This window comes from Anopheles coluzzii, chromosome 3 (assembly GCF_943734685.1).
Source record: "Anopheles coluzzii chromosome 3, AcolN3, whole genome shotgun sequence".
NCBI classification, from domain to species: Eukaryota; Metazoa; Arthropoda; class Insecta; order Diptera; family Culicidae; genus Anopheles; species Anopheles coluzzii.
Genome location: NC_064671.1, coordinates 50,248,443 through 50,318,779, shown reverse-complemented (window position 1 = coordinate 50,318,779; position 70,337 = coordinate 50,248,443). Strand labels below are relative to the sequence as shown.

Here is a 70,337-nt window from a genome sequence, read left to right as displayed (position 1 = left end):
ACTTAAATAATATCCATTTTTTATAGACTAATTCCCTTGGCAACATTTCTGGATTTTCCTATTTATTTTAAAAACTGTGCTCATATCCACTCACAAAAACATTTTAATATTAAGTTGAAATTATTTTTTATCCGTTTTGGTGTGCAAACATGTTCAAAAATATTAATGCAAAAAAAACATGAAACAAATCGATTTGTTTCTCTTGCTACAAAATTGTTCGTCCATACGAATTGGAAACAAATGTTCCCGCAATTTTCATAAACCCGGGCCTTACCATACACCTGCTCCTACAAAAGAAGAAGATGGTGCACCTACACATACACCTGTTCTCACTTTCCTCTGAATCGTTATCCGGTTGCTATGGATCGCAATCCATGAGAATGGATCGCAATCAACTACGTCTGAATCGTTTTCAGCTACGTTTGGATCGTTTTCAGCTACGTTTGGATCGCTCTCAGCTACCTTTGGATTTTACGGTAGCTCGCGCAAATTTTGTTGCGACGCATAGTTTATTTAGTGACCGCTTGGCGTACCTCACGATTCACATCATAACAGACAGATATGAAAAGCAACAATTTCATATTGTTCTATGTTTGAACCCAATTGAGAGCTTCTCATTGAATTCTGAAACCCCATTTTTAAGCAATGAATAACATTTGACAGATTTATCGGCTTCTATGCATCAGAATAGATTCCCAACCAGACCGTCCCTCCATAGCAAAGAAGGAATATTCGGCTAAATCTCGAAAGCCTAAACAGGACTGAATGACTACGTATGTCGTCACGCCAAAAAGAAGAAGATTGTGCATATTTGTTTGGAAAAGTGTGGTCAAATAATCAATAAAGTATGAATGGTGATGAAAGCTTCACATAAAAAAGTGATTAGATTTTACAATTGAATGCATTAATTATTTAATTCTTTCCTTGGAATGCAAATGTGTCCCGCGGTCACTGAATAAACGGTTGCGCTGCAATGAAATTTGCGCGAGCTACCGCAAAAACCAAAGGTAGCTGAGAGCGATCCAAACGTAGCTGAAAACGATCCAAACGTAGCTGAAAACGATTCAGACGTAGTTGATTGCGATCCATTCTCATGGATTGCGATCCATAGCAACCGGATAACGATTCAGAGGAAAGTGAGAACAGGTGTAATTCTAAACGTTTGTTCGAGTCTTATCTTGTTCGATAGGTGACAGAGCGCGGCCTTAGCTTAATCATGATGAAATGCAATATGATGTTGTGTGCAATATGAAGCAGACCACAGTTAGACCACACCCTAATATGTCAAACAAAATTGTGGTTTATGACCAGAGTGACCAGAAATACCGATTTATCTGTATTCCTACCGATTTTTTATACGCCTACCGATTCACAGATGACCGCCCTAAAACTACCGATTTTCCATTTATCCTACCAAAAATCACAGATATTTGATTTTTCAGTCGTTTAAGCTTAATCTGTGGCGCTTGGGATGCTATTTCAAGGATTGTTAACCACATTTGTTACTTAACGCGCTGATGCACGTTTGTTTGCCTGGCACTTTTTATCCGTTAAAATTTAATGTTCATAATAAGTAGAAAATGTCAGTTGCGTGGATTCCGAAAATTTCTCGTCAAAGAAAGTCATTTAAATTTGAAGTTGAATCTCGCTGTCGGCGGTTAAAGCTTACCCGACAGACAAAGAGAATGAAATTTTCAGGCGAGGGGAAGGTAGAAACACACGGTGGGGGTCCAGCCCAAGATCGGATCCGAAGTCCGTTGTTTTGGGATGATAATTAATGAATGGCGGATGGAGCGCTACCACAGGGAGAATGCGCTCTCTTGCTCATTCTTCTTCTTCATTTGGCACAACAGTCGCTGCCGGTCAAGGCCTGCCTGTACCCACTAGTGAAGTGGGCTTGGCTTTCAGTGACTTATTGGTACCATAGCAGGATATTCAGTCCTACCTATGGGGGGTCGGTCCATTCGGGGCTTGAACCCACGACGGGCATGTTATTAAGTCGTTCGAGTTGACGACTGTACCACCAGACCGACGCTCTCTTGCATGCCTTTAAAATACACGAGGCGCTCTCACTGAAAAGAACGCTCGCTCGCGTTTCATTGTATTTTCCTCATACCCCTTCCTTTCCGTTTCTTCCCAAACAAGCTGCACTAGTGCGAGCGAGACACCGATACCACCATGCCGCTGCGAGAAAACCAAACTGAGCGCGCAGGCTGAAAGTGAACGCACACATTCACACATGTGTAATTGTGTGAGTGCAAAAACTGTGTGGAAACCAAAACACGCTCGCGGCTCTGCGTAATTCCGTGTATTTCCAACCGTCTCCCCTTGCTTCTACATGCCCCTCGTCTGAAAGTCGCACACTTTTTCATTCTCTTTGCTAGCAGGATAATCATTAAAATAATTGATTAAACTTAAATTGTTGCGTTCTGAACAACCCAAGCGAAATTTTTCGGGGATAATGAACATAAACTCATGCCATCTCTTTCTATTCATCAGCTCTACTCTCTCACACGCATCGATGAACTTTTACACATCTCTTTGTTCATTGTGCTATATTTGAAGGGTTTAAAACTGATAGATAACGATTCATGTTCATGAACTAGTAGTGGTCAAATGGTAATGGTGTAATGTTTGCACCATGGTCGACATGAGTTCAATTCCATTTTTATTGTTTTCATTGATGATTTAAAGTTTTGATTTTTTTTAAAACATGCAGCTCCAGTAACTTCAGACCCCTTTACTCATTGTTAGAAATGCGTGTTTAATAGTCAATCTATTATTTTTATTGTTTTATTTATTTCTTTTAATTCATTTCGTATCAGTACACCTTCATACAACAAAACAAGCAAATAGCACGATCATGAATAATAATATGGTGGCAACTGGCAAAGTGATTCGAAGTAGAATTAGCGATGCGGTTGGTAGCATCAAGGATGAAGCATGAGCATGAATTGAAATATGAGGGAAGGGAATGAATCCGAATGTTCATTTCTATTTTTAGCTCTTTTTTGCATGGGTTCATCCTTCACGTGTGTTCACTATCCCCGAAAATGATCTGTATTTCGCTGGTCTTTTCGGGGATAATTCGTTAACGAATTATCCCCGAAAAGACCAGCGAAAACCAGCGTGGTCGGGAGCTTGGGAGTGCTCCTGCCGAAATCTGCCAATATAATCTGGCCACACTGGTCCGCAGGTCAGGCGAGCTTTTTGGCGGCCACCGTCGCAAAACCGTCGCAAAACGTCAAAACCGGCGTCGCATGTACTGCAAACCGACGTCGCCAGCGAGCGAAACTCGCAATGATTTCGAGGCGCTGGCGACGGTCGTTTTTGACGTTTTGCGACGGTTTTTGACCTTTCGAGCGAGCTTTCGCCCTGCGGGCCAGTGTGACCAGATTATATTGGCACATTTCGGCAGGAGCACTGTTGAGAACGCAACCATTTAACCGTCTTGTGTACGACCAAAAAACATTACGTAATCGTACAACCGCCTACCCGGGTAGGCCATACAATTTGTATGGAAGTATGATGTTTTTTGTGATTAAAAGAGTATATCTTTTGAATTTGTTGTAAGATTTGAATGAAAACTGTCTTATAGGTTCATAATTTGAGCCGGTCACGTAGTACAGTCGTCAACTCGTACGACTTAACAACATGCCCGTCATGGGTTCGATCCCCAAATAGACCGTGCCGCCATACGTAGGATTGACTATCCTGCTATGGGGGGAAATCAATTAGTCACTGAAAGCCGAAGCCCACTAGTGGTACAGGCAGGCCTTGACCGACAACGGTTGTTGAGCCTAAGAAGAAGAAGAAGATAGATTCATAATAATGTTTTATAACATATCGTTGTAAAATTAGAATTTTAAAAATCCTATCAATATTTTTTTTAATCAAAAATGTGCAGTAAGGCACGTGTCTGTGCTCCATCGCATGCGATTTTATCGCACGTGCTGTCAAACGCTTTTTTGTATAATTTTGCGATTATTGGGATGATTTTAATAATAAAATGATTATGAAAAATTAAGTTGAGATTGTTCCTACAAAACACCACACATTTAGTTTGACAGATAAAATCGGATGCCGCGTCCGACGAAATCAAAAATTTTTGATTCCGTCGTACGACGAAATCGCACGTCCGACGTTATCTGTCAAATCTCATATAAAATTTTGACAGGCCTTCCGATAAAATCGCATCCGATGGAGCACAGACACGAGCCTAACTCCAACACCCCAACCGGCCTTGCCGCATGTTTTAAGTGGATGAATAGTCTTTTTCTAAGTTTTACTTACGTTTCTTTCAAAAGTTACATACATTTTTCAATTATTTTGCTTGTTGTATAAACATATATGTTGACGATTTATAAAATATACTCATCTGTGTTGTGTACAGAAACAGTGCAGTGTAACCGCGACTCGATGCTGTCGTGGAACTGACAGCATCCGACGTCCGAATGGCCGTTAAGGGCTTCGGGAGCGATCGATAGCGATACCGAGGGTTCGCACTCGATCATAGGCTGCGACCCGACACACACAACAGTCTTGTAGCATATACAGTGGAACGTCGATTATCCGGGCAGCTCGGGACCGGGCGTTTGCCGGTTAATCGATTTGCGCGGATAATGGTCTAAGAAATGTCAAATTCATATAAAATTAAATAATCCACTAGTTTTATAATTAATTCACCTTGAATCAATCGATAAATCGTTAGTAGAATATTATTTTAATCAATACCTATAGGTTGTTGTTCATGAACAACTGTTCATGAACAAAAATAAATTTCGAAAACACCACTAGACACTACAGAGCTGCACAAAAAACTGGTTGCCCACTTGACTATCGCAGCAAATGTTCACTGTACGTTTGAACAGCTGTCACATTTATGCGCACGGTTAAGGCGGCGTTCTAGCAGCAATGGAACACGACATCCGACACGAACAAACCCATATAATCATATGTCGGTGCACTGTCAGACACAAACAAACAAACAAGACAAACAAGTCAAATCCCATACATTTTTCATGTTCGATGTCGTGTTCGATTGGTGCTAGAGCGCCGGGTAAGCCGCCCGCCGGTTAATCCGCCCCCGGATAATCGACGTTCTACTGTATATTATTTATATTAGAATATAGTGATTGATACAGAAGAGCCGCGTGTGTCCTTTAGTATCCTCAATTGTGCACCAGTCCGAAACACAAAATTCTGTTTTATTAAAAACTGGCTCTGACCGTCTCCAGACAACTTCGGAACCTCCTCCACTCCAATCTAACGGAGCCGGCTCTGCACCCACGGCTCCGAAGCTGACTCCGCTCCAGCTGCTCCGGAGCCGGCTCCGCACCAACTACTCCACGTTCACGGCTCCGGAGCCGGTTTGTACAGATTGCACCAAAACAATCATTTTAAATATTTTTTAAAGCAGGAATATCCATAATTAGCAGAGTAAATAATGTTGAAAGGAATCTATAAAAAAATCGATAAGTTTTGAACATTGTTCAACAATCACACAATCACATCGGGTGTTATATTCTACACTTGCGAGATGATAGATTCGTTTTATACGCTATCATACAATGCCGTCTCTATTTGTTGTGGGCAGCCGTGCCGACCCCTGGACTTGCCGTGGCAGTTGCGCTGCCACCGGTCAACGTCCAGGGGGACGACAGTGTGTCACGCACACTGTCGCACTCACTAACCAGCGCAAGGCTTAGTGTGTGCCGAGCGCACAGTTAGAGTGTGTTTGCGAGCCGATCGAGCAGGAGCTCTCGGCAGGGGCGCTCGGTGCGGCTGGTGCGCGGCCACCGCACTTGTTATTTTAAAGTGTATTGTGTATTGTGTATCTTATTTATTTTGTATGTTGTATGAGTGTAATAAAATATTTAAGTACAAAAGTTCTAAACATAAAACTATTGAAACGTTAGTCCAGAGCCGTTGGTCCGGAGCCGTTGATTCATCGCCGGCTCTGGAGCCATTGATTCGCCGCCGGCTCCGGGCTGTTGGTACGGAGCCGGCTCCGAAGCTGTTGGTGCGGATCCGGCTCTGAAGCTGTTGGTGTAGATCTGGCTCTGGAGCCGTGGGTGCCATTGGTGCACTCCAAAACACCCATTCCTATTCGGCAGTAACACTATGACAAAAGCATGAATGTATGTGTTAACTTTCAGCCAATTATATTTCGTTTGCCTGTAGTGGTTGGTATCATTTTAAAAGAGATGATTTCAGTGTTAATTTTAAAATATTGTTACACATCATGTAATTAAATTAAACTGTACACAACTGTAATACAACATTTGAAAAAAAAGAAAAAGACATAAGCATCCACTTAAAACATGCAGCAAGGCCGGTTGGGGTGTTGGAGTTACTGCACATTTTTGATTAAAAAAAATATTGATAGGATTTTAAAATTCTAATTTTACAACGATATGTTATAAAACATTATTATGAACCTATAAGACAGTTTTCATTCAAATCTTACAACAAATTCAAAAGATATACTCTTTTAATCACAAAAAACATCATTCTTCCATACAAATTGTATGGCCTACCCGGGTAGGCGGTTGTAAGATTACGTAATGTTTTTTGGTCGTACACAAGACGGTTAAATGGTTGCGTTCTCAACAGTGCTCCTGCCGAAATCTGCCAATATAATCTGGTCACACTGGACCGCAGGGCGAAAGCTCACTCGAAAGGTCAATAACCGTCGCAAAACGTCAAAAACGACCGTCGCTAGCGCCTCGAAATCGTTGCGAGTTTCGCTCGCTGGCGACGTCGGTTTGCAGTACATGCGACGCCGGTTTTGACGTTATGCGACGGTTTTGCGACGGTGGCCGCCAAAAAGCTCGCCTGCCCTGTGGGCAAAGTGACCAGAAATGCCGATGTATATATATTTGGGTTTGAAGGAAAAAAATTCCTTTTTTTGTAATCATTGAACGATGAAACTCAGCCAAACAATCAAATCAATCTTAATAATCTAAATAAAAGCGAAAATCAAATTACTAAAAATCGGACCAATGGAGCACTGCAGTGGCCCTAAGCGGTCGCGTGGAGCCCCAAGAAAAAGAACTTGCCACCACTGAGAAAAAAGAATGAGCATCTTAGTTATTCATTGGTTTAGAATTCCTAGTACCATTTTCAGATCAACACTTCAGAAAGACCTTCATTTGTGTAACCGCTGAACCAAATCTAATCCATATCCTAAGTAAAGGATGCATCTTCTTTTGATATGGAACTTTAATTTTGCGCATTAGTACACCCCCCCCGCCCCCCACCCAATCACGCTTAACACTTCTTTCGCTTTCACTTCTTTCAACTCGAGTTTCGAGTTTTAACCTTCATTTCTATAACCACCTACCCGGGTATGTTTTGCTTATTCTTTTTATGATAACTTTTTATTGGATTATCGAATCGATTCAAAAAAAATAGAATGCCTAGAGAAACATGTTTTACAAAAGTGGTAAAAAATTCAGAATTTTTCAATTTTTTAAAATGTGCTTTAAAAAATAAAATCAACTTTTACCCCTTACTTCTATAACCACCTACCCGGGTAGGTAATACATACAATAAAGGATTTTGGTTTCGATTAGTCGCTAATTTTGTAATGATATGTATAGCAATGCATGTAGTTATATTTATAGAATCTATTCAAAAAGTTTTCTAGCTCTTAATATTCTTCAAAAGTCACATAGATTGAAATGATTGCCCCGACAGTCGGGAAGACATGGCGGTGTATTAGTGTCAGTTGAACTAATTGCTATGCATTCAATTTATGTAATTAAAAGCCATACTTCATAAATTTATATACTAAAAAGAAGTATTGTTATTATAGCTGCATAGAATAAGTTAAATAAGACATTTTTTGACTAATAAAAATACAAATTCCCTTATATAATGTATTACCTACCCGGGTAGGTGGTCATAAAGATGAGGGTGTATTTTTGGTCATAGAATTGAAGGTTAACCTACCGAAAACTACCGATAAAATTTTGATGCGCCTACCGAAAACCGCCAAAATAATCTGGCCACACTGTGCATGGGAACCAACCGAACACTCATGTTGTGAAGTAAGCCTTGCACAGCAATTTGTCAACAAAACGGGAGCAAAATTCAGAAAAATATAATTTTTATCCAGTGTCTGGAGCAATAATTTGATTTCGTAAACTGAACATCATTAGTCGACGAATTGTTTAAATTAACATAACAAAATAACGACAACTACGGGTGAAGATCGTGCAGTATAAGCGAATAGACATAGAGACTTGAAGTGGGTGTTGGTGCTATTTGCATATCGCATTTCACCCACAGGGTTTAGCTCGTGCTTAAGTTTGTAGAACATGCTCATGCGCAGAGTCGTCTATTGTCGATCTTTTTGCAACTTTTAATAATTCTAGGTGTACGTGCGGTGACGGTCGTGAATGGTATTTCTTTCCCAAATAGGAAATGGTACCGTGAATCAACACAATTTTGTGCTGAGTTCCGATTTTAATCATGTTTTTGCTCTCTATTTTTGCCTGCGCAGGATTTGCAATCTGAAATCGACGCAAACCGCAAGGTTTATGAAGGATTGGATAATACTGGACGTAAATTGCTGCGCTCACTAACTTCCCAGGAAGATGCAGTGATGTTGCAGCACAAGCTAGATGAAATGAATCAACGCTGGAATCATCTGAACTCGCGCAGTGCTGCCATCAGAAATCGGCTGGAATCTAACTCTGATCACTGGAATGCTTTATTACTTTCGTCGCGCGAGCTTACCGAATGGGTAATTCGAAAAAATACCGAACTCACCTCAATCGGTTTCGGCTCAATCAATGGAGACTCCAACAGTTTACAAATGCAGCTGGATGAACACAAAGCATTTCGCCGGCAGCTTGACGATAAGCGGTCAATCATTGAAAACAATCTAATGAATGGAAGGCAATACATATCAAATGAATCACCACTCTCTGATGCCAGCGATTCCGAAGGTTCATGCCGAACGAATTGAGAATCAATTAAGACGATGATTAACCTTTCGTTTTCTTGCATTTCACAGCGATTGACGAAACAATGTATATTTCTACGGAAGAGCAAAATCGTATCCTCAGCCGAAGCATACGCAGAGAGGTCAACAAACTGTCGGAACAGTGGAGTTTGTTGATTGAAAGGTGTGATAAATGGAAGCATCGTCTGGATGAAAATATAACGGTAAGCAGTTGAAAAGCCGCTGCCGGCTATAATATATGTATTTTGAATATGTATGTATATATATTTATTTATTTTATTTTTGCACAGAAAATGCGCCAGTTCCAAAAAATCTTGGAAGATCTAAGTTCACGAGTAGCATCAGCCGAGACAATTACACATTCATGGACGACCCCAGCTCCTGGATCAGACACAACAGAAGAAATGCAACATTTGCAGCGCTTGAAAGACAAACTTACAACAGCAAATGCACTACTGGATGACTGCAACGAGCAGCAGAATTTTTTCTCGTCTTGTCGAGTAATTGTTCCGAGCCCTTATTTGGCAAAACTAGAGGACATTAACACACGGTAGTATATATTAGATACAAGGTATCCTGTCACTATATTTATTATTCGTCTTTGTTGTCTCTCGTACAGTATGAAGCTTTTGCACATTGCTGTGGAAGAGCGATTCAAGGTACTGCAGCAAAGTATGCAAACAACTGCCGAAGATGGTATAGTTGGGAGCCACCATGAGGAGGGTGGCAAATTTTCAAAACCTCTTCACATTGCCGCCGGAAGTTCGACTGTTCCAAACTTAGAGAAAAGTGTCCAAATACCATGGGAACGTGCAGTGACACCTGCTAATGTGCCTTATTATATCAAGTAAGTTTTGGATTGTTTTATCATGCAGCCATTGCCCTTACTAATTGTACAATATTCTTTCACAGTCATGAACGCGAAAGCACACATTGGGATCATCCAGAAATGATAGAACTAATGAAATCACTGGCTGATTTGAATGAAGTCCGTTTTTCAGCATACCGTACTGCTTTGAAGCTCCGTACTGTGCAGAAAAAGCTAGGTATTAAAACACAAAAGATTAATTTTTATATTTGAATTTAATCAATTGATTTAATTAAATATTAATTAACATATTTTTGTTCTAGCGTTTGACCGTTTGAATATGAGTGTAGCGATTGAAATATTTGACCGATATGGCTTACGTGCACAAAATGACAAGCTAATTGATATTCCCGATATGACAACGATTTTAAATTCATTGTACACAACGCTTGAACCCATCGATCGAGCAGTAATGCTTGATTTAGCTATCAATTGGGTTCTCAATGTGTACGATTCACAGCGTACGGGACAAATAAGGGTGCTCAGTTTCAAGGTAAGATAAGCATAAATAACCTAAAATCGTAATTAAACTTCCAAGGTACATGCCAGATCCATATAAATGCTTTTGTTTCGACATTAATCAACCATTTGTACATTTCTATTTGTTATGTAGGTGGGTTTGATTTTACTGTGCCGTGGCCATCTGGAGGAAAAATACCGTTACCTTTTCCGATTGATTGCTGACCTGGAAAAAAAGGTGGACCAACGAAAAATGGGGCTGCTGTTGCACGATTGTATACAAGTGCCCCGCCAGTTGGGAGAAGTTGCTGCGTTTGGTGGATCAAATATTGAACCTTCAGTTCGATCGTGCTTCGAACTCGCTGGAGGCGTTAATCAAAATGGAGAGCTGACGGAGACAGCCATTGAGGCGCAGCATTTCCTTAGTTGGCTACAACATGAACCGCAAAGCATTGTATGGCTTCCTGTACTTCATAGACTTGTTGCAGCTGAAACTGCAAAACATCAAGCAAAATGTAACATATGCAAGGAGTACCCAATTGAAGGCTTTCGGTACCGCTGCTTGAAATGTTTCAATTTCGATATGTGCCAAAAGTGTTTCTTCACTGGTCGCAGCACAAAGAACCATAAGCTCAGTCATCCTATGCATGAATACTGCACAACGGTAAGTTAAAAATCTCTTAAAAATATGCTGTGTGTTCCAGCAGATCAAGATTAACTTGCGGGTTCTTGCAATTTGCTGATATTGTATGTGTATTACGAACTTTTGCAGGCTACATCAACAGAAGACGTTAGAGATTTCACAAGAGCATTAAGGAACAAATTTAAGAGTCGAAAGTATTTTAAGAAACACCCCCGCGTGGGTTACCTTCCCGTTCAAAGTGTTTTAGAAGGAGACGCTTTGGAAAGTCCTATACCCAGCCCGCAGCATGGAACGCATACACTACAAAATGATATGCACTCCCGTCTGGAAATGTATGCTTCTCGATTAGCGCAAGTTGAGTGTGGAACTAGATCAAATTCTACACCGGATAGTGATGATGAGCACCAACTGATTGCGCAGTACTGTCAAGCATTACCCGCTGCAAATGCTGTTGGAAACAGTACGGGAAGCGGTGGGCCGAAGTCTCCCGTTCAAGTGATGGCTGCAATGGAAGCGGAACAGCGCGAAGAGTTAGAAACCATGATAAAGGAGCTGGAAGAAGAAAATGCGAATTTGCAAGCGGAGTATGAGAAACTTAAGGCAAAGAAAACAAGCACACCCATCACTACACCGGACGAAGGATATAAAACTCCAACATCGACATCTAATGCCATTGTCTCATCTGTGACCACATCATCATCTGGAGGATCGGTAAATAATATTATAAATAACCTTAAAATTAATGAAAGGATGTCGAATGAAATGCATTTGTTACTCCATAACGTCGTTTAGGACATGGTTACCGAGGCCAAACTGCTCCGACAACACAAAGGACGATTAGAAGCAAGGATGCAAATATTAGAAGACCACAATAAACAGTTGGAGGCACAGTTACAACGTCTTCGACAATTGCTGCATGAGGTATTAATTAGATTTACTTTTCATGCAATTTTACATTGTCTTTTAAAACATTTACATTCCGAATTTAACAATATGTTTGTTTTACATTTATTATACGTTAGCCAACAATTCCTAAACCACAAACGCTGCAAACTCGGTCCGTCACAGCATCACAACTGAATACCGATTCGCCGGCCAAAATGCAACACAATGGACATTATGATCATAAGATGTGTTAGTAATGTGTTGTGGTTAATAATATAATGATTGAAACCAGTTTACAGCTGACTGTAATTCTTTTGTTTGCAGCTTCGGAATCCTCTCAAAAACCAGCTTCATTTTATGGCGCCGTCGGAGGAGGCAGCGTAAACGGATTCTTGTCAATGGCAGGCGAAGAAATGAGGCAACGTGAGCAATACAGTGTGGATGCATTTGATAAGACGGGTGCTGGAGTAGCTGCTGTCACCAATGCTTTTGCCGCCAATAAACCTGCTGGATCTAATGGAGGTGGCGTTGGTATTGGGAGTAGTGGTGCAAATAGTAATATCATGTCATCCGAATATACTATGGATGAGCGACCACCTCCGCCACCCCATTCAAGTTTGTTGCACATGGCCGGTAAGTGTACAATTACAAGTTAGAAATGGCAACAATAATCAAATCATAACAACAATAACACTAATGTTTTCCTAACGCTTTCTAACCTACTAACTACCACATTTTTCTGTGTGATCTGTTTGTTGTTTTTTTTTCATGCTACATTACGTATTGCTCTTATAACATATCGGGTTTTGGCTTCTCATATAATGCAATAATATGCTTGGAACCGATCCCGTCGCCGTGGCACCATAATACCTGCAGGAAGAATACAGTAAATAAAATTATTTATCTTATTCTATGTTGTACTTCTCGCATAGTCGCAGTTATTAAAAGTAATTGCGTAGACTATTTGATAAATTTTAATTTCTCGCTTCTAGAATATAAATTTAGTTAACAATATTGTAATAATTTGTTATATTATCTTCTTTTGTGTTGTTTCACCCCTCATCAGACGACCTCAATAAAGCTGTGGAGGAATTGGTGCACATCATGACGACGGAGTCAAAAGATGATTTGCAAAACGATAGCACAAACATTGGACTGCAATAAACAATAAGGTAGTAGTGGTAGTGCGTATCGCTAAAAGATAGTTAATGAACCCCATTGTCTAATTCGATCGATATCCTATTGGGAAACATAGTCATGCATATCCTTTACGTATCATGAAATAATTACAGGCTTTTGAATTGAATAGCTAACATCTAGTAACAAACAGGCATCATTTGGAAACACACACGTTGCTCCAATTGCCGATTTCACACTCGATAGCGAAGTTCGTGTTTCACAAATATTTATATTATTATTATTAGTTATTGATCCAAGTATGATATCCATCATTGGTACGGACATTATCTATTATACAAAGATATATCCTATATACGAAAAATATGCATACATGCAAATAATTTTAACAAAGCCACATAGCTTACCTTCAGCTAAATAACCATTCATATCATATGATGCATAATGTTAACTATCGTAAAAAGGCAAAAAGAATACGCGCAACAACTGACGATACGTTTTTCATTCATTTAATTTATGCTGCGTTTTCTCTGCTCAGTTTAGCAAGTTTAACAAAGCGACTTTTTAAAGTATGTTTCGTAACATGTTATATATCTTGTATGCTCTTGTATGAAAAGTGTAGTAAATCATACTTTCCTGTTGGTTTTGTTGCAATCATTGCTATTAAAGTGTTATTTTCATCAGATGATAAAAAAATGTGAATTATATTGAATAATTTTAATTTTTTTTAAAAAGATTTCCATAAATAGATGTCAAAAGATGGCATTCTATGTAATAAAAGAAGGCAAAATAGAAACACCAAAAACAAATTGCAACTTGTCAGCGCGTAACATTTATTTTGCGTGGTGATTTTAATTCGTAATATTAAATTATTCGTCGAAAAAAATGTTTGTTTATTGTGAAGACAAGTAAACATCGTTCTAAAAAAGTATTAACAAAAATGCAATACATTTCGCACATAATGATTCAACATCGAACAGTTTAAAATGTATCGTTGTGTAGAGGTGACCATGATAAGAAAATGCAAATAAGTCGACAAATGAATGTATTCCGACAATGAAAATTCAACATTCAACTCTGTTCAACGAATTTTGTGCTTTGTCGTTTGTTTAGCGACATACCATACATATCAAAGACACAATAACAACTGGAAAATAGCGTAACAATCTGATCGATTAAAAGTGGATATTAACTTGAAGAATAAAAAACAGGATAATAAAATGATTAAACCAAAACAAATGGTGTCAATCGCATTAAAGCCGGGGGAAACTGCCCGTACTCGCTGGTGTAATTTCGATTTTCACTAGCGCACCTGGCGGCGGCTGACCGAAGCATTTTTCTAAACAATTTGGAGCCTCTCCAGAAAATATATTAGTTTTCCATGTTTTTTACTTAATTTTGGCAATAAAAGTTTTGTTAAAGGTAGATACACATGTTTTGCACGCATTGAATCCATTTTCGCTATGAAAAAAGGTGAAAATAATACTTTATTTTGAGATCCATCACGTCCATTCCCTCGATGACCAAAAAAAGCTTCCACCAGCACAAACCAGATGCGCTAGTGAAAGTCGAAATTACACTAACGAGTACGGCCAGTGTCCCCCGGCCTTTAAGTTTACGGAAAGGCAACGTGAAAACGTCACACATCTCACAAAAGTCAAATCCAAAATGAAATAAGAAGGATCGTTTAGTTATATGTCGTACTACCATACAAAAGACACTCTACTAACCTTTATATAGACATATCTTCCATTTTTTTTTACAAACCGGATACTCCAACTCCATAAATTCTCGACATTAGTGAAACATATTAACAAACCTGTAATGCCATCTTTCTATGTAGACGCATTGTTATTAAAACATCCAAACTAAGCAGTAGTTAAATATTCTTATGACATTAACAAAAACAAAAAAAAACATTACCTTCGCATTACCTGTACTATTGCACTCCGGCAAATAACATTTTCTAAAACAAGTTTGACTAGTATAAGTATTCAGCGGTATTTGAAATTATCGTCTATATGTGCGAGTGCTAGTGCGATTCCTAAGCAATTGTTTGAAGAGGGCCCAAGGAAAACTCTATACCCATTACACATAAACGACACGAACATGACAGGGAAACAACAATGATAATAGTCGTCAGTATAATAAATGCTTTGATCGCAATGTCTTACATCTCATGTTGTATTATCAACAGCAAACATAACATATTCAGCAACACTAGTAGATGAAGAATGTTTTAACCCCCGGTGCGTGCACTTCAACTATGCTTTACTTAATTTGAAGCGAAAATCCCATAGGATAAGTGCACCATTGATTGTAAACCAACGGATGTAGATTGATGCTCAATCTCGAAGGAAAATTATTGCTGGATAAAAACACAACATTATGGCATGTTTAAATTGCTTACAAATATACTAAGAATAGAAGCTGTGCGACGGTATACAACTAATCATCCATGCAAGATAGTAGTAGTTGTTGCATACAAAGGAATACAGAAACAAAACTCAATAAACAAACAATGATAGAACAAAACAGTTTAACATTTTCATCATTTATAAAATAAAACAAAGGCATTAAAACGCGGTTCAACACAATCAATTGACACAAGATACCGGTTTAGATATATTTTCTTTTGTATGCTGAACATAGCATGTTTCGCATGTTGCGTGTTGTGGTTTGTTCTTCGTGTTTGCTGGTACAGGTTGTATATGCTTTGATCTCAACAGCAAATTACTCCACTGCGTCAAGTACTTGTTTCCATCCCCTGGATATAATCAATGATTGTTACATTTTACATACACCATATCAGTTTGATTTTGTGTTGATTTAGGACGAATGGTGGTGGTGGTGGTGGTGGCATCAACGATACAGCTGTATTTCGCTTGCAAGTGAGTAAACCATAAATGTGATTTACATTATGGTGTGAGAGTGTGGTTTGGTGTGAACTACTGCAGAAAATGTACGTGGATGAGAGGTGTTCAATGCTGAGCTGGTGTATAATTTATAGAGGCAATACATTCTCCAAAAATCAGTTCTCCATAACAGTAGCAGTCAGTTGCTAGTGTATAGAGTGGGAGGGAAGAGGGGGGAGGGGGGGGGGGGTAAGGTTTCTAAAAATTTGATATGTCTTCTGGTTTTGCTTTAAACATTAGTTTATCCATGAATTGTCTTCCGCGTTGTCTCTGAATGCAAAATTTGAAGTAATCCTTTGTCCCTGTTTTTTCTCTCTATTTGCTTACAATGCAATGCATGGCGACACGACGACACTAATCGCCATCTCTCTTAACCTACTGGTTATAACGCCAGTCTATAGTCTTTGCATTACACGATACATAAGGTACATCCCTCCTTCGGTATCATCATTCGGTTGATATGTTTTGATTTTTGTATGTGTGGGTGTGTGCATTTTTTGTGTAAGAGCATGGTACGATAAGGTAATTTGCACACGAACACACGCTAGTGTGTGATCATTTCGAAATCGTGTATACGTGTATAATGTATAAGCATGCATGGGGGCACTATAAATATAATGATATGTATTTATGTTTCTGTACTCTTAATTTCACTTCTGATCTGATCGATTTCATCTCATCTTAAGAATTTCTACTGTTCTTATCTCTTTATAACACGTTCGACACATTCGAGTAGCTCGAGATGCACATGGGAAATCAAAAATAACACTAAACTAAATAACTAAACTTTATGAATGACAGTATTTCTTAAAGAAGCTAATGGACGTGAATTGATTCCGTTGGTTACCAATGCTAGAGTTTTTTTTAAATTTTTTTTTGTTTTTTTTTGTGCTACTGATATTAACAACCTTCTTAGATGGTTGCTTCGTTCCGTAGTTTCCTTTCCTCTTTTAGAAGATTCGCTGCATCGTGATGCAATCTGTTCGTTAGCTTTACTTGCTGTACTCAACAACAATATATGCTTCATTGAAGCGAAAATCGTATCGAAGTAGAGGCTTGGGTGACGATCATGCAGGTTTGGATCATGATTTGTGTCAGGATTTTTCAATTGGCTTAAATGCTGCTCATGCAAAGAATAATTGATTTTCTATGTTAATATTTCCTTTCCAGCGAGCAGTCATCCATAATTGATATTTGTCTCATTCGCCAAACTCCATATCGTTACGGCAGGCTCTACTTCTTTTCTTCTCACGGAAGTCTAACGAAACATGTTCCTGATGTTATAATAAAGTAAAATAACTTTTTTTTTCTTATGATCGTCAAGATTCACTGGTAACATACGGCATATGCCTCACTGACTGGTAACAGTGAATGATAGAATTATGGTTTCTTAATAGCTGAAACCTTCCGGTGAGCCTAAATAAGAATAAATCTGCGGTGTTAATGGTAGTAAATAATAGAAGCTACTTCTATACGGCAGCTCGGACGATACTCAGTCTAGGAAGCCAGTGTTGACGAGTTTCTCTAGGAAAAACTTTACGTCACCCAGCTCTGAATCTTTGATACCGATCGATTTTAACATGCCCAAATCGCCGTTCTCCACTGCCATGAAAACTGATCGTAAATGCTCGAGGTCAGACCTGCAAACATCAGCAACAAATGCGTGGATTAATGCAATGACACATGGGTACTACACACATCACTCTAAAGGCCAGGAGATTTCATCTTTGACGAAGTTTTAGAATAAGAGATTAATGGGAAACTAGAGGTCACCTACGACATTGAGACGTTATTAAGTTATTAAGTGATATGAAATTATTACGATTTTGAAAGTCGCTTGAAGGGCAAGTGTTGTATTGAGATTTTAAAACGAAAGGGTACGAATACGAATATTTTACAATCTTTACTTGATCAATGAAAAATGGTTGCCGATGGTGCCTTAATGAACAAATTGTACATTACTTCGTTTGTAATCGATGATTTGGGTATAGTAAACTTATAAAAAAGTGGTTACATGCAACATAAAAAAAACATAAAAAGTTACTCATGCTTTTGCATGTCTATTCAACTCAAATAAATATTTGTTTGGGGGTTTGTAGAAGATACGCACGTAAAGCATCGTATATCAATTCATACTCATGTAATCAACGTCATATTCATTCGAGTTGTTGAAGAATTTAAGTTACTCACCGCATCAAATGGAGAGCGGCTCCAAAATCTTCGATGGTTTGCGATTCACTGAGAGCAATGGCCACTTTTTCCACACCACCAAGTGGTGCTAATGCGTCACGCGCTTTACTGCCGAATAATTTTTCCAGATAGTTAGGACCGTGTGATGCCAGCAAGCTTTGTAAGAATGATGCTGTTTCCTCAACTGGTGGACGCTTTGCTGTAAACGGTGCTCAGAATTAATACATGTCACACAACGACGTCATAGAAAATGCTGTAGGTGTAGTAGTAGTAGACCAGCCTTGCTTACCTGCTGTACAAAGACGCATATCTTCGTCATACCCATCGGAGCAATCGGGCGCACCGTCGCACAGGTACTGTATGGAAATACAATTTCCATCGCCCGGGCACTTGAACGGCTCGTATGGATGGCAAGCCTCTGCCGCAGGAATGAAAAAAAAACATAACAAATTGCACATAATCAATCGTTCCAGCCAACATTTGACGCGTTAGCGAAATGGTAGACGCCCTTTTTTCAATATGATTCATACTTACCATTGCGCTTAGAAACAGCTGGCATATGCCCGTAGAGTCTACTTAGATCGATTCCCAAAATCGCCAACGGGAAGGACACAAAAAATATGTTTCCAAACCACAACCAGTTTGTAGGAGCCATGATTAAGATGGGAATCTCTGGCAAGCAGAAGTTGTCCCAAGGATTTGTATTTAAATTGCAGTATGTTCTGTCGCAGTGTAATAGTATCTTTTCGTTGCGCACAAACACTGCCCACACAGCACTGTAGAAACTGTAGCCCCACAGTAGGGCAGACAGGTCGGATGGATTATTTTTTAAAGCCCACAATATCTGGAAATGGTAACCTTGCTTTCTTTGTGGGTCGATGCTACGCGTAAAGCAATGAGATACTACGCAAAGTTTTAACTAAACATCTAAACTATTTTAACAGCCTCCAATCACAACGGGCAACGAAAGCACTGTAACACTGTAAACTATTCGTTGAACGGAGGATGCTCGTTCTCCGTCCGTTTGCCGAATGGTAGCCGTTCGTGTCATGTGCCGATGTTAATGTGACTACGCGAAGCTAGAACATTCTTGCAATGGAAAAGGAAAATGTCAATGGAAAAACCCCACGATAAACGAATGGCACGAGCGTACGCCAACGCGCTACGAACTCCGAAGTTGTCGTACTTGCTTTGCCCTGTGCTATACGAAAACGAAGCAACTAGACGTGTTTGCTTGGAGCTCCTGCAATGTTATTGTAATAACTGTGATGTTTTATATTTGGATTTTTTTTGTTTTAGTTAAATAATGAAACATTTTTGTATTGTTTTTTAGGATTTTTTATCAAACTAGGAAATCTAATTCCGACTTTTCAATGAAAAAAGCTATGTGTTAAAGGTCGTCATGAAGGAGAATATAACTTGCTTAATTGAAGGAGAGCTTTGAATGGGTAGCATGAGAAGAGGTAAGTTGTGGAGGCAGTAAATGCTTTTTTGCCAGCAATTGCGCTTGCGCCTTATTGTTTGAATGAAAAGTTCGGGCACACTTTCTCTTAAACGGCTGCTACACGACAGTGCGACAATCGCTTTTCCAAAAATTGCATGCAATATGCAACATAAAGAAAAAAAAATAAAAATCTTTCACTTCAAGTTTTGCATGTGATTTTCGAACAAATGCGATTGTCGCGATATTATGTAGAAACAGTTTACAGGGTTTCGAATCATATAATGGACTACTTGATCCACTCGGTGGAATGTTTCAAATGGTTACGGGATGTATGCAACGGTGCTATGGAGGTTGGCAAGCATATAGGGGAGTATGTCAAACGCTTAGGAGAAGTGTGCAAAACAGCTATGGAGTTTTGCATCCAGCTATGGAGCGCTCGGATGTAGCGCTGTAGAAATTAATCCTAGATTTTTTTTAAAAAGCACCGCGTGATGATTTAAATGTTTGAGGTGGAAACACATGTTTTTGGTTTTGTCAAGCAACATAATAATTTATTTTTAAATTGAATTTGCTATTTAAACAACATTCTTTGTAACATTCTCTACTCTACTATTTCTTCTTTGCGGCAACATTTTTCCTCATATTTAAACACGCATATTCAAATAATGTTCATCATAGTCCTCCTACCTAGTAATCAAATTACCACCCTTCTTTAATCACCCGCGTTAAATTTAGAACCAAAAAAGAACCAGCCTAAAATTTCAGAAAATAGTAAAGCCTATGTCAAACAATTTCTATTAAAACTTATCCTCAAGAATCGCCAATATCCTCAAGAATCACCATGTTTAAATAGGTGTGAAAATGTTGATGATGTAAAGAAATAGTAGAATAGGATGTTGAATCGGATAGGACGTAGTTAAAATTTAGTCCGAACAAATATTATTACGGATTAACCACTATTTCCTTCTGATGATCCTAAAACGTGTGTTTAATTACCCCAAACATTTAAATCATCACGCCGTGCTTTTTAAAAAAATCTAGGATTAATTTCTACAGCGCTACATCCGAGCGCTCCATAGCTGGATGCAAAACTCCATAGCTGTTTTGCACACTTCTCCTAAGCGTTTGACATATTCCCCTATATGCTTGCCATCCTCCATAGCACCGTTGCATACATCCCGTAACCATTTGAAACATTCCACCGAGTGGATCAAGTAGTCCATTATATGATTCGAAACCCTGTACCATTTTACGCACTTGGCAATGTGAGCATGGCATGGCGACACGGTTTAACTTATATTAACATACATAATTAGCAGCGATTACTTAAAAGGCAAGAATGGATCACACGTTATCAAATCAAAATCTCAACATAAGAATCATATTTCGACAATTATTTTTGCCACCTCAAAATTATCACTTTGCCCTAGCTAATTAATGCAAGGCCCGACAGAAACAATTCACAACCGGATTGTCCTCCATAACAAGGAATGAATATCCGGGAGCGAGTTACAAAATAAGTTTCGGAAGCCTTATAGGCCGACCAGAACGCGTAGGTTGTTACATTCAAAAGAAGAAGTAAAAGAAGGAGAAGCACCAGGTAATTCATGGCAAATTATTAATAATTTTGACAAATCTTAGTTCAGGATAGGAGAGTATTTCTTTAACAGGTGCACGATTTAGAAAAAAAAATAACGTAGGTGCAAACCATCAGCTCGATCAGTTCTCAAGCTCTTCCTTTGAACTAATTAATAAATAGTTTGTTTGATTTGAAGCACAGGAAATAGCTTTATTTTAAATAATTGTTTCAATGTTTACATAAGATTTCAATGTGAACAATAGTGATTAATTATAAATAGTTACGTTTGATCACAACGAGCTAGTTGAATATTGATACCGCAGACTAAATAAACTTTATAGTTAATATTTATTTATTATATTACTGATCTACTCTTCTAGCTAGTAGTCAAGGTGTCTCAATCTTAAGAGACATTTTATTATATTTTTAACAGGTGTTTCAAGTATCAGCTGTTCACAAATGCTCTTGGTAGTGGGAATATTCACACGTTTGCTGAAAGACTAACATAGTAAAAATATCAGCTGCAGGAGGTCATTATAATAAGCGTGTTGCATCCAATGAAACCATTGCCATCTTCCATAATGTCACGAAAAACAGTTATTACCAGGTGCTTTTTCGTTTCTGGAAACCTGATATGTAGATCCCTGCACACTCAATTATCTATTATTGATAGTACTGTTTATGTAGTTCGTGTAGATTGTGTGCGTAGAACGAATGTTATGTCCAATCTTGCTGGATCAAGGTGTAATTAGAGCGTCTGATCAGCATAATATCCATACCAGTGCTCCAAGCTGTATCGCGGCGAAGATCAGCAATGCAATTTTGGTCGATCGCGTTTGGTAACATCGAATAATTCAGTCCGTTCAGTGTATCGCTTGTGTCGAGCATCACCTACAAATAGAAGATAAATTACTTAACGGTCAAAAACGCAATGTTACTTTATTTAAATAATTCACAGTACTTGATGAATGATAGTTAACAGACAACGCAAACCACGATATAACAATAGCTGCATATATTGTTACTAATATGTTTTCTACTTGTTTGTTTCTATAATCCATGATATACAAGAATATATGTCTTAAACGATTCAGATTTTTAAAATGGTTCAAGTTTCTTTCGATTTTAAAGTACTATATGTGTTTTTAAGATGTTATAAGTGGTATGCCCTTTTTATGCTGTTTATTATTTAACAGCCAAATTGGGAGATCCATATAAACGGAACGATGGTTAAAATTAATTAAGAATGAAGAGTTCCAACGTCTATTTATTAGAAAGGTTCAAAAAGCGTTAAGTAAGGACACCAAAACATATTCTAGGGAAAGATATTGGTGTTATATGGATTATACGGAAGGTATCGTGTAAGTATGATGAAGGTACCGATTTATATAAAATGTATGCTTCTCAATTAAGAGCTGCCGCATTCATACTGAAGACGAATTAATACTATCAATTCTGTTTACTTAGGACCTTTCGTGGTTGGTTCAGCACTGAGCTCGAACAGGAGTACAACAATACTTCAAATACTAACAGTATACCGACCCACAACAATACTTCAACTCAAAAGTTAAAAAATATGTACACGGGACAACTGTGCCAATTCATTTGAAAGCTCCCTTATGGATTCATTGTGTAATTGTGTATTAGACAGTCAATGTTATTTTTATGAAATGTATTGTGTAAACTGCAGTGAACCTTAACTACGCCTTTTTAACTACAAACTACAGTATGACTCGTACCTTTAAAAGCTTATTAGGGTTAGCATGTTTCTCCATCGCTGCAACTGAGTTGACTGTTTTATTTTGGGATAGGATTTCATTTTGGAGCTCATAGTGCTCAGTGTTTGCCTTTCTAGATCTAAACTAAACGCATCTCGAGGAAGCAACGCCAGTATGGTTAGTTGGATGGGCTGCATGCATTATTAGTGGCAAAACGATACGATTAGTACTACGAACTACAGCATATCTGTGAGTGTGTTATGCATCATCGGTGCAGTACCATTTAGTATCGACGGAAGAAGTAGTCATGTTGTTGTTATTGGTTGGGTCCATTGGAACGACAGTCGTTCCATCGACCAGCGGCTCAGGCTGTTGCTGAGGCGGTACTGAGTGTGGTGTTGTTGGAGGTTGGTTAGCAGAATGGTTAGCATAGGCTTTTGGCTGGTGTTTGCCACTGTAAGTGTTGTTGTTACCACCGCTGGAATCGGAGGGTTGCAGTTGCTTCGATTTATTAAGCGCAACGTGCGATGTGATAGGTTTTGCGATCGTGCGCGAAACGTTGTCGATTGCTGGCTCCAGGATCGGTTCACCAGACGATTGTGGCGGTGGCTCGCAAGGAACCGAATGTGTTTGGTTGGGATTAGCGTTAGTGGATGTAGCGGAGCTCGCATTGATAGAACTACTAGTATTATTCAATTCACTACTACTTATAGAGGCACCGATGGAGCCGGATTTTGACAGGTTGACCATATTAAAGTTACCCGCAGAGTCAATATAATCGTAGGACGGCGATCCATTGCCACTGGCAACGTGAGGATCATCGTTGCCACTGATGGAATTATTATTGTAAGACGTACCCCACATCAGAACGGTCTGGCGCTGCGGCTCGTTGTGGCGGATAGGCGACGAGGAAGCGGCCGGTGATTTTACGCCGCCCAATTTGTGTTCCTCCGTCCCATCACCGTTCCGATGGCGATGAGTGGGATGCGAATGAGGATGCGTGTGCGGATGCAGCTGCTGAATATCCTGATGATGTTGCACAGCTTGGTGATGTTGGTGATGGTGGTGGTGAGCATTATGGTGGGAGGCTTGATGATGGGTACCGGGATGGTGGTGTTGTGTGCTGTGCGGCCCATGATGCGCCTGGCTGCCATGGTGTGCGTGACGATCGATTGAATCTTTGGTCGGTGTGGCGTTACCATCTACCGTACAGCAAGGATCGACCAGCTCCTCGGATGAGTGTGGGGAAACACTTTTAACAGTCTGGTGGCACGAGCCTTTGGGAACATGAGGGGATCGAGGATCGGTACTGACTGCAGCTGCAGCAAAGCCACTAACCAGATATGGTGCTTCGCTTGTGGCACATCCACTAGGTGCATCCGGTTGTTGCGACGATTCGGCACTGGCCGGGTGCGATTGGCCTGACTCGCCGGGTGGACCGTAGCTCTTTGTCCCCTCATGCCATCGCATGGTGTCCTCTTTAGTGATTCCATAACTGTCGTACGGAATAAGCCCGTTAGTAGGAACAAAGGTGGATGCACTAGTGCTGGTATGATACTCGGGATAGTAGCCACTTACACCTTGCAGCCGATACTGGTGGAAAAGATTATCGGGCATCGGGTAAAAATTCGACGAGTGAACCGGCCCGGTCATATACACGTTGTCTGGCGCAGTACCGGGAAAGTGTGCTGCAGGCGAATACACACTATTAATGCTGTTGGAATAGGCAGCTGCAGCCACAGCGGCTGCCGCGGCCGCCGTACCTGGCGGTCCACCAGGAATGTAATCCACTACGGACACACTAGGCGAAACCTGCACACAAAACAATCAAACGGGAGTATTAGCTTATTATTGGCTACTTCACTTCATCAAAAAAAAAATCTTTCTATCTCTTATCCATTCTGCAGGAATTATCAAACATTCGCATCAATAATGGTAATTCTCAAACTCTCTCGACGTTAAGAGCTCAATTGAAATACAGTAAACGTAGCAATATTGGGCAAAAGCAAAAGTATGTAGCTTTCTTCCTACCTGTTCGGCAGCACATTGGTTCGGTAGCTTGCGCTTGTGGCGACAGGTGGAGAGAAAATCGCGCAGCTGTGTTTTATAACGCCGATTGGCACGTTGCTGAGATGTGGTCGGCGAACTGGGCGCGCTGCTATTATTTGAGCTTACTATACTCAACTGTTCCGACTCGAAATAGGTCGAAGAGATGCCAGCATCCAAATAGCTAACCTGTCATGGAGTTTAACAAATAAATACGTAGTAGAGTGTATATTTTGCCTTAAATATCTAAATCCTATTCTGTATTGCACATACTTTAAAATCCATCGTGCGTTTGCCGAGTAAATCCCGCCCTTCTTCCTCCATCAGCTGACGATGGGTACAGATGACAAAATCAGGCTTGGAATTTTTATACACCAGCCTAGAGCTTGTTTGCAGCCATTGCCATGCACCATCCTTCTTCTGATACCGATAGGCGATCATTCCCGAGGCTCCCGTTTTTAGAACTGAAATAACCCAAATGGAAAAAGATTTTAAAGTGTAATGCGAGCTCTTGTCGATTGATCGTTTCATACTCACGTTCCTGATGAGCGCTTGCCACGTAAGCTAAGTCATCGTAGTGCACCAAATCGTATCCTCCCATGTTTGCCAGCTCGGAATCGGAATATCCCAGAGTATTTTTCCCTCTATAAATGAAATCAAAACAAAACAAACGGTCATATATCACATGTTTTCTTCCACTTAATCAGTTTGTTAATACATACTTGTGATCCATAGAAACAAGCGAAAAGTCTAGCTTATGCTTGGACTTAAACATATTCTCTTTCGGTGGAATCTCTAATAAGCTGGGAGGCCCAAATGGTGTACAAAATGCAAACAGAGCAAGTGGAGGCTCTTCATTCTTTTTATTTTGTCCATGTAGTATCTTCACCCGGCCACGTATATCCAAGCGCTGTCAGAATTAAATGTTTAAGCGTTTTAAAAATTCGTACCGCAACCAGACAGTGTGGTACAAGTGATAAAAAGTGGAACAAAAAAACATACCAGAAAGCCGGAAGTATTGTCTAACAAACAGCGAAATCGAACGGTAAAGCTTCGCTCTAAAAGCTTATCCTTTTCAGGCACTAAAGCTTCGGACAGCTGAATACCGGATAGATCAGCCGGCAGGAAGGAGTTCCACAACAGTTGTTTCTGCAGCTCTTCACGGTCTTCAGAATGTACCAGCTCGTATACGGATTGATGGATGATATCGGACTGCATGGGAAGTAAAGAGTAAACAAGAATGTTAAATTTGCACACTTACATATGAGTGGAAGGGGTGGGTTACTTTTTATGTTTTATTATAACTTTAGAGTTTCAAAAGAACACGATAAATTTAACGATTAAGTTACCAATAAGTATAGATGAGCAAGCCCGTTAACTCCATCTTGATTGATCTTACATCTTTTCAAGGATCTGATTTGATCTGATCTGACCTTTTCTTCAAAATACATCCTTTGCATCATCAGCTCAGTGATCACTTCATATTATTGTATAATATCTTATTATTTAATAAGTTATTTTATATCTTAGTAATAATTTACAGTTATTAAGTTTACTGTAACAAAATTATTTTAAGTATTTTTACCTGATGAAATCCTAGGTAGCTTTCTATGGTGTGAGTTGCAAAGAATACTTCTCCCTCACAGGTGAGAATCATAATGAAACCATTAAGTGCCTGAAAAAGTAAAAAAAAACAAACGCTTGGTTGTGATCATTTATAGTTTTCATGCATCGTTGATCATTGTCGTCCGTCTATTTGCAAATCAGCTGTAATGGTAATGTGAACAACTAGGTGTTAGAAGTTTGAAAAATCAATGTAAATACAGTACGAAAACACTCAAAAAACCTATCTTGCAGCAGGGTTTTTTTTACATTTTAAACAGTGCCCAAAAGTATGAAACTTTTTGTATGTCCAACAAGTTTAGTGCTACCAGAAAAGCTCTATCATTCATACCACGAGTTCATCAGAGTGACTAGTTCACACGAAATCGCAGAATTGTACAAGTGAAGAAGCTTCAACGCGATCGGCTGTTAACGCATCGGCAGAGAAACGCGTTTTCAATCAGGTGTGCTATTAAATAACGATTACTCAGAAGTAGAAAAGATACTGTAAAGCATTATACTGAGACATCAGCACGTTGTCTCACATGTTTCTTCCCCTTTCCCTTTCATGAGCTGATATTTCTTTAATTACAGTATTGGGACCTAACTCGTCCCGCCGGAAGCGATACTCTGTTGGATGGTTCGGTTGGTGATCCGTCGCAACTTTTCGCTGCTATCATAATTATGATGGTCAGTTTCTCAGTTGGCTGTTGGAAGATTCAGTTGAAGCTAACCGGACTTGAGATATAGCTGCTTTCCCAACACGTGAAATAAACACAATTTTTAACATTAAGGCAAGGTCAAATCATTGATTTTGTTTGCTGTTGTGAACTTTAACATTGCCAAAACAGTTGTTTTGAAATACGTTGGAATATATTAAAACCTTAAGTCTCAATATAGCTCACATTTCGAATCGGATTATTTCAACAACGTTCAATAGGAGAGCTTTCCCACATGAACTTGTCGTATTAAAGTGATAGAGTAACAACAAACTTAATTACTATTATTTTACTATACCTGCAAAAACATGTCGCTGTCCACTATAAAGCTATGATCATAGGAAGTAAAATCTCGGGCCCGATAGCTTTCCTCTGAAACGGAGTGTGGCATCAATCCATTTTCACCCTTTTCTTTGTGCATCACCACTGTAAGTAGCAAATGAAATAATGAACAAATGAAACATATTTAATACCGTTGTATTGCTGTAAATAAATATTGGAGTTTCGGAAGGTATCTTATGTATATTATAAGCATTCAAATGATCACCCTATTATTGTTCATATGAATTGTAGACAAAAGTTTTCTGAATGATTATATAAAAATTGAAATAGCTGTATTATTTTAAATACAAGAGTGACATTGAGACAAAATATTCCTTATAATCAGATCAAGAACCAAAAAGATATACAATGGCCAACCATGAAGTTATGAAATATTACAATTGGTCCATATCGACTCGTTCTAATGCCGGAAAAAAACATAAATAATGCCTAGGGAAGCTAGGCAAACGAAGACTGAGGTCCCTCACTATCTATGTATAAATGTTTGCCTCTAAGGCGTAATTTTTTACTGTAACGCACCCATTTATGTCCCTAAGTAAAAAATGTTACTACTATTGTATGAATCATGATTAATTTACAAGGTATTTTTAGCAGTTTTATAACATAATAACTGGTAATCACAATAATACTACAAAAAGTGTGTAGTTTGATTGTTTACAAAAAAAAATTCTTAAGCCATTGTTTACACCTGGAAATACATGCCACTTTTTTCACTTCATTTAAACTTCCAAAATTGACATAAAATTGTTGATATTGTAAATACTGTCAATGATATTGTTGACTGCTTAACTTAAATTAATTTTTTAACACATAGTTTCAGAAATTAAGTTAAATTTTATAATTAAAGCGTTTATTTACAGTCTATAATTGATGCCTTAGAGTCAAAAATTGTGACACGCTGTTCAAAACAGGTACCTTAAAGACAAAAATAGGTGAGTTAGAGCAACAATTTAGCGGCAACGGCAGTATCAAAGATCTTCAAAGTTTCGATGGTTTGATAAAAAATAGATGATGGTTAGAAAAAAACAACATCAAGCTTGTAGCGATTTTCCTTTCAAGTAGTTCCGTACTAAAAGGTTATATTCGCTAATGGTATTTCTTTTTGGTTAATTTAATCAAATATAAATTGCAAATACTTAGAACAATGACTAAAGTAAGATAAACTTTGAGCAATGACTAAGGTACGAGACTCACTTTTATTATTTTCCCGACAATTTTCACTCATTTCGAAAATGTACACCCGTGTTTTACAATCGTAAAAAAAACGTTTAAAAGAATAAAACACTGATTTTAGTTTGTTTTATTTTCTGGTGGTAAATGATATTTCATTCATACAGTTGCAAAAATATAAAATTTCATGTAAGCAACTAATAAGCTATTTTTTATAAATTGGTGTTGATGAGTTTATTACATTTCATCTTTGATATTAAGCATAAGTAGTTGGAAATAAGCTGCCATGTCCTAAAATATGAGCTGCACAAATGAAAAAAACAGAGAGATTGTAAGGATGAAATAAACGTTTTTTCTCATCATGATTTAATATTTATGAGTCTCTTTCTCGATAGTATTGGATTAATCACTCTTTAATGCATTCCTCTAATCCAGGATTCTCTATCGTAGTAGACTCTATCTATAACTAACCTTATTTCGTTTCATCTTTTAAAGGATTAGTCCTATACGATATCCCTTATTTAGGTTCTTTTATTGTTATTTTTCGCAATCATCCTCCAATTGATCATGCAATACAAAGTGAAGGTTAAAGAAATACAAGCTTCAATCAATCATTTCTTATAGCATGATCAAACCTTTTTAACCCTCTGTAACTAAGCATACCTTACAATTTGAAGGATAATTATGTTATTTTGTATTATACCAACTGTACTTACCTTGAAAATAGCTTTTAATCCTCAAATAGCTCACCGACAGCCGAAGAATGCTTAATCTGTCCAGCTTACTCAATATGTTTTGCTCAAATGGAAGTAACGAAGCCAAAAGATCTAGCTCTGCGTTTAGCCGCTCCCGGTGTCTTTTGGAAGGATTGCTTTTCGTGATGCCCTCTTTTGGTGTAGTCTTGATACTGTGAATAAAGCGAATGATAAAAAAAAACACACACACACACGTTTGAGCATAATTATTTCCAATGGTGACAAAACGAAAACATTTTCTGCACAATTAGACCGACAGAAGATGTGCTGTGTAGAGTGTGAATTCACAAATACGTATTGGAGTGCTCTTGGATTTACCATACCCGATATGAAGACAAAATCTTACCATCCGCAGAGTGAAGGTGTTAAATCTGCCTCACGTGTGAGCGAATGGGTTTTCGTTCGTTTAGTTCTTTTTCTTTTTGTTAGTTGTTTTTCCATTTCACAAATATCCTGGCCATTGTACGACAGGCTCAGAAAGGTGTTTTTATGCGATGGTGGTAAAACCATGTGTGTCACCTCGTGTAGAACAGATGTATGAGAGTAATTATCAACTCAAAAAAAGCACTCGCTAAGGTTTTTGCGACATTCGTGTAGATGCAAAAACCGTCGAAAGTCATGGATGATTGCACAGTGTGCACTGTGCGCTTTAACAATGCGTCAGAATTGTTGTGTGATCGGTAAAGCAAGCCATCGAGATGTCCATCGTAAGTTATTTGGTTTAAGCGTTTTTTTGTTAAAACCTCCCAAGGGTTCTGATTAGTTTACTTACAATATTTAGATTGATTGAATTCAATGACTGACTGTTCACGCAATAAAACCTTGAGGTTTTATTCGCTTCAAACCCGATTTATTCCTTGTCTATTGTACACTTGGTAAAACCAAATTGTATTGTGACCAACGCTGTTGCTCATTGTGAGGCAAGTCCGCAGCGATGGCAAATAAAGAGAGGGTGTAAAGGTAGCTCTCAACAGAATCAAATACAAGAAATCTTCACCTTTTATTAAGACTAATGGCAAAACAAACTTGCAGTCCCATTCTTTACTTCTCGCGTAATCTCGCGATAGGTCTGCTAAATAAAGAGTCACAAGGAGCATGCCTGCATCCGTGTCACCTTGCAGACATACACACACAAACACATATACCATCTATGCTCCCTGCACATTCGCAAGCGGGAAGTGGGATGTTATCGGGTAGCAATCGAACTCGCCATTCGTAAAACAACGAACAGTGGTAGAATGTGGTAGCAACTAAAAATTAAATCAACTTCCTTCGAACGCCTTCCGAGCGTGCGGACCACATGCTTGCCACCACCATCGTGTGTAATTCAGAAGACTGGATGACGACGACAACTACGACGATTCGGTTAGCATTCTCCAGGTGGAGGTGTTGAATTAATCATAAGCCAAACAGCATCCAACGCGGTAGCAGCACACAGCACACAGCAGCATCAGCCAAAGATCGTGGGGAACGGTTTATTTAAATTTAATTGCCAAAAAGGGCTGGCATAGGTCTCTTTTAAGGCCGTTTGATTAAGCGTCGCATGTGTTTATGTATGCAAACATATGCACGAGCCTGGCCGTGGAGCAAATATTTTAAATGGTGACAGATCAATCGAAATTCCACAAATTCTCACTCAATTCCCAAACAAGATAGCACTTTGTTAAGGTCAAATCGCTTCCAATGCATTCAGAACGGGTGCAAAAATTAATGCATTAACCAGTCGTTGCACCGGCCGATAAGATATACGCCAACAGATTTTTGTTTCATAGGACAAATGAGGGATATGGACACAATAGTTTCACATTAAGCTACTCCCCCGACGGTGGATTTGCCAATTGTAAAGGTGCTACATTACACGTCGCCCTGACAGGATGGTATTTCTGTATTAATACTGGAGAAAAAAATCTTCGTCATTGCTTCTCCTTTGAGTGCGATTATGCCTATCTAAACCGGCTTCTTATGATTATACAGATAGAAACGGCGATGGAAGATGGTCTGGATGAGAATCGATACGATCCAACTTTGTAGAAGCCGATCGAGCCACGGCAATAACTACGTGATATGGAAGTGGAAATAAGCTTCCAATCGAAATATATTCACTAAAACGCCTGCAACGGTCGTTGCTCATTGAGTTGCTATTGCAAACAATTACCTGCCAGCAATGTGATACAATCTCATAATGAAGCCGGCGAACGCAAACCATAAGCAATTATCTATAAAATCATTAGTGCAGCATACCCTCCACAGCGGCTAAAGGCTTTGTGGTCGTAGTTTTATGATAAAATGTCCATACCATACTTTCAACGCACGGCATCTAGTCGGTCCCAAGCCTCGTGTTAGTGTATAAAACTCTATATGAATGCCAATAAAGCAGGATGAAACGGGGAGGCTTGCGGGGGAAAAACATTCAGCACATATTTAATTTACTTTAAGCACATTCGTTATGCTCGTGTGGTTAAATGGGGTGAAATGTTTTATTCATAAATGAGTGAAGTGCACATACAAGTGTATCAGCTGCAGCTTTCATTGTTGAAACTGAAGCTGCAATAGGACAAACGGCACAAACTGCGGCCCTTTCCCTCGATTGAGTTTGATAACATTCACCAGCCTGAAGAGCGAGATACACTATCATTATCCTTCGAGATGTGTATTGGCTTTCATAACCATCGTTCTTTCGCATGTACACAGACGCGTATTAAACACTCACACCTTGCTGAACATGTTGATCAACGTCCCAGACACCTGCACTCTTCATTAGAACTTATATTCGTACACTGAACACACTGGACAGGTGAAAAATGGCAAAAGCTACGTAATGGTGCAACATCATAACATCGACCAGTATGTGGATATTTCCTTTTTTGAATAAAACTGCTCTGTTTGTCAAGCAAATTATTTTTAAATAGTTCTATATCAACCGTAAAGCCTTGGCTATAGGTAAAATAACAATACTGGGTAGATGAAAAGAGTTAACGTTAAATTGTTTCGTTAACCTTCCATTAGTCTTAATAATCATTATTAGATTATAGCTATTTCAGTTTCGTACTCCATTTAGTTTAATTTCCTTTTTTTTAGGAATCATCCCCCCGCATGCATAACTGCAACAATGGCATATGTTTTTTGCGCTTTAGACGCTCGACCAGACAAATGTCTGCAATTCAAGGGCACAGCAGTCTGTCGCTCTACCAAATGTTCAATGAAATGAAACATCCCAAAGTTCGTTGGTTGGTTCGCTGGAAAACAGCTTACCAGGTAGCAAGCCCGTAGTCTTATATACAATAAATGCTCGAAAAGATAATTATTAACAGTGAAACGGCACCTCACCCAGCTGCTATCTGTAGCATTCTGCGAATGCACCATTCGATCGTAAAGAGCTTCCACCCGGAACACGGACCGCTGCATGTTATTGCAAATGGTATCGTGGATGCGTTCGTGTGTTGATCGGTTCCTTTGGCACATGGACGAAATGTGACTGATCGTTTGCTTTCACCTTCGATCGAATGTCTGTTTTTACTCCAGACAGCGCTGTTTCGTATGCCATTGCCACTGCACATTGCATAGCATACGGTCAGTTATAATTAAGAAGCAAATGATTTAGCTTAGCAGAATGATGGCACATAGTTCATGTAAGAGGTCATCCCCATTGACGCCGTCCCCATTGAATAAGTGGTCATTCAAAGGTCACATTTTATGTGCAGTTCAATTTCAGTTACTGATGGTCTGCCGCGGCACATGTTTAACGAAAATGTCAATGAATGAAGACGATATCAATTTTCCATCCGTGAACACGCTAATAAACCACGGTAATGAGCCATGAAACATGTCATCCACTCCGCTAAATACTGCCAATACCACTCGTAAACTAAAAACAGATCGTTGAGGATATTTGATTCCAACACAGGTCGGGTGCTAATCAATACATCAATAAATAACTTTCACGAATCACGAACTGCATTCTAATGGCCGATTATCACACAACAGCGAATAATTAGTCGCGCCGGATCTCAATAACAACTCAAGATGGCCGGGGGAGAGGGAGGGGGGAATAAACACAGAAGAGCACAAAATAAATGGCAAGCGCTTGCGTTACTACGTGTTCTGCGTAGCTGAATGTGTACGGCTCGGATGTTCATCGATGAAAATATGATATCCTTTTGAAGGCAGCATATTTATGTCTGTGAAAAATCAATTAATAACACATGTTTCACTCTTCCCGCCTATTCCTGCCAACCTTCAGAACGAGGATCCCCAATTCCGAGGGTCGAAGTTGCTGAGAAAATCCGACAAATCAACCACATGATAGTTCACGATCATGGATCTGTTCTAACACGATCATCTTAAGCGTGTTTATGCTTTCGTTTGATATGTTTCCAGGATTGCTTGTTGGTTTCAAAAAACGGTGAGTTGGTTGATAGATCGTTACTGAGCGAAGGGCTATTCCGGACCGTGGACACTTTTGCAGATCGTTCTTGACCAACCATAGTCAGCTGGTGGTACCATTTTGGTAATGAGGTTATTTTTCCCTACGCTCCAGCGAACCATCGAGTTCATTCAAATGGAACAGAAACCCAAGGGGATCTTTTGAAGTTCCGTTAAGCACGCGGACTTGCGTTTACTTAATTTATTTCCTGCCATTCTGCTTCTCTACCACCGCATCCGCTAGGATGCAAGGTCGACAAGGTGAGTGACCTGCACCAGTACGAGCTGTTAGTCCCGCTGTAGATTTACCTGTCGTTTGGAACGATTCCTGCTACCTAGCACGACTGCTGGCCTCTGCCACTCTTTATTCTGCCTCTTGCTGCGGTACCGTGTGCATCCTTTTGCTCGTTATCCTACGCCATAGATCTAATATCCATTTAGATTTGGTGCTCGGAGCAGCGGACAATGAGGCTGGCGGGAAAGGTGTTCCGAAAAGGATATTGCACTATTTGCGTGTATTTTTATTGCTATGAAACCATGATTAGGGAAAACAACGAAAACATCGGGGGCCGTAAGTTCACCGGCAAAGGATATGGGCTCGGCTTTGTACCCTATCCTTCGTTTTTGTTTTGTTCTTTTCTCTGTTCCGCTTTGTTTATGGTCCATGATACACGCGGCGCCCTGTACGCTCCCTTCCACTGACACTCTCTTCAGCGATAGTGCCACACCATTTTCGCTTTTACCGAGGGACAGCGAAAACAGACAGTGCGGCACGGCACGGTGGACGATGGGTGTCCCACCTACCCCAAAACCCGTAAATGGAAACAACCGATCCCGAAAACGAGAAAAACAGAAAACAAAGGTTATGAGTCACGCGCGTTTTTAATAACTTACACTGGCCGCCTGACGCAGTGCCTTTGCCGCACGTCACGCGTTCGACCAAGCGAGGGCGTTTTACACTGTTGCTAGAATGCTACTAGCTCTCGACGCTCGAAACGGCAGGAAGCATATGTTTCTGATCCAGCTTGATTCACATTGAAAGTAACTCGCTGTAGAGTGGTATAGTTGGTCCTTTATCGTATTTTGTGCCCTTTTTGTTTTGTTTTGCTTTGTGGTTTACGGGGCGACGGGTGAACTAACTCCCCCAACCAACTAATCAGCTATCTCAGTGAAAAGTGGGAAATTTGGTACCAATGGTACAGGTAACCAACGTACGCACGGTCCATTTGACAAATGCTATGAGAGGCGAAAACTTTCCTATACTCTACAAACAGAAGGAAACACTACAACATGCTACATCCTTGACGGATGTCGATACCACTGATCATTTGATACAGAGCTAAATCGTATCAGAGGAAGGGATGCGATCACAATTGGAACGTATCTCTTGCCAAAACGGCACAAACATATATAGACACAATTGAATGACTGCAACAACTATCAATGAGCGGAAAATGATACCGATTATCTATGTTTTGATACACGTTTGAGGACGTCGCACCGACCTTGCGGTTAGGGATGATATAACATCTATACAATGGTCAATGAGAATGCAATGACGCAAAACGACCCTTCCGGTTTCCTGCTGGTATTGATTCACCTTGCGTCGATTATTTGAATCACGTGACTTCGATTTAAAAAGGAAGCATTAGAAATTAACGGCATACGTTTCCTCGTTAGTCCCTAAGGAATTCTCAAATATCTACTGCTCAGAAAGGTTGTATATAGGTTTAAGTAGTTGTTTTCATTCGTCACTGACAAAAGCAGCTAAATTCAATCAACCAGTCCAATATGTTTCATTATGTTTTGTAAATATTTAACGGCGTGATGCTTGCTAGCAAATAAACTAATGTAACAAAATACAACGAAGTTCTAATGTATGTTTGTGAATCCAAAATTGTCGTACATTATTTAATACCTGATTCTAAAAAGGTATAAAATTTGCTTGCATATTTTGGGGAAATTAAAAAATTAAGAAAAAACACTTTACCTATTCAGTATATGTTTCCTAATTTTGCTTTTACGTAGGGCAGAATGATTATTCTTAATAGATCATCTCTCTAGTATTGGTAATTTTTAGACAAATATGGAATATCTAGGCGCTTATTACCATCATGCACATACTTTTTATCCACGTGTTAACCAATGAAAAGAAGAGAAACTACACAGCTTTACATGTGATTAAATATTAAAATAGCAATATCGAAACATACAGCAGAGTAGAGAAACCGATCTTGTTTGTAATTATTTAATAAGGTAGTTTAGCGTACAGGCCTTACCAAACAGTGCAATTGTAGTAAATGATCAATAATGTAGCAAACAAATGAAGATGAATGATGGGAGCAAGTGTGCTCGTAACCATAGCTACAAACGCCTCACCTTTAAAATGTTGCTACGAAGCTTTCCAATCTAACGTCCGATTCTGAGGTTCTATTCCACATAACTTCTACTGTCTACTGTGCAATGCTTGAGCAATGATTCTTCTTACGAGCACTATTGTCTAGACAATGTGAAAAGCTGCCTGGCCGCTGCTGCTGAAAATTTGCAGCATTATGCCACGGCCCTGTCCTGAATCATACACACGCTCACAGCGTTCTTTCCGTTTAATATGATCGCGTGCATCACGTGCGCTTGCGTTTGCCATTGTTAGCGGGGGAAATATCTCCTTCAGTCGGTACCGGCAAGCAATATGTTGAACAGATCCCAGAGTAACCTTCCCAGCCGGTGCGAAATGTATAGAAATAAAGAAGTTAAGTAAAGTTTCGGAATAAATTAATTATACGATCCGTTGAATTTATAATAAAGGAGCAAATATTATCATAATCTGCTACACTCAATTCGTGTGCAATAAGACCTTCTCAATTAAACAGCGTTGAGTTGAGTAAAATAAGTTTGTATTGTTCATCGTATAGCATTTCTGTAAGTGCAAAACAGTTCCTAGCACTGCTTCATTACGTTGAGCAGTAAAACGATACGCAATCGATATTGAATTTCTATACATGTAAATCCAGAAAACGAATGAATGTATTGCTAAACAAATGAAAGCAACAACAAAACAAATACTCTACGAGCTTCGCTAACTAATGCCACATTCCGTCGCTCGGCGTGAGGCGCTTCAGCCAGTGTCTGCACAGTAGTAGTTTAATTTATGTTAACGAAACAATCAACCGCTGTTGCTGCGGACGAAAGGACGAAAAGGTAGCTGCAACAGCCCGTACAATGGCACCAAGAACAAATAAACAAATTATAATGAATCCACTACCTAGGATTCCACAATCAAACCGGCGTACACGGCGTTGATGATGCGCTGAGGCTGCAGAAAACTCTGCATTTGCCGTTTTGGGAGGTGCTGAACAACACACAAAAAAAAAATGCACGGAATTCGGCGCGTCCCAGAAGCACACACTCTCTGCGGCAACCTACCAAGCGCCTGGGGCGGGAAGAAAGCAGAGAATTAAACAAACAACAACATCCCTTTTGCTGCGTTGTGCCCCGTGGTATCCCGGCGTTCATGATAAACGAGTTTGTGTTTAGTAACATTTTATTCCAGTAGTAAAACTTGCAACAGAAATTGGGCTTTTGCAATACCTCTCTCCAGCCTGGGTCATCGCTTCATGCTAGCCGCGTTAAGAGAAACTTGAATCGAGGCAGAGAGCATAAAATTTGACTTGTCATGGGTACACGCGAGATCCAATATATATATATATATATGCATTTTTTGTGGCTTCTAGCTCCCCGGCGTGTGAGGTATCCTAAAAGGCAAATATTAAAATTTTTACCAACAACCAAACGCACGGCACAGACCCTGGGCGCATTGCACGCGTCTGCCCCATAACACTCTCTTCCCTTCTATCGCTTAACAAATTATTCGCGGTAGAATTGAACGGAACAAGCGGGAAAAAATATTACTAGCACAACATATCGATGCGGCGCTCCGGGGAACTGGACATCCGAAGCGCACAATCAAATCCCAAGTAGACTGTGGGAGTTGTGGGGTTGAAGCGGTAGGATGTGCGAATGTAGCGATCGGTGGGGATCCATCGATCGGTTCTCGTTGTCTTGTAGTAAGTTGGTGTTTCCACAGATTTCAAATATGACGAAGATTCTGCTTTTTAGCTGTGTACATGCTCCACAGGACGTATTCACTGCAACGGGGTACAATGGGTGCCGGTTAAGCTACAGCGGTTTAAAGCTAAGCAACAAATTGTTTTAACACTTCATGTGAACTTTGAACAACGGTGAGTACGGTAAAAATATTAGAGGATCACTTTTTGCAAAAAAGCAGTGCAAAAATAGTATGAAGTGTATATATCATACAAGTGTCAAAGTTATAATATATCAAGGAAAATAATAAAATGCTCATGACCTGTCCAATTTCACAGAGTTTTTCGAACTCCGAGGGTGAGACCGCGGATTTTGATCCCACGAAATGTACACTTACTCCAGTAACTGGGGACTGGGTTGGTTTTCAGACGGTGTGCCGCAATGGTGGCATTGACTCATAACGAATCGCATAAGTGTCCAGCGGTCTTTGGTTGAAGTCAAAACCATGTAAACCTTGCTGCAATATTCATATTTTATTTATAACATGTGTCAGTAGCTAGTATCAAAAGTAGTTAAAGTAGTTAAACCCCCCCCCCCCCCCCCCCCCCTTTCCATTAATGTTTAAACTATTGAGTGGACTCATCGATGCTCCATACTTGTTGTCTTCGTTAATTTTTTCGTACAGAGCAGAATTTTAAGACCCCCACAAATTTAAACTATTGACCAACGCTCTCGTCTTTTCTGCGCTAAAAATCCAAAACTATAGCTATGTATGACAAAAACTATCAATGATTGCTCCAGTGTTGTCGATCTGTCCTTTAGTCTATCTACGAGTTCAGCGTGATTTCTCGTGCTCTGGATAAGTATAGGCGTAGGTTTAGGTTTAAGCATTGTATGTAGGCTGCGGAAGTGACGCAATTATTAGACTATATAAATAAATAAAAAGCCTTCTTAAATACCGGAAAGGATATACCGATCAAAAAAAGACCTAAGAAAAATAAGTTCTTAAGATTTTAACAAGTCGTTAGAAAGTTTTGTTATGAGTGTGTTTAGCCAGATAAATTTAAGGTTTCTTTTGGAGGTATTACAAAGTCTCTAAAGTTGCAACAACTTTAAAATGTTCTTAAGAAGGCATTCCTCCTGAATGAAAAACAAAAAACATATATTAGATTATCTGTTAAAACTAACATTATCATCAAAACATTAGATTTTAATAACCCTGTAAATGTAATCTTTCTTTGTGAGACACATATGTTTTTTTGTGAGACATTTATGAACGCTTCACCGTATGTAATCGTTTCGATGATTTTGTGTGACATTCTGAAGCATAAGAACTGAAATCGTGAAAAATATTATAAAAATAAATCTATTAATCTGATTTTGGATATTTTTTACGAAAGACATCGCAAAATTTGTCATATGTCATATAAACTTGTGTACTTGTAATTTTTACTTCTGGTTGTGTTTTTGACATTACGTGTTGCTTGTTACAAGTTTTTTATCTGCCCAAGTTCTTATATGATTTTTGTAAAATATTGATTTAATAACAAAATTTAATAAATAAAAAATTGTTTGTAATTGTTTGTAATTCAAGAAGCGGATCTAAATATCTAAATCTAAATCTATCTACATATCTAAATTGTAATGCATGTTCTAATGCCATGTTTAGATTGCAAATTAGTCGACCTTAACAGCGGCAATACTAACAAATTACGTTCTACCGGTATATCATGTGTGGTCGTACTGTTTAAGTTGTCCAAAAAAAAAAAATCTTGCAGATCTTTAAAACATATTTGGTAGTCAAATTAGTAGCAAATTGACAGTTATGTTAAAATTTCTTATAGGCGTAAATTTAACATCTCCCTATGTATAAATCTTCTGCATACCTCTGGGAACATCGATAGAAAGATTCCGAGGTAGGATTTCAACCTCATATGAGTAGTCATAATAATTGATGAGTCGCTGAAATGACGCGTTAAATACAGCTGCATGATTGTCTTATGTTTTAAATTTTAAAACATGCTTTATATTAACAGTGGGCTTGTAGATCTTTATAATTTTAGTATTTACATGTTTCTAACCGGTTCATTCAAAATTCGATGACAGTGTTTGAATAAGCAAATCAATGTGCATTTTTTTTAAATTCCTACCATTAATTGACACATCCATTCTCTTTCTACACGCTTTTCTTGTTTGACCCTTCATTCGTTCGTTTGTGAATTCGTTTGCTGTTTTCCGTTTGCTGCATGTAGCGGTTTAGGCGCACAAATGAATTGATTGCATTGAAAATATTATATCACTGTGAAATATTACGTAAATTCAGGCATGATTAACCTGTTACCGGTGTGCACATTATCCACCCGATGAGATATTATAAATTGAGTTTTCAATTTAGTGTTTACGTTTCCCAGAGCAAAAACCAACACCTACCGTATTTTCGCCAGAAGGACAACACATGATCATAATATTTTTGCTCTACACATGGCAACGGGCACAAAAAGCACGAACAACAAAAAAAAACAACTTAAATCTTACACAAACGTGGCCATAACCGGTTATCGATCGATCAATTGAGGCCCTAGAGGTTATTCGTACAATAATGAACAAGTGCCTGACAAACTGAGATGCTTAAAGTGGTGCATTACCGGCGTTCTCATCGGTAGAAGACCGGGACAATTTAACAAGCCGATGCGGGGTTAGTATCCCTTCGGTTAAATGCTACTTTTTAACATTTAAACTCGCACATACACCACACAAATGTCCAAATATGTAAATGAGAACGAAAAATAAGAAAATTCATTTAATTCTTGTTTTTTTTATGTTTAGAACAAATCGTCTAAATAGGCCGCAGATTAGAATTTAAATCAATTCTAGAACAATACAAGAATATTTCCGCAATAGTTTTACGATCGATCAAAACAGTTAGTTTATGTAATTTAAAACAAGAACAAAACAGGTAAAAAGCGTACAGCTTAGCACGAACTTCTTTCAAATAATTCAATATACAATTTGCCTGATGCTACTTTAACTAAACAAACATTAAATATCGTGAGCCTTGCACATGTAAAGTGTTCCTTATTTTAAAAAAACGGCAATCTTTTCAACCTTGAGCGTAAGTAAAGAGTGGGCGTAAGATGGGCTATCTTACTGGCCACAGTAAATGACCGAAGCACACGAAGAAAGAAGTGAGTCGCAACAACTGCAAGGGTCAAAGAATTTTTTTACGTTCGCTCGGTATAATCGTAGCATATCATCCGACCGCAAGATCCTTTTAAATCCATTCTATATAGATGCAGTCAAACTGTCTGTCTCGGTACGTTTGAAAGGAAAGTATGGTGCCAAACACGTCGCCAAAGCCGACACCAACATTTTTACTTCACCTTACATTGGAAGAGTTGCTGGCTTCCTGATATCGGCAAGCGATCATCGCAAAAAAACAGCGCTCACATTCTACTAGCTTCTCTCTGTTTTGACGAGTTTTGGTGCAGCGGCCAGTACTGAAATGTGTATAGTTTATGTGTACTTGTAATTTATCATCTATTATTAATCGCTTGGGCAACGATACGAAAGAAGTACCACTCGAGGGGCTTTTCGAATGAGGTCGAGGAAGGAAAACGGCGAATATGCTTTCGTCTTAACCCCAAATAAAGCACATACACTAAGATACACACATACACACATATCCCGCTACACATTTTAAGATAAGTTTTGCTGCAAGCCAGTTTACTGTTTATTTTGTGTTCATTAGATTTGAAGATATTGCCGAACTATGTAATTGACGTTGGAGTTCAGCTGGCAAAGTTCACCAACAAACTTGACCTGCATTGTACGAACAGAGAATAAAGTTTTTCTTTCCTAACGGTTGCAATAACGGGAGCTGGTGGAACATTGTTATATTGCAAATTGATCCTTTTCTTTTAAAATATTAACCATTTCGTGTTGTTTTATTTTAAGCAATACTAACATTATCGGGAGCTGAATAAACCACTCGGTACATATCCGACGGACGAATTAGATTCCCATACGCATCCGTCTTTTAATCGCAAGTTCCGGTTAGGCGGTACGTATAAGTTCTGAAAGCCTGTATCGACCAGTATAATTACTTATATCACTTGAGAAGATAAGAAGATGAAAACTTTACCCTTACTGTGTTTCAGTTTGTACACAACATTTGCTATTTGCTGGAAGACGTTAGAAAACAAACCAAAACTGCAGATATATTATCTGCATTATCGATATTATCACAAAAAAGACAAAAAGAAATATTTCAATATTATAAAGCATTATAAAGAACAACCTTCTTTTTCTCTATTGGCTCGGTTAAGCACGTCCTGATAAGGCCAAATTGTTAACCGTTGTCATGTTTGCTCGGACCTTGGTTGCTTATTTTATGCTTATCTTACCCGTAAACGATGGAAAATTTATGTGATAACTCCATTTATGATAATTATATGTGATGAATCGTTTACTTAAATCTTTTTTTTCTATTTAGTTTGATGCAACATAAACATACCGTTTCAAAAACATTTATGATTCTAATACAGTGATAAAATGAACATCGTTAGTACATAGTATTAACATGTGAATAGAAATGCCGAAAATAAAACACGAACTTCCAATTTAAAATATTATAATTAAATATAATATAACATAATATAATACATGCTAAAATATAATATATTATAATATAATAAAATATAATATAATATAATATTCTAAAATATAATGAAATCTGTAAACCAAATCCGGCAATTGTACAAATTTTGTAATACAATACTATATTGCGGCAATGGGTGATAACATTGAAAAGAATTTATTAATTTTAATGAAGTGTTCTAGTTTATTTCAACTGGCTTCTTCTCGCAATACAATTGACAGGTCTTACGACTAAACAACTAGCCCGTCACGGGTTCATGTCTCGCATGGATCGAGTCAACAATTAACAGGATTGACTACCCTGCATTGCTTAAAATCAAATACAAATACAAAATCAAGTAACTCTTATAGGAGTCCTAGACTAACAACAGCTTTTGCGCAAAATAAGAAAAAGAAGCTAATATAATCGTTCTTTAATTGTTTATTGGAAATTCATACTGCTAGCCAAAACTAATTAAAATTATGTTTTTGAGAGAACAGCATTGGTATCAGTGCCAATCAGCCAATTAGTATCAGTCAATTTATACCGATTTGAACATTAATTTTGAAATTGCACATGCGGTACGTTAAATTTTCATTATTCAACTGTTTTATCATCTTAAAATAATCAAACTATAACTTTCGTATTATAAGCTACCATAAAATTACGTATAATTACATTCTACACTCACGAAAGTTCATGTAAAACAAGTTAGATTCCAAAGCTACAGCGAACAACGTTACTCCAGAATTAAATTCAAACATTAATATGATTTTAACATCTTACTGAAGAGTTTGAAGTTAAGTTAGTTAAAGAAACTGTTAAAATAAAGTAAACAGTGAGTTTTCGACAGGATTGTGCAAATATATCTTGATGTGTTTTCCTCTTTTTCCATGTTCCGTTTGTTCTCTCTAGGATTCTTTAGTACACCAGGTTTGGTTTGTTGTTTGGCGAAAAAAAAAACATATGCAACACCTAAAATTTCATCCATCTCTGCACCTGATCTCCGACCGATCGCTCCAACTTACATGCTGCGCTCAAATTCGCTGCATTGTTTCTGAAGAACGGTGAGTTGATATCAACATTCTTTTGATTATATTCAAATAGCTTATCAGCGCATGGTTTCAAGCCATCGTAATCGAGGTCTTTTTATATATGTTTTAAATTGGTTTTACAGATTTAAGGAAAAAATGATAATAATAATTAATGTACAATTAAAACAAAATTTGTATAAAAACAAATGTCAATTATTTTAATTGACAAGCTCACAAAAAATCGATCAAATTTGGCACCTATCTGATATTGCAAACTGGTCCGTCAACCTAATGAGTTGACACATCGCTAGTAGATGGTTTCTTTAAAGGTTCGATTAGAGGAAAGCGTTTGGAGAAAATCCCCGTTTTTTTTTAAATCACAAAAATATCAAAAGTATGTTAAGAAAAATTTTGGATTTTGTTTTGTATGAAAAACACTCTCCTTATCCTCAACACATAGAGTGAGATTCGGTACATTATTTAATGTAATGTCAGCTATGTTTACGTTGAAAATACAACCCACTGCTCTTACTATGGGTGTAGGTACAGATACAACCAACAACATAACACTTTTGAGGTCATCATACTAGTAAGCAAAAAAAATAAGAGCGACCGTCATTTATTTTTCGACGAGGAGCATGCAGATCGTCTTATTTTTTCTCAAGAGTTCACTCTACTGCACGGTATGCAGTAACGTTGATTTACTAAGAAGCCAGAATTACCGAGCCAGGCATAAATGTGTACAAAAAACGCAACCGTTCTTGTTCCAGGAATCGTTTCATCTATACCTGTCTACCCTGCAGAACGCCGGCAGACATTACGGTTGCAGTGGAAATTTGCATAAATGATCGTCAATTTTGCAGCTTCCAAAATTGTTGCCTAAAATAGGGCAAACATTCGGACAGGCAATAATTGTATGGTTTGCTTAGGCACTGGTATCAGCAAGATGTAGGAAGTTCATCATCGCCATGACGATAACAATTCTTCACTCGCACCTGCGCAAAATAAGAAATCGAAACATTCTTCTTGTTGGAGCATGTTGATAAAGTTTTCGATACAGGACAATATAACACTACTTATTTTCTTCTTATTTGACCCTACAAACGTAGTCGTTTTTTACATAGCACACTAATGGGTTAAGTTAGAAGAGATTTATTGATTACCCATAGCATGATAATCAGTCTGACGTAGTGAAAGGCATGGTCCAAACGGGGTTAGAACTAATGACGGACATATTTTTAAGTCGTATGAGTCGGCGACTACACCGTGATGCCGACCCACGTAAGTTAAACACTTGACTATCTTCCAAAGATGTCAAGTTTCCATTTCCTGTAGCATACCTTTTGCCATTGCGACGCCTCCTTTTGGTGGCATAAACTGTTCCCAGCTGACTCATTTTCATTCCTGAGGATCTCAAGGTTTAGTGGCCGGAAACACTAACGACTTTAGTTGTATACTTGAAATGTTTCATCAAAATTCACAGCACAAGCTTTCACTTTATTCCATTTTTTTTTTTAGACTAATATTTCATTTCGTTGAACATTTGCACTTTAAAATCGACAATCTTACGATATTTACACAATTGCACTGTAAAACAACTGTAAAGTGGCAACATTTTAATTCATAATATTTCACTCAAATCAATTTGATGATCAAAATACGCGATCGGCACTGATTAGCTTTGTATAATAATTCCACATTTTGCCACATTAAGCAATGAGCAGATTGCTTCTGCAATCGTTCAAACAAAAACACACTACACTAAGTTATTAACCGTTTTACGATGTTTTTCTTCGATTCACGAGCAAACTCGACCGCACACTATCGAATGTAGACACATAATGCTGGAACGAGTACATAAGTCAAAAGGAGCAAGCATAGAATTTTCGTTGCACTGCGTTGGGTAAAGCGGAGAGGAATATAAATAAGAAGCTTTCTATAGTACCGCCCCTTTCTGGTGGGGAGAGACTAATCAGTATGTTTCTTTGGTAGCAAATGTGTGCACAATGAGTTTGTGTATTCGTATTTTGGTGTTTTCAACAAGTGCGAAAATAACGTGAGGTTATAGTTTTGTTTTCCTCGTATAAATAAAACGCAAGAAAATAATGCATTTCATTTCAAAATCGATAAATGTTGACCAGTGCATCTCACCCACTATCTTATTCGAGGCTACTTTATTCGAGCAGTTTCGCACATACAGCAGCACTTGCAGAATGCGGTACAATCTTTTCTTTTTTTCGTTTAATTGTAATTGAATATGGTTTGGATGGGTATTTGGATGAATATTTTTAATTACACTAATGACTACGAAACGTATTATGAGAATATTACGTTGGGAAGGCGGTATATAACTTATGCGTTAAAACTCATTTGACAGATCTTATTTTGGCAGGTGAAAAGAAATTGTACATGATCGTAGTCAAGGTGTATTTATTGAGGAGGTGAATTATTAGCGCGTTTGCCGGGCGCCATCATTGAGTATTGTTATGTCAAATCGCATACAATTTTCTATACCCCCCTCCAGCCCTCCCCGATTTTAATACCGGAGCCTCCAGTATTGTTATGTCAAGTCGTGAAATGTCAATTTGCTCTGAAGCACTTCACCTCCTAATATCCATACACCTTGATCGTAGTTGTTCAACTGTCCGAAGAATTTAACTCTCAGAGTGCTCAATAAAAGTTGAATAGAACCCAATTTGTATTTACTTAAGCCCTTATTTTCAGAAAGCAAGAACATGGCTCGATTAGCACGACTTAACTGCATGGGCCTGTCATGGGTTCAAGTCCGATATGGACAATGCGTTCCCCATACGTGTACGACTGACTATCGTTTAAATCACAAAACAACAAAATCTGACATATTTTCAACGGTTTTAATCATTCAAATTAATTCTAAAATAACATTTTTTGCACAATGAAACGGCAAGGAATATATACACTCAATTTAAAAAAAAACTTAACAATTACATCTTATACATTTTTTTCAAAGTACTTCTTTTTGCTAATTTAAATCCATTTAATAACGACTTAATTTATTTCTAGTAATTTTTTCTTGCATTACATGCATTATTTAAACGTATGTGTAACTTCCATATCCCACTGTGAGGTTCATCTATTTTTTCGAGCACTCTCAAACAGCTAAATGGGCGGAGCTACAATTCACTCCAGGCCGGCTTGTACAATGGAGATAACTTGTTTCTATGACCCTTCAGCAAACTGAAATACGAAATATTTTCAAATAAATTCTTTTGCCATATCCTTAACACTTGCAATTGTGCTATCCTACGTAAGACAGGCACATGTTGATGTTATAGAAGCCATGGTTGTACCATAGTTGTATCATGTCATCTTCATCCACAGCCCTTACCCTAACAGCGGAACCAATGGAAAAAGAGCCAGGAACAATATTATTCTGCTAAAATAATCCATTGCAGAATGGTTATCATTGGCGAGACATGCGCAAATATTTTCAATGATTCGTGGGTGTACGACACACGGGTAGTGCCGCACATGTACATAGGGCAGCAAAAATGGGGTGTTTTCTCTTCTTTTTCGACCTGTAAACCAGTCTTCCCATCACATAGAGCAAATTCGATCGCGTGTTACTTGAGCTTGGAATCGGAGCTCGCATTGAACTATATTTAATTCTATCAACGTTTATATAAAATGTTCCCCATTCACCACACTCAAACGCTTTTGTTTGAAACCGACCCGACTAAAATAATTATGTCAAGCCAGAATTTTAGTCTGCACGCAATCATCGACAATTTCCTTCACTGCCACAGCCGAACACTATAGCAGATTCTTCCTTACATTGACCGCGGCAGTCGATTCTTTGGAAATGAACCTCTAACCGACCCCCAGCAAAAGCTAAAAAAAACTATAATATCCAATTCTAAACTCCATTCCTGTGGCATCCCAATGTATCGCTATCCGTTCGGCAAACTGATTGTTCCCGAAAAAACATTTTCGGTGTAATTATAAACAATTATAATGATTGCCCCTTCTCCGTAGAAGATTGCTCGTGCTGTCAATCATTCAATTCAAATTTTCGAAGAGAGCTGCGTATTCCTTTCTCTTTGCTATCATTTCATCCAATTTGCTTGTTTGGAAAATGTTATTTTTAGACAGAAACATTTACCCTACCTTCCCAGGTAAACTGTAAAACGTACACGTTGCTCAAAATAAATAGCTTAAGTCCAACTCTTGCAAGAATAGTTCGAAAACAATACGACTCTTCTTATCATATTCATTTTTTCTCTTCTACATTTCTTTCGTTGTCAGTTTTGTGCTGCTTAGCTTTATTTTATTGGGCCGTGATAGTGATAGTTTAATACGTATGGACCGATACTTTGATACGTATGGCCATGGTAAAATCGTGACCTAGACCAGGGGTCTCCAAAGTACGGCCCGAGGGCCGAATGCCTATAATGCGACCCATGATGATTTTGTAAAGGATGCAATTAATAGTCTATTGAAATATAACAATCATTTTTACTGTTTTAACACGAAAAACAATCCCATATTACAGTCGTCTACTCGTACCACTTAACAACATGCCCTGTATGGGTCCCTGTATAGGCCGGCATGTCCGCGTAGATCAATAGACCAAATAGAAGAAGACGAAAATCAAGATTCAATTATTAAAAGCTTTAGAAATTTGATACATTCTAGACCACGAGTTAAATTAACCTGGAGTTTAACCTTATTTTGATAAGAAAAGTAAAACTGAATATTTAAAATTTCTACAGCTATCTATTATTGAAGCTTGATTTTCGTTATCAAATATAAAAAAAAAAAAACTGTTTTTGATTGATACAACCAAAATAATTAACTATTCTTTTCATATGTACAAGTTCTTCGCGGGCCACATTATAGGCTCTCTACAGCCGAGTTTGGCACGACGGACGCTATTGGGGAGACCCTATCTATTATTTTTGATTCTAGTAAAAAATGTGTTCTACATATTGTACCATAGTCAGTTCCACAAAAGAAAGAACGGTGGAAATGCGATTCGAAGTTTATTTAACGTTTGTTTGATTTTCCATACGATAAGATGAGCCAGACGGTATATCACAGCTTGTTAAAGAAATTACGTATCATAAGTGACAGGGATACGGCAAAATAATCGGGGGACATCAAATAAAATCGTTAACACAAGAAGTGCTATTCAACCTGCAGAGGATCTAACGGTAGTCGGACTAGGCGGTCGTTAGGATAGTCTATAGCATTGGTCTCCAACCTGAAGTAGGAATTTATTTTTGAAAAGCAGAAGTTTATTATATATATCGTGCATTTTTGTCCCCACCATTAAGATTAAATTTTCAACAGGCATGTCTAGAGAAAGTGGGTAGGTCTCGTAGTACAGTCGTCAACTCGTACGACTCTAACAACATGCCCGTCATGTGTTCGATCCCCAAATAGACCGTGCCGCCATACGTAGGATTGACTATCCTGCTACGGGGGAAAATCAATTAGTCACTGAAAGCCAAAGCCCACTAGTGGTACAGGCAGGCCATGACCGACAACGGTTGTTGAGCCAAAAGAAGGAAGGAAGGTCTAGAGTAAGATTAATAAATGTTTTTTATCAAAAACTTTGAAATAACTCTAAAAAATGTATGTCCTCAATGGATGTGGGCCACGGCAAATGTATTTTCAAAGCCAAATGTTCCGCGATACTAAAAAGGTGGGGAACACCGGTCTATAGTATGGAGTATGCATAGAAGTTGACAGAGTACTAGGCCAGCAATCGCCAAAGAGCGGGCCGCAAGGCGATTTCACGAATTAAGAAATAATCGTGTTAATTACAAAGTTAAATAGTTAGTTAAGAAATATCTGTAATATTATAACTCCATCAATTCAACTTCATAAGTTATGACAGGTCAAAGTTGAAAAATCATTCCACATTACATTCAAACATGTATGAAGCGAGTGCCTGTGCAGGGTACGCCATACATAAATCGTTCACCTGCACACAAACAACAGACGCCCTGTACTTGGCGTTGCGGCTTGTTCGGGATATTTGTTCCTTTTTATTTAAACCATAGCATTTTGTACGTATCTGACATTTTGTAAAAATATATCCAGAAACCGTTACACATTGTTTGTACCCGCAGAAGGTTTAAGCGTTATTGACAAAGATACATCAAATGAACTCACCGGCTTCGAAGCGGTGCTAAGCGGAGTTGAAAACGTTCCGTTAAAAATAGATCAATCAAATTACAGTATTAATTTAAATCATAGTTTGATTTTGAAATATTTTGTTTTTTTTTTCTCAAAAATATCCATCGAGATATTTTCGTTTACTTTTTAACTAACGAATTGTTTAAGGTAGAGTGCTATGAGCACGTTGATTTGCATGCTACGTGTATAGAAATCGGTTCATTGGGTCCCTAACGTTAAGGATAATTTTACAAACTGTCGATTTATTTGAGCTGTTTTAAAATAAGTGTCGTCTTTTCGTATTCTAATTTGCAACTAATTGTGGTTTGCATTGGCACACAAACTAACCCAATCGTCCCTATCTATGCAACTAGGTCGAGCTGCTCTTGATAGACCGATGTTTACAAATGCTTTTGTTTTGTATAAAGCGCATGCTGTCGACATCCTGCCAACATAATTTTTAACTAATTTGATTATTAGTGGTTTATATTTCGGATAGGATATTATAAAAGTTTTATTATTTAAAACAATACAATAGTTCTCAAATATAAAACTAAGTTCGAGTCATCAACTGTATTCAGCGTTTGCAATATGTATATGTGACAATGTACAGCAAAGGTATACATAGCTTTCTCTTGTTAGAAAAACTTTGGTACCAGTAATTTCTTCTAGGGTATGAATACCAACGCTTAGAGTATGACGCAATGATCTCCTTGATCAACCTTGCTATTGGGCCGAAGGTATCTATATTGTGTGCCAAAATATGTCTAACAAGTGAAACCCCCTGTAAAAACAATGTACAGTGTCGCCATCTCGATTTCCGACACCTAAAATCACGTTTCATAAGTAAAGTGACCCTTTAAAACAAGATTCGATATGATATATATCGTAAATAGTGCAAACATGACTTATGGATTATGGGACTTATTAACATGGCAGTTTGTTCGAGGTCGCCCCATAGTGCATTGAAGTAGGTGATTGTTGGGGCCCCATCGAAGTCGATGATTGTTGGGGGGTGAACTCCGTTTGATTCCGGAGAACTCCGGATGACTCTGACTCCGAACGATTCCGGACGGCTCTGGATAATGCTATTAATTCCGAAGTCGGTTCCGGACGGCGAATTTTTTCCAACTTTATTATTATTATTATTATCCGAAAGCGAGCAGGAATCGTTCGGAGCGACCCATAACGGTAAGTAGGTTCAGAAGGTGCAAAGATTACGTTAATTGCAAGAAAACATAAGTGACTCCGATCTCGTTGGTGAAGCGAGTTCTGGTCGAGTCGGGCCAACATAGATTCAGTCCGACCCGAAGGTGCAATAAATTCGAGTCCACTAAAATCATCAGTATCATTATAATTAAGCATAACAGACCATTTGTTCGGGTATTTAGTCTACTTTGGCGCTACCCACCTGACATCATGCACCCAAGAGACATAGTCGCTTATGCTTTCTCGTACCTGCCATGAGCCATAGCACAAATAGCTATTTTTTAATTTTTAATGCGCTTCCCAACTTTTCGGATTTCCTTAAACTCGTAATTAAAACAATTTGGACAAAGTGCAGGTATTTTTTAGAACTCCGTTTAGGCGAAAAACACAAGCAAAAATGTATGTCATATTGTTTTATAAGCATTTCTATGTCTTACAGATTACTTTGGAAATGATTAAATAATCGGTATGCATTTTTGTTTTATTATCAAAAGCGTAGTTATCTATCTGCTTTGCTCTTCTGCGTCATGTTTGATAAATAGAACAATTCCTTCCAAAAAATCAGATTCTCGCTCTTTTTTATTCATCCCCTTTCATTCTCTCCCTGTTTCTCGAAATGTCTCTTATTATTTATAGTTGTTTTCTTTTCAACACAATCATTCCTATCTTGAGATTATGTTTACCTGTTCCCGTTCAATTGCCGAAAGATATTTTTTAAATTAATGGGAACCGTTTATTTGCATTTATTTTTCTATTTTCCTGCGGATATAGTTTTACTTGTAGATTGTTAGCATTTCAAACTACAACAAAGTGTTTAGTGCTTATTTAAGCATAATAAAACCACAATCGCTCAGTAGAAGTATCTTCTGCTTGAAAAAAAACTTGTTTATGAAGATTATCCATCCACGCCAAATCAATCGATCTGTACTGATCCGAAAAGCACGTGGTGGATGACCAAATGGATGTTGTCGTGCAATTAACGTGCTTAAAAGTGTTGTTTCTTGCTTGAAATTTGATGCATAAATTTCAACATTTTTAAAAATAGTACTCATGGGCAATTCATTGTGGAGAAATAATGAGACAAGTGGAGAGAACGAGAGAGGATGACACAAAAAGAAACTAACAGAAATTGATGTCGGTTTTCGAAATTATTTGAAATACAAAACGAAAAAAAAAAACAAAACTATAAAACACTAGTAACATGAATAAGCGACCACTGAGATGTTGGACTGAAGGTCCATCAGCTTTTGGGAATGGAAAATTGCTGCACCTTCTTCAGCGTACTGTTAACTGCTAAGTATTCTGTCACTTTGCTTAATGTTTAAACCGGCTATTATAAATCGTTCTGCTATATTAGCATTTAAAATGTGCAGTGTCAGCGCGTAACACCAATTATTTGTGCACACGTTTGTTGTGATCATCATTATCATCTTTGCTGTTGCCGCTCTTCTGGCGCTTGTTATCGTCCGATACACCGAGCACTTTCGACTGTTTCACCAAATCCAATGCCTGCCAGAAAGGAACATCGTAAACGTTTACGCGTTTACACGAAGAAACTTGACCGATTAGATATTGTTGTTTAATATTGGATTAGTTAAGATGGTGATTTGATTGGGTTAGTTTTGGTGTGTTGTTATAACTACTGCTTGCCTATTTGCGTACCTCTTTCTTGCTTCGTAGAGCACAATCTTCCAACGTATCTGCGGCTTCGTACTTGCCCTGTCTTCTATATAGAGCACCGAGATTTTTCAAGGTCGTAGTAACGGTGGGCGAGTCCACCTTCGCGGCCTTATGCCATCCACCATATTCGCCGTACGGTGTATTTTCTCGATTCTTCAGTTTGTTCTCCTCGCGCTCTTCGGCCACCTGCCATATTGGTTTGTTTTCACCATTAATTGCACCAAATTCCCGCTCGTGTGCTCGCGTTAGCACCTCTTTGTATAGCATTTCTGCTTCCTTGTATTTGCCTTGTTTCAAGTAGCAACTGGCAAGATTGTTGAGAGTTTTCGCGACATTTGGATCGTCGCCACCTAGCTTCATCTCGTAAATTTCCAAGGCTCGCTTGTAATACATTTCCACTTCTTCATACTTTGCCTGGAAAATGGAAAATTAAGGTATAGCATACACCACACATTGGAGGAATCAAAATCTTAACCGATAAATAACAGGACATACCTGGTTCTGACAAAGAAGTGCTAAGTTGTTCAATTGCTTGGCCACGTCGGGATGCGATTTGCCGAGCACGTTCTCCCGAATTTCTAGCGCTCGTTTGCAAAGCGGTTCCGCATCTTTGTATTTGCCCCGTTTACCATACAAGACGGCTAAATTGTTTAACGTAGCAGCTACGGCCGGATGATTTTCCCCAAGAGTTTTCTCGCGAATCGTAAGAGCATCGTTCAGTAGATTGGCTGCCTCCTTATACTTGTTCTAACGAGTGATAAACAAGACAAGACAATATTGAATAGAAAAGCAATGTACAGATAATTAATAACAACATAAAATGTATGATTAAACGTCTAATAAAAAGGATATCTCTTCAAATTTGGTGCAATGCATGCAATCTTAGTCCTTCAATTTTTACATCATAAACTAAATTTTAGAACAATCAGAGGCAAAAGGAGACTAAATAAAATTGTACTAAGTGCCACAAACAATATCACTCAAATGATAATAAACACAGAAAAAACAATTTTGCAGTGTATGTCTCTTGACAAAGGTAACAAAACATAATTAAACCTAGTACGTATCATTTAAAGTTTACCTGGTCTCTGTAAACTAACGCCAAAATGTTCAACATTGTGGCCACATCTGGATGATCATGCCCACTTGTTTTCTCGAGATCTTCCAGTGCTTGCTTACACAACGGTACGGCCACTTCGTACCGTCCCTGCGATGCGTACTGTATCACCAGATTGTGTAGCGTTCGCAATCTGGCCGGTATTTCGTAGCCGGCATTTGCATGATTGGCAAATTGATTCGGTGGCGTTGGTGACATGTTGTTGCGTTCTTCTGCTTCATCCTCCGGAAACAGTTCCACCACCGGATCGGTGCGAGACTTTTCCAAATTATCTTCATTTTCTTGTATTTCATCGTACTTTTTCACGGACGCCATAAACTCTAGATGTTTCTTCTCTTCTTCCAACTGTGCAACGCTTTGTTCCGATGCCTGCAGCTTTTGCTGCGTGATGGCCAGCTCGTCACGCAACCATACATTTTCCTGACACAGCCGTTTCACTTGCGTTCGTAATTTTTGCTTTTCGGCTTCGATGTTTTGCAGATGAGCAAACAGCATCACGATGACCTAAGTGAAAAATGTATATATAATAAAGGAAATACCATAAAAGGATAGAAAGCAGTGTATTAGAGTGCTTACTTGCGCTTCGCTAAGACCGAGCTCGATGTTCTCCATATTTTTCTTTACGATTTCCATTTTATCTGGATCGGTTTTGCTGCCCTCCGCTAAGTTATTCATTAGTGTGACATGCTCCACGCGCAGCGCTTCTAGGCCCTGCATTACCGTTTTGGTATTCGAGACAATCTCTTCCTGAGCCATTTGTGTCATTGTGAATGATTACTGGTGTTGCTATTGTTCAAGTAAAACTGAAACGACACGATAGTAGGAGCTTTGTTAATTTTTGTGTGTTATTAATATTTTCCTGCATTGAGTCTGGGGCGCTGCAGGTGACGTATTGGAGTGACATCATCAAAACATGGATAACCAAAGTATGCGATGAAACGATCAATAGAGCAAACGTAAAGCGACCGTGAAATCCGAATTGTACAGTTGCATCGTTCCAGTTCATTCTATGCTCCACACACATCGGTGTTACCTGCCAGCGACGCTATAGAAATATGTACCGTTACAGCTCACAGACTTTGGTCGATCTTTTCAATGCTTCAAGTTTCACGAAAAGACAAAAGCGAAATACTTTCTCTACATGAGGTAAATTGCATCCAGGAAAAGCGACTGTATTTTCATGAGCTCCTTACGGGGGTGGAAGCTGGCTTAGTGTAAGTGGATTTCTTTATTTTCTAGAGCTTTTTTTGTCACGTCGTCGACAATTCGTACCTTCTCAAATCGTTGCAGACAGTGGCTAAGTTGTGTTTGCACAATGTGATTCAATGGTCCACAATAGATATAGGTTTTGGAACGAAGATTTTACAAAATACGATTTCGTCAAGAAATCAATAAACACACGAGAGATGGACGAAAAACTAATTTTCTTTCACTAAACAGCACCTACACAACCGCATTAGTTTGCATGCACACGCACACACACCTACATGTACATATATAAACACCCATACACTTGTCGTTTAACGTGGGATGTACATATATTGCAATGAACTTGTACGACGATTTTTATAACATTTAACTCGGTCGGTGCATTGATTCACGTCAATAAACTAATGAAAATTGTACTTTCTTCAACAATACCGCACCTGTCGATAATCACAACTGAAAGCTATATGATCGATGATGGAAATAGGAAATAGGACAGGGCAAACAAAACTACACACTGTAATCATTATGCGGACAAAATTATCCCTCTGAGTGACGTATTGTAACTCCTGCATTCCTCAAAAACGTATCCATTTGAAAGCAAAATAATAATGTTACTGAAATTAAAAACATGTATGTTATTTTCTAATCAAATCAAAGAATTTTAGCTTCTTTAGTATGAATAAAATACTGATACTCTGGTTACGTTGGCGTTACACTGTTTTTACACGACAGGTTTTTTGGGAAAGTCGCATGCGAAACAGCGGCTTCGGTTTACCAATTTGATGGTGGTTTTAGCCGTTCTATTAATTATCGGATACGAATCGAACTGAAAATACCATGTTTTAGGTTGTGAATAATTTTTTAAACAAAAAAAAAGGAAATTTATTGTCCATGTGAAAATTATTGAGTAAAGTAAAGTCTATTCAAAACAATCATCAACATAAAAATTTATGTTTCTCGGGTGCTCCCTGATTGAAAAATTAACACACAAAACATTAAAGCATTTCAAAGCAGTAGTTATTAGATTCGATTTTAGAGATTTTGAAACTTATGAATAGAAAAAAAGAATGTTCATAAAACATTTCCAAAAAAAAATTGTTTGTGGCTAAATTTTTTGAGTTCATGCATAATGTTGTATGTACCTTGGCCGTGGTGAATAAAGTGGTGATTAAAGTCTCTGAACGATCTATGACAATAGTGACAGCCAGCAAGCCGCCCGGGAGCTGTCACTCGATTCATGACTTCCGCTGAACGACACTTCCTAGTTCTTTTTGTTGGTGTTTGCGAAAGTGATGGTACGCACGAAGAAGGTATCTATCAAGAAATGTTAAAAAACTACGAAAAACTGATGGCAGGGGTGCGATTTTGGTTTGCAAAAGTTGTGTATGACTTCTTGTGATAAAGCGTGCAGACCAAACCGGGCGCTGGACATCGAACGTGCTGTAAAATGTGATAGTTAATGACACTTTCCCGTCTTGTTGCATGTGAATCTTTTCAGCCAATTTTAATTGACGGACGTGGACACTTGCTTGGTCGACTGGCCTCGGTCGTCGCCAAGCAGATCCTGTCTGGTAACTCGGTGGTCGTGGTGCGCTGCGAGGGCCTTCAGCTGTCGGGCCATTTCTTCCGCAACAAGATCAAGTTTTTGGCCTACCTGCGGAAAAGATGTAACGTCAACCCGGCACGCGGTCCATTCCATTTCCGCGCTCCGAGCCGTATGTTGTGGAAGGCCATCCGTGGTATGTATATTTGCCTACCGGCAGTGATTATGTTGTGGCTGTAGCAGTTTCAGAGGTTTATCATATAATTTTAATGTATTGCAGGAATGGTCCCCCACAAGACCAAGCGCGGTGCGAATGCGCTCCGTCGCTTGAAGGTGTATGAGGGCATTCCTCCGCCATATGACAAGATGAAGCGAGTGTGCGTTCCGATCGCCCTGCGTCAGCTGTGCCTGCGCCCAGACCGAAAGGTAAGTCAAGCAAGTGATGAAAACAAAAGGAAAGATTATTGTAGTGTAGTGTGTAGCTGCACACTGAAGCGTCGGTGTTTTTCGACGAGGATATTTAAAGGAATAGTTCTCAATGTTATTGTTATGTCTCCAAGCTTTCCGAAGTACCAATAACTGATTTAAGTTTGCTTAAATTGTGTTTTTGTTGACATTTCTTCACAGTACTGTACGGTCGATCGCGTTGCTCATGAAGTCGGCTGGAAGTACCGAGACGTCGTGAACAACCTGGAAGCCAAGCGCAAGATCAAGGCTCGCATTGCTTACATGCACAAGAAGAAGCTGAAGGTAAAATGACCGAATCCTATGAGTGCTGAAAATTGCTGATGTCTGAAGTGAATCAAACTAATATTTCTTGCAAATATCTACAGAAAATCACATGGAGTGCTCGTGCCGTTGTGGCCAAGAGGATTGAGTCGCAGAATGCTGTATTGAAGCAGTATGGTTATCTCACATCGGAATTCGAGAAGAAGTACAGCAAACCAGTGGTGAACGCCGTTCCGCCGAAGCTTGGCAAGCGCAAGCGCAAGGAACTATACGTTGCCGCCAAGGCCGCCCGTAAGGAAGCGAAATACGCAGCCAGGGCTGCAGCCAAGGCGAAAAAGGCAACCACGGCCACCAAGGCTCCGGCAAAGGCGAAGGCAAAGGCTTAATCTTATTAAATCGGAAGAAGTTTGCCTTGACGGGGGACAAATTTGGTGTGGTGATGGTGTTTGATGAAGAGCTTCAATTTCAACATCAATGGTTCTTAAAGATGCTATCACCAAGGCTGCGTTGCACAAGATTGCCACCATCAGAATCGTTGTAAACCAATGCAGTTTAATGTGAAGGAAGAAAATATACAAACATACGCGATATGTGTACGCGAAGAAACTAACAATACCCATTGTTGTGTTTGATGGTAGCAATTTATCCGAAATTAATAGTTATATTAAGCAATATAAAGACTACAATAACATTGTCCCGGAAAAATATATTACAACTCTATTGTATGTTATCGACTTACGTAAAACAGGTTTTTTTTAGCAAAATGAACGGATTTTACAAGTGTCCTTTGGTCAGCATCAGTTGCTTGTTTGCAGAAAATACGAGTACAGGCGGTCCCCGAGATACACGGTACCTCTTATACGCGGATTCGGAGATACGCGGTTTTCTAAATTTGACAATTCTTTGAGCAAATTGTACTGATTTGACACATCAATTTCAAATTGCCAAATAATTTCCGTTTTGATCGAATGTTAAAAACTATTTCAAAAGGTTTAAAACAGTTATTTTCAGTCAGAATCATATCAAATAATTCATAAAGTGACTAAAACCGCCCCCTACTTGCAAAATTACACATTTTTTTTTGATATTTTAGCAGGAAATCACGAGATTCGACTTACGCGGAAATTCGAGATACGCGGTATTTTGCGGCCGTTTTCGGTCCCCATTAACCGTGTATCTCGGGGACCGCCTGTAGTCCTTAAAAAATAACGCTTGCAAACTAACTTAAATATAAATCAATATTATCCATTCCTCATAGGTATCACAGGTGTTGGAGGTACGCTAATGTCTGTCTCCGGAAAATATTAACTGCGTAACTTAGGAAAAGAATGTATATTCTTGCACTTATCTTAATCAACGCAGTATGAAAGCAATATACTGATATGCTTTTTTGTCATGTTGAGTCATTTGTGGCTGAATTAAAAAAAAAGATTATAATAAGCTATGCGTCGATTGATTCCTGATCCTGTAGTTAAACATACACCGTGCACAATTTATACGATTAACACTAGCAATTGTTGAAATTAAAATCTTAGCATAGCATAATCAAAATCAATATGTAAATCATAGCCGTGCAAAGCAAATTGCAAAAGTAATAAAGAAAAATAAACAAGACAAAAACAGAGGAATTTAGTGAAAATCGCAAAACACTAGATCTAATGCGATCTTAGTTTTGTTGGTCGTAATACGTATTGTGCTATTCTATGTTATGTTCTAGCCGTTAATGATTTCAAAACTGATGCTATCTGATTTACTTCATTATTATTTTTTTATTCAGGAGGAACGGTCCAAAAAGGCCGTATTGCTGAAATTTATTTCATTATTAAAAATTTTTAAATTCCTGATATGGCAATATAAACCAAAAAAAAAAAAATTATGTCACAGATTCTGTTTGATCTACTGTTTTCATACATGGAATGAATGTGACAGCAAACGTAAGCCAAGAACAGTCATGTTACCGAAGATGGACGCAAAGATCTAGCAGAAGGAGAAGTAAACGCTTCGAAGCCAGAAGCATCTTGTGTGATCTGGACTATTTGCAAAAGAGTGAATACTAAAGATCACTTCATTCTAATCTAGAGTGCAGCATAAAGGCGCTTGGTGTAAATTTAGTGAAATTCTATAGCTCGTACAGAGTCTTGTAGTAGCGCAAGTTACAAGTGTGCGTCAATAGGAATTAACTGCAAAGTTCCTAACTTAAGTTAGTCCGAAAATGGCTTCCATGACTGAATGTGAGGAAGAGCTTGCGTGTTTGGTGAGGGGTTATTTTGTGTGCCTGATTTATGTGCTTCATCCCTATTTACACCATTGATTTCCGCCTTTTTTTCAGACACGAGAAACAGTGATGGAACAGGATCAATTAGAAAGCACTTTATTATGGTTTCTATCGCAGAACTTTCTCAAGTCCACAATAACAAAATTTGTTTCGGTTGGTGAGTTACAATTGCCATTCATGCCAATTTAGCAATAACATCAGTAATAAGGCCAAATGATAAACGTTCCAATAGGAGATGTTGCGCTCCTGAAGACGATGGATTCTGATTCGTTAGCATCGATGGACAATTTACTGATGGCAGACGCTTTGGCACCATGGAAGGTGAGCAATTCGGAAAATTTGTTAAAAGTACGTAATCAAGTTTCGACCAACGCCATGGAACTGAATAGATTGTACGCTCAGATGGTAAGTATAACATATTATTTCTTTTCGACTAAGGGAAAACTAGCTATTTTTGTTTTGTTTTTGTTTTTGTTTTTTTTATTAGCGATCTGGCCATCTTGATACGGAGTTGGATAAATGTCGCACTCAAATTCGTGAATTGCGTTCGAAAAAACATTCCATGCAATATGATTTGAATGCTAAACAACAGCGGGTGAACACAGAAGAACTAGAAATGTCTGGCTTGGTAGACGTTTTGAAGGAGATTTTACGAGACACTGAGTAAGTAGAACTTTCATAACTGAGATTTGGTTATTATAATCCTCCACCTTTGTTATACTTTATTTCTTATACAGAACTACTATTCAGTGTCACGAACAAGAGCTAGAAAAGGTGGAAAATAGTTTTAATGATAACTATGATTCTCCGTTGTTTAGTCAATTATGTGAGTAACATAACATTTAATTCATTTTTTAATTCATTTCGCGTTACAAAACATGTTAACAACTGGTATGGAATTTCGATGTGTAAACGATGTGTTCAACATTTTCTCAATTTTACTTTTCTTTGTAACATTGTAACATTTTCATATCGTTTTAGAAATCGTTAACAGTTAGCTTGGCCCTTACAATCGTTTAAGCCCATGTTCCTCAATCTCTATTCAGCACACGATAAAAGGACACTGCGCCATTTTGAAAACAACGGGAATTAGTGAAATATTTGATTGAGTTTTAGTTAGAATATTATGGTATATTATCTTGCTGCTTTTGATATGTATGAAATGAAATGATCTGTATGTTATAGTATGAATTGAAGCAAATGCATTCCTAGAACAAAAATGAAAGTGATTTGTTTGTATCTATTCTATGATTATGTAATGTTTTTACTACACTGTAAATAATGTCGCCGTATTTGTAATAGTGAGCCGGTCTCGTAGTACAGTCGTCAACTCGTACGACTTAACAACATGCCCGTCATGGGATCAATCCCCTAATAGACCGCGCCGCCATACGTAGGACTGACTATCCTGCTATGGGGGGGAATCAATTAGTCACTGAAAGCCAAGCCCACAAGTGGATACAGGCAGGCATTGAGCGACATCGGTTGTTGAGCCAAAGAAAAAGAAGAATTTGTAATAGTAGCAACGGATTATTTTTCTTGAACAGTGATTCCCAAAACATTTAAAATCATTTTTTCTGACATTATTCATACTGGCGTCATTCAATTGTTCATTGATATTTTATGGTTTATTGTTTCTTTTCTACGCTATCATACCACCTTAACGAGGACCTACCACGCCCCCTGTACTTGTTGATTGCCCTAACGGACTTTACGGGCTGAGTCGTCCGATGCTATGCGTATGTCCATCCCACCGGCACCTAGCAAGCTTGATAAGCTGCACAACAGTGCGATTGCCATACCGTACGTTTAGCTCGTCGTTTTAGCGTCTTCTTCATTGTCCTTCCACACATACAGAGCCAAAAGTTCGGAAGTGTTCCTCTAGAGTCTAGACCATGGCTAAGAGGGTTTCGTCAGATTTGAAGAGCTTCGATGTCTCAGGGGCGCATGTGAGTACCGGTACTATATAGGTACTATATAGTCGTCCCGGCTTTCGTCCATTGCGACAGGTCGTTTGAGGTAAACTGCTTTTTCAAGCTATAGAATTGTCGGTTGGCATCCAGCATGATTTCGTGTCAGCTTCCATGTTGTGTTCGATGCTGACCTTTGACCCGAGATAGGTGAATAATTAGGCGAGATCACAACTGCGTTCACCTACCTGTACGTCACATCTACATAAGTCTGGATATGTTAGTCGAACTGCTAGTTGTGCCACCAAAAGGGAAATGGTACCCGCGACAGCTTCGAGTCTCGCATGACCTTTTCTAGCACCTAGTTGAAGCCCATTTAGCCCAGTACGAAAGATCCTGAAAGTTTTCCATCCAACTTTACCGAGCGTGTTCCTTCCTACTGATTATCATGCTGTAAGTAAGCCATTGCTCATTGCTCATTGCTAATCCAGCCCATGAGTGGCTTATGACATGCTTAGACCGTTTACCAGTTTTTTTGCGAGAAAAAAACTAACATACAATCCTAATAATGTGCATTTCAATAAAACAATTCAGGGTTTAAAAAGACAAAGAAATGTTTGCGCTTGGTATGCTGACAATCAACGGTTTTATAAAAATTCTCTAAATTATTGGTACTCTTTTAAAAGAAAATAAAATCTCATTCGAATCATTTCATTCTAAAAAAAATCAGCATATAATATAATAATATTGTCCTATTCGACGGTCTTATTGAACAGTTTCAACACAGTATATATTACTTAAACCAACTGTCAATGTTTAATAAAATCGTGTCATTCGGATCACGAAATATGTACTCAAAACTGTAAATGTTCATGTATCGGCAACCATATTGCATTGAGCTTTCACGTGTTCAGTAGAGTACTATAGATTGTAGTATAGGCAGTAGCGGATCAACACTATTGGAGACCATACGCGGTTGCACGAAAGTAGCCGTTTATTTTGCGTCCTGAGCACAGGTACAGTACAGGATACATTAACTAGAACCGTTAATATATGCTATACATTTGTACTACACAAAATGAATCATGTGAAAAAACACTAATATTTAGATATGTTGTACACGCATTCCACAATGACTGTGCGGTATGTGTCTGTAATTGTTATGAAGTATAAAATGAACCCAATTATTTGTGATTTTTCACAAACCCTAACTAAGGGCACAGTTAGCCTCTCTATTGTTTTGAATTTTGACAGAACAAATACCGGCCAAAGTGTCCGTTGATATCTTTTGGAACTTAGAAAGATTTTCTTATTAACGTACTGGTTCTTACAATGCTTCACGGTCTCAATTTATATTCGTTTCTTCGTCTCATACTATCCATCTGTGTGGTAGGATACGTTTACAATACCTGTAAAAATTAACGCATTGATCAAACTGCGGATGTGGTTACACAAAAAATGAGTAAAGACAAGACACAAGATTTTCCTTTTTTTAATAGTTTAATTCACGTTTAACAGTATCACAACATTACTTCAGGCATTCGTAAGAACCATGATCAAAGCAATGAACTGCATTTAATGGGCTATATTATCGTAATACGAATCAGTGTAACATGTCCAGAAAAAGATAACAGCTGTAGACAAACAATTTAACATGCATTGTTCTACACTGCTAGAGTGTATGTTCGAGATGTTTTACTAAAATGGCAAAGATCGATAATATATCAAACGCAACGTTGTTGTGGCTCTTTGTTCGCAGAATATACCTATCGCGTATTACTACGTGGTGTTGGTTTAAAAAAAAATTAAATATACGGAAGTAACATTCTAATCTACAAATTATTTGACTTTTTGTTTGGAATTGCTTAACTGGCTAACCGTTCGTAGCGGTATGGGTAATTAAGAAGGAAACCGAAAATCAGATTTGTGCTCTGTGCTGTCCGTCTTCACGACCGCTGGAGTAATATTTGCGGACACTGCTGGTAGCTGATCTTCTACAGCCTTCGATTGGGCGGTCCCTACTTCACTGCGTTTGAATAAAATCTTAGGATTTGATCCATCCTTTCGGTCCCAACCGTGCTCAACTTCTTCGTGATGATGATGGTCATGATGATCGGGCGAGGGGAACCATTCCGATATCCATACCGGTTTCCAGATCTTTTTCCAGGCAGGCAACCAAATTTCCTTCCAATCTGGTACCCATATTTGTTTCCATGCTTCCTTCCATTCCAGTTTCTTATCCGGCACCCAAACTAGCTTTTTGCTAGGCTTCCAAATTTGCACCCAGGCGGCCTTCCAGGCGAGCTTTTTCTCCGGTACCCAAATTTGCTTCTTTTCCGTTCGCCAGATTTGTTTCCAAGCTTCCTTCCAACCAAGCTTTTTGTCCTCTACCCATACCTGTTTTTTGGCCGGATGCCAAATCTGCTTCCAGGCCGCCTTCCATTCCAATTTTTTCTCGGTTCTCCAGATTTGCTTCTGTTCGGTTTTCCAAATCTTCTTCCATCCAGATTTCCACACAAGCTTCTTCTTCCACAGATCGTGGCTGGTGTATTCCCAGCCATCGTGATCTTTACCGAGATATTTTTCACCCGGAACGCCAACTTTTATCCATTCTGGGTACCAGTACTGTTTCCACGCGGGGACATGTACTTCCTTCCAGTCTGGTACCTGTATTTCCTTCCATACTGGCTTCCAAATCTGTTTCCATGCGGGTACTTGAATTTCCTTCCAGGCGGGAACTTTTATCGGCACCCAGATAGGTTTCCAAATTTTTTTCCAATCCGGCACTTGTATTTCCTTCCACGCCGGGACTTGTATCTCGTTCCACACCGGTTTCCAGATCTGCTTCCAAGCGGGAATCTGAATATCCTTCCATATAGGGATTTCCGTCGGTACCCAGATTGGTTTCCAAATCTTTTTCCAATCCGGTTTCCAAATTTGTTTTTTGCCCGGTTTCCATATCTTTTTCCAACCCTCTTTCCAGATCAGTTTCTTTTTCCAGTAGCCTGGATCATGGTGATCTTCATGATGATGGTGATCTTCATAGTGGTGATGGTGGTCTTCGTGTTCGTGTTCGAGCAATGTTTCATGTTGCAACAATGGCAATGGTTCAGCAATGTGGTGTTGATGCTCATCAAACGCTATAGGTGCCTCCGGGGCTGGGTAATCATAGCCGACACGCTTTTGCACTGGTTCTGGTATGTTAATGTTGTGGGTTTCTTCCGCCTTCTGATCGATAATGGCTTTCGTGTGGATAACGATAGCCTGGAACTGAACTATCAGGATGATAGTCACCTGAAATATCGTTAAAAAAAGTAAAACATTATTTTTGTTTAATAATCAAATTTATATTTGTAGAAGTTTTTCAAAATACATCAACAAGCATTTCGATATAACTGATGAATGGTTCAAAAGCTCATCGAATATGTTGATTACAAACTTTAGACAAGTTTCGTATAGTAAAAGTTCATTGTCGTTATGGAATAATCTAAGCATGTTTTCTTCGTGTGCTTTTCATTTACTATTAGTTATGCCATCAGGAGAAGAAAGTGGCGGTTGTAGCACGATTATATTGTTGTCATTGATGTGACAACAAGCGCCGAATGCGGATGCATGCGATTGCGCGTTGCTGATCTCATACATCATGCATTTTTAATTAGCATAGATCTGCAAAGTTCACATCAATGAAATAAAAATCAAAACATGCTTTTCAATAAGTTTTTTGTTTACATAATGGTTTGCTGTACAAACTGCCGTCGTAACAAGAAAGGGACTAAAGCATTATATCATTGATATGACGATGTATGTGTGTGTGTTTTTTGCCTGGAAGTATTTAGACCTTTTTTCTATTCATTTTTAATCTTTTCTCGCAAATGATATAGCAAATTAAAAAAGAAGAAGCAGAAACCAGGAAAGCAGAAGTAAACGTGTTATAAAACAGACACGTTTGAAGTGTTCTGAGCACATAAGTTTTAAAAACCTGATTTGCTTAAGCTTGGATTCCTTTGAATGTGGATTTCATATAAATTCATAGGTGTGAATGTTAAAGTAACATAATTTATTAAAGAAAATTTTACTTCCTAAAGAATCTACGCAAAGCTTCAAAGACTGGCATGTAACGCTGCAGTTCCGTATCGTGCCAATTCATAAACCGCATCGTAAATGAATAGTGTGGTTGTAAGTAGAAACGTTAGCCGTCATGGATGGAATTCATCAAACAAAAACTCAAACCATGCCCCCTTGTCGATGTGGGCTTAGACATCAAAGCACCTTGCAGCATGTTTTGGAGTGTTAAGTTGTGCTTGCGTCCGCAGAAGCGTGCCGTCATTTATCGTCATCAATGCTGCACATCGTTCAACTGTGAACAATAGATCCCTCACCAAAGAAGTGTGACTTGATGACTTCAGCTATATCGGTTCCGACACTGTAGTGAATGAACACACAAACTGCATGGGATACGTTTATGGGTCGATGGGTTGTGTAGCGCCCGTAATGTTTTTTGAAAGTAGTGAAAGGCTATACCCGTTGATTTGTTTGAGGAATCGGAAGAGAGCAATTGTTTATGTTGGTGGATCATGCAAGATGAAAAGGCATGGAACATGTGAGAACTCTTTACATAATATGTAGATCACCGAGAGATAATGCGTTAACTTTTCCGGTATTGAAGCTGAATGATGTAACATAAATGCGTGCGGGTTGGTAAAATCGCACAAATCATCAAGTTAAAGCTCAATATCGCAAACATGCAAATACTGTGCTTTTGTGTGAGCTAAAACCCTAAAACCTTTGGGAGCCCGTTCTGTGTGATTTGCTAGTGAAACGGCTGGAAGGCCCTTTACTTTTTTGTTGTAAAATCTTTAGATTGGAAATTATTTGATCCGATTTCGTTTCGCAGTCTAGGAAAAGAGTAGCTGTAATGTTTAATTCATGTGTGAACAAACTCAATAAAACAAAGATTTTTTTTTGTAATTAACTAGAGCAAATGTCGGTGTTTTACTTTTTTGCTATGAACACATTAGTGGTAGTGGATTTTACAATGAACATAATGGTATCACTGCCAATGGCCAATGTTTTATCCATTTTAACGACGTTACTAATGGTTTTGTTAAGTTTCAAAACAAAATTTTAAGTTTCAATATTTAAAAATGTATCTTTGACATAGAATTTCTGGATTATTTCCAACGATCAATCAATTATAAATCAATAAATAACTGTTAAAAATAATGTAGTACCATTTCAAGCAAAAGCCGTTAGTATTTTCGTCTTTAACAACATAAAACGCAAAATTTGCATACAATTTAGTTTACATTGTGAAGAAGTGTCCCAAATTTGCATACAACACTTGAAAGAATGATTAATAAAATATCAATAATGCTATTAGACACGAAAAAAATTACGACGATACTTAGTTTGTCCTCGAAAAAGGTTTCGCACTTAAAAAAAATCATCAAACCAAAGTATTTTAAACAAACTATCTGATATGTTTTTCGATGCCGCGCGTAGTTAATCATATCACTGTGTTTTTCTGTATTAACAAATCTATTTGAGCGTTTGTGAATGACTAGACTGTTGTTTACACTTTCACTAGGCTTGGTGCTGCTGGCCAGCTGGCGAATTTGTGTAGGTTGTACATTTACACAAAACATTCGTTCACTCAAACAAATATATGACACCGTGTTTCAAGCCAAATGTCACACAAAGCCGAAAATGAACTTATCACGCACTCAACATCTATGTACTTCAACCCGCTAATTGTATTGCGTCATTTGGTCCAATTCACTTTCGATAGGTATACGTGAGCTTTCACGGCGATAGTAATGGATTCAGTGGATTAACAGAATTAAAAAAAAAAAATACACTAACCACTGCGTTCCATCGGGATTTCATCTTTCCCGAAGAAGACGATCGATGCGGTGGAAGTCCTCTCCTAAGAGACGCTGGAAACTGACTGACGATTGTTTACATCCGCCAGACCGTTTAATATATATAAACAATCGGTCACCCCTCCGGAAAGCACGCAAACGTCGTGGGAGAAATGGTGAAAAACAACCACATTACCGGCTGTCTGAGTCGGGGTGATCTCAGCCTCATGGAAGTATGGTAGGGATTGAGTAATTTTGGCGCGCACTCATCCGCCCCAGCGCTGCGACATTGGATCGTGCGCAGCGAAAGAGCTTTCGTTCATCAAGCCATGTGCCTTTGATTATGGGGGCCTGGTGGGGATTCAAAACCAAATTATGTACAGTATTTTCGCATGTATGTTCGATTATTCTACGACTCACATGGCCCTCCATTTCTCCGGAAACGCTGGTTCGGCAAGTCGTCGAGATTCAAGGGAGAAAACATGTTTTTTTGAAATAAGAACGATAGAATTATTTAAGTCTAAACTTTAAATTTTGTTAACAGTAGGAATGGTCCATGCCTGCCTTATTGTTTACAATGTATTCATAATTTAAATCGAATACAAAATGTTGTTAGTTTTATTTTCTTTTAAACTAAATTTGATTTGTAATATTTTAATGTTAATAAATTTGGTTAATGATCTTACTGTAATGCCATTACAGTGGCCTAAGGCAGGCCAAGACCGCAAAGCAGTTATAGTCCCGAATATGTAAGTAAGTAAGGAATGCCATTACATATTGTTATTATAAGATATAAATAAATAAAAAGTTATTTAAACATATATTTTTCTTATGAATATTTGAATTGGGAATGCTATAATGCATTTGTTTGTGGTTGCTATAATAGTTATTTATTACATTTTCTATTTAACAAGCTATGACGTTTCACTTTCATTTTCAACCATCTACTGAACAAGCTTCACATGCATTACAAACACAGTTTAAAATTCTCATCCGTGAGATGACTCTCTGGGGCAAACACTTCCACTATGAAACGAACTGAACTGTGTCAGCCCCAACATTTCCACCTTTCTTTCCATTCGCTTTATGTATTTTCTTCTCGAAGCTTTAGGTAGTACCGGTATCGGAACAAGGTTGTCCCGGGTACCCATATGTACAGATTCCCACTCGCCGTTTGCGTAATCGATTCGCGACTTTTTCTACCACAGATACTTATTATATCATCGGGGCGTCGTCAGCGATCGAAACACACTGATCCAGACAACTGCACAGGACCGACTAGTTCAGACGCCATCGTCAGGTATGATGGCCAAGTAGGGAATGGAGCACTGACCACTCTATGGGGGTGAAAAGTGGTTTGCGCCGTCGCCAGTGACGCAGTCCTTGTTCCGTGCAGCTGTTTTCCTCTTTCTTCGGGTATGTCAATAACACTATGGCGAAGAAATGGCGCCTCAAGGCCATTATTAGAGGATTGTTACGATTGAGATTGTTTTTTTTTCTGTTTTCTTTGCCGTGCATTGTCATGTGCTTTGCATGTGGTATTTTAACAAAAATATAGTGCCATAGAATTAATATAATGAAATGTAAGAATTTCTGTTTTAACAAAATACTATGAACCATAGGATTAAAATTATGGTATTCTTAAAATTATAAGGAATAAGAAAATAAATAGTAAACTTTTATTTTATTTAGCAGTATCGATTATACTATATTACTAATTTTGGGCACTATTCATTTGATTAAATTTTTAAATAATAATTAGCCGTACGATATAATTATTCGAGGAGTGGCCCAGATTCAATATTTAATGATCACCGAAGCCTAGCAAGCTTGATAGGCTCCACGACATTGAGATCGTCATACAGTACATAGTTGTATATAGTTCGTACAGCGACAAACTAGCTGTAGCGGCTCCTCCATTGTCATTACACACATACGGAGACAAATATCCTTCTGTGCATCTTCCTCATGAACTTCCTCTAGGTTAAGAGGGTTTCGTCAGATTTAGACAGTGTCGTCTGTGTATTGGTTTCGAGGTTTCGAAGATTCTCTTAAGTTCGAGTTCGAAGAAATGGATCAAGTAGTAGTGTTCTATTAATTCTATTCGTTTAGATTCCAGAATCGATTGTAGCAGAAAATTTATCGATAACGATATTTAGGTCATATGTCTTTGTTCTGTAATGATAAATGCAGTATAGATTTGATTTATAATTTAAACAAATGAAACAAGATTATCAAAACATTTTAACACAAAATTTGAGGGACCCATGTTAAAAACAGCGATATTCCAATAACTTAAATTAGAATAGTTTTTTTTATTAAACGAGTAAAAGGAGGGAATTAGCCTGATAGTCCCAGATTCGACCGTAGAAATAGGTTCCTTGTGGAGATCGGCTTCCTTAGGCTATAGAATTACCAGTCTTTACGCGTAACTCAGATTCCATTCTGTTATCGGTTCTGAACTTTGACCTGAGATAGATGAGATCCTGGTCGACGTCAAAAGTGCGTTTACCTATCCGTACGTCTCACCTACTTAGTTCAGGATATATTAGTAGGCTCGCTTGGTAGTGACACCATTATTTTGGTCATTGGTCATCATTCGCAGACCCAGGAAGGTAGCGAAAGGCCCTGAAAATGTTTCATCCACCTTCATCGGGCATGTGACGTTGGTCGTATTCATTCTAACTAACCTTATCAGCTATGCTTTCATATGCAATTTTGTAAAATACAAAGGGATCTCTGCCATCTTCTCCAGGATTTGCCGCATTTTCCGCTACGGAATCCTGACTGATAATTTCCGACATGAGGACGTGAATGTTTCGTGAATGTGTGCTTAATGTAATGTAAGACCACTTGATTGATGGTAATGAACTATTAGAAAGGACATAAGATAAATACTGAAGAGGTGACGACACTCAATTACAAACGGGTTTCTAGCGATTATGAGATGCGATAAGCATGTGAATATGGGTGACGTAGCCGCCATGTAAAGCAGGAACGTTAGATTGACATGCAGCATGTAGTCAAGTATGCTTTCTTTCATGAACGTAGGTTACGCTA

The 70,337-nt window shown here is 38.5% G+C and overlaps 7 protein-coding genes across 16 annotated transcripts in view; 3 read left to right on the top strand and 4 right to left on the bottom strand.

Moving 5' to 3' along the window:
* Positions 1-15,503, top strand: part of LOC120954641 (dystrophin) — a 29,335-nt gene extending 13,832 nt beyond the window's left edge. For 3 of the 5 annotated variants that reach the window (XM_049609197.1, XM_049609196.1, XM_049609195.1), the window contains exons 8-19: positions 8,510-8,957; positions 9,026-9,177; positions 9,265-9,524; positions 9,594-9,821; positions 9,887-10,020; positions 10,106-10,335; positions 10,456-10,965; positions 11,074-11,655; positions 11,737-11,865; positions 11,967-12,078; positions 12,154-12,462; positions 12,896-15,503. In XM_049609197.1, the coding sequence (XP_049465154.1) occupies positions 8,510-8,957; positions 9,026-9,177; positions 9,265-9,524; positions 9,594-9,821; positions 9,887-10,020; positions 10,106-10,335; positions 10,456-10,965; positions 11,074-11,655; positions 11,737-11,865; positions 11,967-12,078; positions 12,154-12,462; positions 12,896-12,993 (3,192 nt within the window). In that variant the 3' untranslated portion in view covers positions 12,994-15,503. Of the gene's footprint in view, positions 1-8,509; positions 8,958-9,025; positions 9,178-9,264; positions 9,525-9,593; positions 9,822-9,886; positions 10,021-10,105; positions 10,336-10,455; positions 10,966-11,073; positions 11,656-11,736; positions 11,866-11,966; positions 12,079-12,153; positions 12,463-12,705; positions 12,777-12,895 lie in introns of all 5 variants that reach the window. The other 2 variants (XR_007452601.1, XM_040374739.2) reach the window with 2 other exon arrangements.
* Positions 15,504-15,567: 64 nt separating this feature from the next.
* Positions 15,568-19,490, bottom strand: LOC120954643 (IDLSRF-like peptide). Of its 2 annotated transcripts, XM_049609199.1 has the most exons (5): positions 19,258-19,490; positions 18,606-19,160; positions 18,361-18,489; positions 18,072-18,270; positions 15,568-17,521 (listed from the first exon to the last, which is right to left on the bottom strand). In XM_049609199.1, the coding sequence occupies exons 2-5, from the start codon at positions 18,724-18,726 to the stop codon at positions 17,374-17,376; spliced, it is 597 nt and encodes a 198-aa protein (XP_049465156.1). In that variant the 5' UTR covers positions 18,727-19,160; positions 19,258-19,490; the 3' UTR covers positions 15,568-17,373. The 2 variants fall into 2 exon arrangements, with proteins under 2 accessions (XP_049465156.1, XP_040230676.2); XM_040374742.2 differs by having other exon boundaries at positions 18,606-19,490.
* A 1,781-nt stretch (positions 19,491-21,271) lies between these two features.
* LOC120954642 (aryl hydrocarbon receptor) lies at positions 21,272-45,457 on the bottom strand. Of its 4 annotated transcripts, XR_005751712.2 has the most exons (12): positions 45,357-45,457; positions 44,923-45,180; positions 29,408-29,598; positions 27,478-27,605; positions 26,444-26,533; positions 25,861-26,070; positions 25,581-25,768; positions 25,396-25,502; positions 25,132-25,322; positions 24,844-25,047; positions 22,834-24,624; positions 21,873-21,985 (listed from the first exon to the last, which is right to left on the bottom strand). XR_005751712.2 is itself a non-coding variant. In XM_040374741.2 (11 exons), the coding sequence occupies exons 1-11, from the start codon at positions 44,982-44,984 to the stop codon at positions 21,903-21,905; spliced, it is 2,409 nt and encodes an 802-aa protein (XP_040230675.1). In that variant the 5' UTR covers positions 44,985-45,438; the 3' UTR covers positions 21,272-21,902. The 4 variants fall into 4 exon arrangements, 2 of the variants coding, with proteins under 2 accessions (XP_040230675.1, XP_040230674.2); XM_040374741.2 differs by having other exon boundaries at positions 21,272-21,985; positions 23,670-24,624; positions 44,923-45,438; XR_005751711.2 differs by having other exon boundaries at positions 44,923-45,444.
* A 5,852-nt stretch (positions 45,458-51,309) lies between these two features.
* LOC120956806 (kinesin light chain) lies at positions 51,310-55,629 on the bottom strand. Of its 2 annotated transcripts, none has more exons than XM_049609198.1 (6): positions 55,397-55,629; positions 54,327-54,553; positions 53,715-54,254; positions 53,129-53,380; positions 52,616-53,047; positions 51,310-52,462 (listed from the first exon to the last, which is right to left on the bottom strand). In XM_049609198.1, the coding sequence occupies exons 2-6, from the start codon at positions 54,513-54,515 to the stop codon at positions 52,346-52,348; spliced, it is 1,530 nt and encodes a 509-aa protein (XP_049465155.1). In that variant the 5' UTR covers positions 54,516-54,553; positions 55,397-55,629; the 3' UTR covers positions 51,310-52,345. The 2 variants fall into 2 exon arrangements, with proteins under 2 accessions (XP_049465155.1, XP_040234485.1); XM_040378551.2 differs by having other exon boundaries at positions 55,023-55,626.
* A 529-nt stretch (positions 55,630-56,158) lies between these two features.
* Positions 56,159-57,844, top strand: LOC120957799 (60S ribosomal protein L13a). Its single transcript, XM_040380162.2, has 5 exons — positions 56,159-56,269; positions 56,458-56,698; positions 56,783-56,928; positions 57,130-57,252; positions 57,336-57,844. The coding sequence occupies exons 1-5, from the start codon at positions 56,252-56,254 to the stop codon at positions 57,615-57,617; spliced, it is 810 nt and encodes a 269-aa protein (XP_040236096.1). The 5' UTR covers positions 56,159-56,251; the 3' UTR covers positions 57,618-57,844.
* Positions 57,845-59,176: 1,332 nt separating this feature from the next.
* On the top strand, positions 59,177-60,731 carry LOC120957253 (uncharacterized). The gene is made up of 6 exons (XM_040379351.2): positions 59,177-59,485; positions 59,561-59,663; positions 59,739-59,911; positions 59,994-60,169; positions 60,244-60,332; positions 60,488-60,731. Coding segments are annotated over exons 1-6 (585 nt in total). The 5' UTR covers positions 59,177-59,443; the 3' UTR covers positions 60,490-60,731.
* Positions 60,732-62,897: 2,166 nt separating this feature from the next.
* On the bottom strand, positions 62,898-67,386 carry LOC120958900 (uncharacterized). Its single transcript, XM_040381966.2, has 2 exons — positions 67,279-67,386; positions 62,898-64,710 (listed from the first exon to the last, which is right to left on the bottom strand). Exons 1-2 carry the CDS (start codon positions 67,300-67,302, stop codon positions 63,316-63,318), a joined length of 1,419 nt encoding a protein of 472 aa, XP_040237900.2. The 5' UTR covers positions 67,303-67,386; the 3' UTR covers positions 62,898-63,315.
* Positions 67,387-70,337: the final 2,951 nt, after the last annotated feature.

Excerpts from the sequence above, each read along its gene's own strand:
- LOC120956806 (XM_049609198.1), bottom strand. The coding sequence starts at position 54,515 with ATGACACAAATGGCTCAGGAAGAGATTGTCTCGAATACCAAAACGGTA. Across the intron at positions 54,255-54,326 it reads TCGGTCTTAGCGAAGCGCAA|GTCATCGTGATGCTGTTTGC; the intron begins GTAAGCACTCTA and ends TTTTTCACTTAG. Across the intron at positions 53,381-53,714 it reads CGTTAGTTTACAGAGACCAG|AACAAGTATAAGGAGGCAGC; the intron begins GTAAACTTTAAA and ends ATCACTCGTTAG.
- LOC120954642 (XM_040374740.2), bottom strand. The coding sequence starts at position 44,984 with ATGAAAATGAGTCAGCTGGGAACAGTTTATGCCACCAAAAGGAGGCGT. Across the intron at positions 29,599-44,922 it reads AGGCGTCGCAATGGCAAAAG|TATCAAGACTACACCAAAAG; the intron begins GTATGCTACAGG and ends CTTTATTCACAG. Across the intron at positions 26,071-26,443 it reads GCTACCTAGGATTTCATCAG|TCCGATATCATCCATCAATC; the intron begins GTAAAAATACTT and ends CTTCCCATGCAG.
- LOC120957799 (XM_040380162.2), top strand. Across the intron at positions 56,699-56,782 it reads GTTGTGGAAGGCCATCCGTG|GAATGGTCCCCCACAAGACC; the intron begins GTATGTATATTT and ends AATGTATTGCAG. Across the intron at positions 57,253-57,335 it reads TGCACAAGAAGAAGCTGAAG|AAAATCACATGGAGTGCTCG; the intron begins GTAAAATGACCG and ends AAATATCTACAG.
- LOC120958900 (XM_040381966.2), bottom strand. The coding sequence starts at position 67,302 with ATGAAATCCCGATGGAACGCAGTG. Across the intron at positions 64,711-67,278 it reads AATCCCGATGGAACGCAGTG|GTGACTATCATCCTGATAGT; the intron begins GTTAGTGTATTT and ends ACGATATTTCAG.
- LOC120957253 (XM_040379351.2), top strand. The coding sequence starts at position 59,444 with ATGGCTTCCATGACTGAATGTGAGGAAGAGCTTGCGTGTTTG. Across the intron at positions 59,486-59,560 it reads AGGAAGAGCTTGCGTGTTTG|ACACGAGAAACAGTGATGGA; the intron begins GTGAGGGGTTAT and ends CCTTTTTTTCAG. Across the intron at positions 59,912-59,993 it reads ATAGATTGTACGCTCAGATG|CGATCTGGCCATCTTGATAC; the intron begins GTAAGTATAACA and ends TTTTTTTATTAG.
- LOC120954643 (XM_040374742.2), bottom strand. The coding sequence starts at position 18,726 with ATGGCTCCTACAAACTGGTTGTGGTTTGGAAACATATTTTTTGTGTCC. Across the intron at positions 18,490-18,605 it reads AGCTGTTTCTAAGCGCAATG|AGGCTTGCCATCCATACGAG; the intron begins GTAAGTATGAAT and ends TTCCTGCGGCAG. Across the intron at positions 17,522-18,071 it reads GCCGCTCTCCATTTGATGCG|GTCTGACCTCGAGCATTTAC; the intron begins GTGAGTAACTTA and ends TGATGTTTGCAG.